Source organism: Cajanus cajan, chromosome 7 (genome assembly GCF_000230855.2).
Source record: "Cajanus cajan strain Asha chromosome 7, NIPB_CcT2T_4, whole genome shotgun sequence".
NCBI classification, from domain to species: Eukaryota; Viridiplantae; Streptophyta; class Magnoliopsida; order Fabales; family Fabaceae; genus Cajanus; species Cajanus cajan.
Window position 1 is genome coordinate 16,924,968 of NC_138523.1, and position 72,089 is coordinate 16,997,056.

The window sequence follows — 72,089 nt, forward strand, 5'->3', positions numbered from 1 at the left end:
AACAGCGAGAAACATCATGATTAGGACGTCCATAATGAGTACAGGGAATGCGTAGCTTAGATGTATTTGTGGGTATATTAGTGGTGGCGGCACAACCTAACGCGTCTATAGGGTTCTCAAAAGAACGAACAATAGCTTTATGTGATTCCTCTTGAGTAACCATAGCAAAAACGCGATTAACGGTAGGAAGTGGATATGTTGTAGAAGACATGACGAAAATTTTTTTAGAATCGTCAAGCTCTTGATACCATAATGGAAGTTGATGTGAATCTTCAGCTTGACTTTATTATTTATGAAAACAGTCATTATATAGAATGACCGTAACAGAATTACAATCAAATAAAACAAATTCTAACAAATCAATCTTATCAGTAAAATTAACTAACAAACTATTTATTATCAGATTAACAATATCAAAACAGATTAATCTTATCCTAATAGTATGAGATTTTGGTGAGATATCTGAAACACTCGTTAAGAATTTTAGAACTAAACTAGCTAGGGGTTTTCTCATTGCTTTAAGAATTTTACCACCGTTTCACTATCCATTGTGAAATTGTGAGCAGTAGCAATCACCATTCCATTCCGATTCATATCAACGGTTTCAATTTCCCCCAACAAAAATATGAATCAAGTACCAAAATTTCTACATTAATTTGCTCGTGTAGTCTTTTTAACCCGATCCAGAATAAGTATCTTCAGCCGTTACACACCATGTATTTTTATTTTTAATACATGAAATGCAAAAGTAATAAAATTATTATTTGGTTTATATTTAGATACTAATTTAAAATCATGTTTAACAAAAAAAAACTACAGATTCCAATAAATAAATAAAAAAAGCTTTGAATTTAATTAATTTTTAAATACATCCGAGTTAATGCGAGTTAAGTTAAACTCGACTTTTACCCTAATACATTATATAATGCGGATGAAGCTTGACTATGTTTGGTTACTTGAGTTAGTTGGTTTCGAATGTAATCGTTATATATTGGACATTTTATTTCATTTCATTTAATGTTAATTAGAAAAAGGAAAAAAAAGGTTGAATTAAAATATGTATACCAGCATAAAAATAAGACTATTGCAAGACTTGGTCCTCTAACCAACCAAGGCACCATTTTTCTCTCTTTCTATTTCTGGTTTCCGCTATTGCCCTTCCCTTTGTTCCCAATTTTCCTTGTATTTTCCATTTCTTAGGTAGGAAACTTCCATTTGTCCCAACCCAAACCCCCTTTGACCCGTTACCCCTGTCTGCTACCATTCTACACATTCTTATTTTTCACACATATTGTAAAGCCACCATTTGTGCAAGACTCATCAACGATGCATAAAATAAAACCGTGTTTTTCTCATTATTCCTTGCGTAATAAAATACTTATTTAAAAAAATTGTTGCAATATGAACCAGTCTTGCCCACTTCCACCCATCTAATATTATTATTATTATTATTATTATTATTATTATTAATTATTTAAAGAAAAATTCAAACTCTTCCTTAGATGCTACCTTCCCATTTATATACATCCATTCTCAAGCCATATACAATTTTCCTCAATACATATATATTCACTCCTTCAAATAATTCTCTCTAATCTTATTACTTCTTTGATCAATATTTCTTCATTCACCACTTCAAAATCCAAACCATATATAAAATGAACGACTTGTTCTCGGGCTCCTTCTCCCGTAACACCGAGCAAGCCTCGCCGGACGGCCACCACGTGATCGAGATGGCGTCTCCTCCCTCCTCCGGCGGCGTAAACCTAGAGAAGTTCTTCGAGGAAGTTGAGTCGGTGAAGGAGGAGCTGAAGGAGTTGGAGCGTCTCCACGAGAGCCTACGTTCGTCCCATGAGAAAAGCAAGACCCTTCACAGCGCAAAAGCTGTGAAGGATCTTCGCTCTCGCATGGATGCTGACGTGGCACTTGCTCTTAAGAGAGCAAAGCTAGTCAAGATCCGGCTCGAGGCGTTGGACCGGTCCAATGAAGCGAGCCGGAGCTTGCCCGGCTCGGGACCCGGTTCGTCCTCGGACCGGACGAGAACTTCTGTGGTGAGTGGGCTGAGGAAGAAGCTGAAGGACTCGATGGACAGCTTCAACAACCTCAGACAACAGATATCGTCAGAGTACAGGGAAACCGTGCAGCGTAGATACTACACTGTCACCGGAGAGAACCCGGATGACAAAACTATTGACCTCCTTATTTCTACAGGTATATATACAACAATTCTCACAACTTTATAGTTTCATAAATGTTCATGCATGCTAATCAAAATTTTGTATTTAATTTGTTTCCTAGCTTATAGATAATTTTAAAGACTTATGAATATCAAGTAAATTGGGTCTTCTGGATCATGGGTTTTTTATCATCAGACTGATCATAGGGCCAAACGTTAATTGGAGTTTCATGCATATAATTGCTTAAGCAGTAGATTATATGCAATTATTCATGGTCATGAATGGTGAATTAATACTTGTGATTTAATAATAATAAATAAAAAAACCTATGTCATCTAATATGGTTTTGAGATAGACAGTAATATGAAAGCCTCCATGATTAATGTTTGAAACTTATCTATCAGTCTTAATTTTGTTTTAAGTAAAGGGTTGGTGACGTGATATGGAAATTGAGAAGTAAAATTAATTAAAATAACGAACTTGGAACAGGCGAAAGCGAAAGATTCTTGCAGAAAGCGATTGAGCAGCAAGGGAGAGCGAGCGTGATGGAGACGATTCAAGAGATTCAGGAGAGGCACGACACGGTGAAGGAGATAGAGAGGAACCTGAAGGAGCTGCACCAAGTGTTCATGGACATGGCGGTGTTGGTGCAGTCGCAGGGGGAACAACTAGACGACATCGAGAGCCACGTGGCGCGAGCCAATTCGTACGTCAGGGGTGGGGTCCAGCAGTTGCACGTTGCCAGGAAGCACCAGAAAAATACCCGAAAGTGGACCTGCATCGCCATCATACTGCTCCTCATTATAATCTTGGTCATAGTTCTCCCTATAGTTCTAAGAAACTGATCCTTGCCATTTTCATTTTCTCATCATGGTGGCTGCCAACGAATTTGACTTGTTCAAACCTTGTTATTACTATAATAATAATATTAGTCGAGTCAATTCGTGCAGCCTTGACCATTAGAAAATTATACCCTTCTTTTTTCGTGATTTTTTTGGTAGCATGTGTTGATTAATTTACATTGGTACCAGTTTGAAGATTGAGATATGTTGGTTTGGTTTGGTTTGGTTTCTAGAAGCGTTAGTTTAGGATTACTTGAGAACTTGTCCGGTTTTGGCATATGCGTGGGAGCGGAGAAGGGAGGCATGGTGGGACATTCTTTATTTTTGCAGATATGTATATTATTATTATTTATTGTAAGAAAATTTAATAAGTAGCTGTATATGCATGGGTGAACTAGTTTATGTATTGCAGTAGTCAGTTCAATTGTTTTGCCTCTTTATGCCGTTGTACAAAGAATTGCACCTTTATTAATTAATTAGAACTGCTTTTCCATAATAATAATAATCTACAACTATTATAAAGGGGATACAGGAGACTTAACTGTTTTTTGGTCTTCATTTTTTAATCGACCATTATACCCCCAAATATAAAAAATAAAAAAAAATCTTAAATTTTTTTAAATAATTATACACAATTTTCTAATATTTTATTAGTGAAGGCACGAAGTGTCTCTACCCCTCTAATAATAATAATAATAATAATAATAATAATAATAATAATAATAATAATAATAATAATAATAATAATAATAATAATAATAATAATAATAATAATAATAATAATAATAATAATAATAATAATAATAATAATAATAATAATAATCTATACCTATATATAAAAGTGATTCTTTATTTTCATATATATAATTTTTGGACTATTTTATCTTTAAATTTTTAAATAATAAAAAATATTAAAAATTAATTATTTTTATAAATTCAAGACTTGAATTTAAAATATTAATATTTAAAGATTATGTATAACACCGGTGGATTTAATAAATATTAATAATTCTTAAACACCTTTAAACAAGTATAAAAGATAAGATATCTTAAATTAATAATAATAATAATATTTTTTTTAACAACAAAAAAATTTATTAAAAGAGCTGATTAAGAGCATAAGGAGTGCCTTAAATTAGGACAAAGAAATAAAGTACACCTCAAACTATAAGGGCAACATACAAAAGCTATAAAGGATAGCCTTCATCAGTTTCAGCATTGCAACATGCCAAAACAAAGATGATCAACTACATGCAACTACACAAAAAAAAAAAAAAATCATAAACCCAACACAACCTCCAAAACAAGCTATGAACTTTGTTTAGGAATTTTTTTTATGGATTCTAAAGGGTTACACGTAGGGATGATAACAGGCGGGTCGGGTACGAGTTTCATCATACCTGTTCCCGTCTCTGCGAGTCAAATCCATTCCCGTTCTCGTACCCGTATCCGTCCGATATGTGATTTTCATCCTCATCCCCGTTCCTAAGGGTATCGGGTATACCCGTACTCGTACCCGTCAAATTTTTTATTTTTTATTTTTTGTAAAAAATATATGATATTTTTAAATTATTTTTTTATTATATTTATAATTATAATTAGGCTATTTCTCTATCTCATATTATAATAAATAATCACATATAAAAAAATATTAAAATTCTTTAATATAATTAAATTGAAAGTAGGTATTAAATTAAAAATAAGAACGGGGACGGGTATGGGTACGGGTACTGGGCAGGTAAGTACATACCCGTACCCGTACCTGATTTAATATATCGGGTCTTACCCGTACCCGGTCAAACCGGGTATTTCCCGTCAAAGTCGGGATAGGTTCAGGTATTACCTACGGGTACGGGTATATTTGTCATCCCTAGTTACACGTCCATGTTGTCGAAGAGTAATAAAATCCTTTTTTCCTTACTTTAAGCCACTTCCACGAATGGAGGGTAGTCATAGGTGAGGGTGATTTAAGAGTGGTATCATGTGTCAACTTTGGTGGGAATTTGTATAATCTTAATACATGTTTAATTTATCTTTGAAAATCAACAAAATCACGTTGAATGGAAAAAACAAAAAATTTTACTTTTTTAATGTGTATTTGTTTTTCCGTTCCATCCAACTGAATGTCAACGCATCCCTCTCTTATTTTTACATTTTTGTCTTGGAAAATCAAAAAACTTCATTCAACAGTATTGAAACGATAAAACAATAACACCCTAATTTAATGTATAGGAATGTGTGAATTCCCGTTTGCATTAATGTAAATGGTTTCAAACACACCCTTAGTGTCATGTTTTTATGATGATTCATGAAAGAAAATATTTCAATCTATTCATTTCCTACCAAATTTGTTGGATGAAATTATATTGATGGTTTACGTAGATCAATTTTCATAGTGAGATTTTTTATATATTAACATTTAGTTTATAATTTAAATATATTTTTCATCCTAGTAAATATGCCCATTTTCTAATTCTTATTAGAGGTGTCAATGAACTAACCCATTTATATCTGTACAAGTCAATATTTGTAAATGAATTGACCCATCCTAATTCGAATTTTATGCTAGTCACTTATTTTGTGACCCAACTCATTGGCCATTTTATCTTATAATTTATATTTTATTTAATTTTTTAAAGAAAAAAATGCTAGGTTAGTTAACACCGGTGATTAAAGAATCAAAAGAAGAATATGAAGACTTAATTTTAACTTTTAATCATGTATCTTGTTCTATGTTTCAAATGTTATAAATGTGCTTCTCGTTAGGCTTAGATAGGTTAGATTCTGAGTGCTTGAAGTGGTTGCTTCTCTACCTTGATTAAAACTTAACTAATCAATGTAACAAGAGTTTTATAAAGTCAAAATCAATCAAACACGAAGTAATGTTAAGTAAAAGTTTAACAAAAGATTTATTAATAAACACGTGTCTTATACAACAGAGTAATTAGTTATGAATAGTATTAATCAATAACATTTAAAACTTCTTTTCTGACAAACCATGTTTCTCTGTTTTAATTAATTATAACTTGAGTTTAATCAACTACCAAAAAATTCAAGTTCTATTTTGCGAAAAGATAAACTTTCTATTTTAATCGATTAGATGGATTTATCTTAACCGATTACAAAGTATTGGGAGTTATTGATTAAGTTTTGTAAAAACAAATTAATTGATTACATTTTTATTTTAATCGATTAAACCGACCATAAGTGGCATAAACATTCATATTTTAATCGATTAAAACTATTTTGAAAACAAGTCTAGAAGTATTAAGGTGATCAAATTAATGATTACTCAGATATTTTAATCCATTACATTTATGAAAATGATTTTCCATAAATATCATTTGTCATTCTCTATGAAAAACAAGTCAAGAAACATTTCGAAAAATTTTTCAAGAGAGAGAGATTTTTTCTGACTTCACTGAATATCATCACCTACCTTAGAGCTTTTCAAAGTTTATCAAGAAGTTAAGGTAGAAGGGCCAATTTGGAAATAGCTACCCATCAAGGTGCTTTCTTTCCTTACCTTGGTTCAGGGTTTAGGGTGGTGTTCTGATCTTTAGAGAAGGGTTCTTTGAAGGTTCTTGTAAGAATTGGATAGGGTTTTCAATTGAGCAAGGTTGAAGACAAGCTCATGGAGTTTGAGTGAGGTTTTGTTGATCAAGGTTCTGGTCTTGTTTAGAGGCTCCAATAACTCTTGAGGAATGCCAGCCTCCAACTCTTCCTCTTCATGGACTTCAGGCCGGAGGTTGTTGGTTCCCTTCCTTGCTTGTTGGGATTTGGTGGGTAAGCTTTTCAGGGACCATCCTAAAATTCAGAAAACCACATTTAAAAATATTTCTAGGAATATTTTTAAAATTTAAAATGATTAGAAAAAAATTAGAAATACAAGTTGTAATTGGATTACATAATAAGTTCATAACATCCCATGTTCCTATAGGACTATAACATTCTCATCCCTCACCTCACCATGGGAATAAAGATGAAGCAAAACACGGTATTGTTACTTCCCCTGGCATGAACAATACCTGAGAATAAATTTTTAAAACTCACAACAAATATGAAAATATAACATTTTCAAATTCACCAATCTAGGGAACAAATTTTTAAACCTTGAAAAAAAAACACCTCAAAGGGTAAATAAAAAACATCATGACAATAAATTGAACAAACAAAAGGAAGAAGAATTCATGAGTCTATGAAAAATGATTGAACTTCTTCAATATAGTAGTACATAGCATCTTCCTTATCATTTTTGAAAAGTCCACACATTAAACAAGTAATATATTAATGTCAAGTTTACATATTTTGTAACAAAGTAAAAGAACCAGGAAATAATAAGTTCACTTAAAATTTGGTTACAAAAATAAAAATAAAAGATATACCTTGTTTCCGATGGTAAGGAGGATTGTCTTTCTCACATTAGTCGTCCTTGTCAGCAAGAATGATAGCCGACGTCAAGGAACGTAACTGTTTCCACCAAATTGGGATTAGCGTTAATCCTAACTAATTAATTTTATATTTCTAACTTCCATATTTTAAATTAATAGATCAATCAATAATTAAAACTTACATAGACCCTAAAATGTAAAAGGTAGTAATATTTTAATGAAAAAGGATAATATAAACACTAGTTTATTATTTAGGCCTATGTGAGAAGGGTACAAAGTGCCCTTCAAATTATCAGGCACCACATTTTCTTGCTAATTGTTTTGCCGTGATTTTACTGTTCAGTTTCGTTGGTAACTAAATTTATATAAAAGAAGAGATGATACTAGTCTTTGGATTTAGGTTCAATATTCATTGTCGTTGTAATCTTTTCTATTAATAAAAAGAAATGAAGAGATGATACTAATAGCTTTGTAGTTCTCCTATTCGATTTGGTGTTCTCTAATTTTTGCAATTTCTAAATGAAGTGTAATGATGAATCTCCCATTTGAATCACTGCACGAAAGGTCCCTTTTGCATATTCATAAAATATTGTGAAGACATATGTCTCCGCAATTCTTTTAGCTCCTGCTTGTGTTATGAATGAGTTCTCAACTGTCTCGAGCCAACAAATGGATCATTACTCCAAAATACCCAAATGCTGACAAAATGAACCATATTAAAGGTGAAATGACCTAGGCAAGTTCAAAATATACACATTTAGATTAACAACACATTGACCCCAATTATTATGCTTGTCTATGATTGGTTCTCTTCTATTGTTCATGCCTAATCCTTTGTCACAAATGTTTCCAGTTATCCCCTGTAGATTGATCCCACAGAAACTGTTTGGTTGAATAATTTTAATTTACCTTACGGCAAACTTAATGAACATGACCATAATGAAGAAAAAGAAAACCCATAGCCTTAGAGACATGCCAAAAAGAATCTCTAACCATTTCTCTATTGTAAGCTGCCACTGGTCTATTTCCATTGGATGAGTTCATGTCAAATCTCTAGACTGACTATCTCAGTGGAAGATTAAATTAAGTTTAATACAACAGAATTTACATTACAATTTAAATTTTGACTAAAACAACCCAAGTCAGCATGCGTGTATATGGTTGAAGTTTGAAACATAAACGTTTAATCATATCAGCCTAATATTTCACATCCAGACTTCTGGTTGGAGATATTCAAAAGAGATATTCAAATATTCTCAAGGTGTAGTTAGTGTATGCCAATGTAACTAACAACTGACTGGAAATGTGAGGAAGATCACAGTACGCAATGCTAACTGAAAATATGCACATTTTGTGGATAAAAACAATGATCTCACATACCTCATGTGCTGACACTAAACACCATTTCCATGATATCAACATTATTTCCTGTATTTTCATGAATTACTGGAGGAGATGAAGTCTTCTTATCTGCAGCTAGTTTCAGTCGTAAGGGTCGCCCTTGAACCTCCTGAGAACAGTATGTTACATATGCAAAGAAAGTGGTTACATAGTTAAATCAATATATCACAAGATGCATTCAAAATAGCAAAACTAATCTTCCAAAATTGTTCATACCACACCATTCATAGAATTTAAAGCAGCCTCTACATCCTCAGCAGTTTGAAAAGAGACAAACCCATATCCCTGAGATTTTCCACTGTTCCTTTCATAGATGACTTTGGCACTCAAGAAGCCTGGCTGCTCAGCAAAGGCATCTCTAAGACCCTGTGAGGTCAGACCCCAACCAAGGTTTCCAGCATAAATCTTGTGAGGACTGTCTACAAAGCCTCTGTAGTTGGAGCCCATTACTAGCCGTTTGCCTCTTTTGGGTATTCGTGTGAAGTTTACCTTAATAATCCTACTTCCAATTTCCTATTTATCATCACAACCATTACCATCAGAATGAATTCTGCTCGCATGTACAGCACAGCAAACAATTGAATTGTGAAGGTAATTTTGAACAGAAAGCTGGATTGGCATAAAAGGGTTTTCATGGCCTGGTTGTGTCCTTTATGGTCTTTTATATGATATTTCCTAAACCAAGACCCAAAATGATAAGAAGGTGGATATCTTTTACATAAATGATAATAAGACATGGAAAACTGAACTTTGATCTAACTATTTCATAACCAACCCTTGATTATGCAACAAGTTATTAATCCTGTTTCTGTATTCACTGAACACGGAGACCTGTTCACCTCCATCTTCACCGTCTCAATAGATTACTAAATTGCCATCCAATATGACAATGACATAATAAGACAAAACAAACTCAAATTAGAATAACTCAAAACCCAGCTAATCAGGACATGTCCAGCTCCAAATACATGCGCATGTATTTTATCACATTCCATTGATTTTGCAATCAAAGGTTATAATTCCGCATTGTACCCTCATTTCAACTGAACCAAATCCAAACACATAATACATACGTACAGAATAGTCTAGCTAGTAGCAAAATGAAAGAGCACCCTGCTTTGCGATCTGGACTATTTCATTTTCAATGAACAACGAATCACTCATTCGAAAACCACTGATATTAGTGTATGAGACTTACCGAGCCATCAAACATTTGAATCGCACGTTCAGCTTCCTCCACACTCCCCATTGTAACAAACGCAAACCCTCTACTTCTATTTGCTATGTCATCATACACAATCTACATAATTCAACCACCAAAAACGCAAAAACGTAATCTGCATAAGTTAACTTACAAAAACTCTATCCTACAAGTTTTTGGCACCCAACATTCACAATTACACAAATTTTAATTTTTGAAATGGCACATTTTGTCACCATTAGTGAATATGTGACAAGTTGATTGTTGATGAGCTACGATAAAACTTGACATGACTAATAATATTATATCATCATTCATATGTCATATTAACAATTTATTTCATCAATCAATATATCAAATCAATAATCAACATGTTGCATCTACAATCAATATGTCACATCAATCAATGTATCAAGTTATTATCTAACAATGTTAGTAGTAGTTAGGCACAATGAGCAAACTTATGAAAATTTAGATGGCAAAATGTACAATTTTAAAATTTGGATGGCAAAATTTATGAAATTATAAAATATAAGTGACAAAAAGTACAATAAAAATTAATTCATATATAAACTAATTTTAACTCATGAAGAAGCTAATTTCTCATTTACTTCCTATATTCTTTTCCTATAAATATTTCTAGAGAAATTTATTATATCGTCCACAAAACAAAAATCTTAATCTATTAATCAAACAAACAAGAAAAGAATCACCAAAAAAATGCAAAAAAAAAAAACAGTTTTAAGAAAGGAAAAAACAAAACCTCAACGGATACAACATTGCCAGCCTCTCCAAACAGCTGAGCCAACTGGGAAGAGAGCAATGCGTAAGGCAAGTTTCCTACATAGAGCCTCTCCGATTGGTTTGCCTTTGGCTTTGATTTTAGTAAGGTTTCACGTTCAAGGGGTTGTTCTCGAGTGTCTTGGAAGGAAAGCGAAGGAGAAGGAGAAGGAGAAGGAAGGGCAAAATGGTAAAGTGAGAGATGAGAAACAATGACTCTGTTGAAGGGTTTGAGGGATATGAGCCTGTGTCTGAAGCTAAAGGTTAGTGAAATGTCACAGATAACGGAGGAAGCAGCCATGGCGACCCACATCGCACTATTAACGTTTTTCGGATAAGTTACAGGTTTCCAAAACAAGCACCCATTTTTTATGACCCAGAAAAAATATTTTATTTAATTATTTCAGTGTTTCTAATTTTTAATTTATCATCTAATCGTTTTTTTATTTAAAAGTAAAATATATATAATTTAAAGTAATTTAGATTCATTTGTTCTTCAGTTTTAGTCTTACTTTTATGTTATTTTAATTTTGATTTTTTCTATACGAATATTTAAATTTTCTTTAATTATTTATCTTTTCATTTTTTGAATTAATTTTCAATATATTTTTTTAAGAAAATTATCGATAGGTAAAAAGCATTTTATTTGTATCACTATGTAAATATTTATTGTAAATCAAAATACAATTAACAAAATTATTTATCGACTATCTCATACAACTTTTCTTTTGTATTTATTTGTACACTTGATTTTTTTTTACCTGCTTTAATTTTTTTTATCCATTTTTAAAAGTAAATTTTAATATTTTTAATAGATAAAAATAATATTATATAACAATCTAAATTATTTACTATTGCGTAAAAATATAAATTATAAGTTAAAATATTTATTATTATGAACTTTAATTATTTACAATTGACTAAATTATTTTTTTTATCTTTTGTCTTAATTTTAATATTCATTTTGATTTTTTATTTTTTATTTTGATCTTTAGTCTCTTTAAATTGGATCAATTTGATATTTTAAAATAATTATCATTTTAATTTTGTGACACAGTTTTGAATATTTTTTTTAATTAATTTAAGACATAATTTGTCTCATTATATTTCTTAAGTTTAACTTAATTGGTGTTTGAACTAGAATGGATATAAATATAGAGAAAATTATGTGAAAAATAAATTTTATAAACAACTAGAAAATAATATAACAATAGTTATCTAATTTTTTAGTTACTTGTTGAATTCATTTTCACACAATTTTCATCATGTGTTATTTGTTTTAGCTCAAACCTTAGTTGAGTTCAATAATTCTTACATTGGTAAATTAATAAAACAAATTTCACATTTTGAATCAATTAAAATAGAATTTAAAATTATGTCACAAATTGAAAATAATCACTATTTTTAAAATAATCAAATTGACTCAAATTAAAAAGATAAATAATTAAAATATTTTTTAAAAATATAGGATCAATTAAATCTTAAAAAATGAAATAGAAGATCATAGACTATATAATTTATATATTCAAAAATATTTATTTTTTATACATTTTAATTTTATAAAATTAAACATTTATCTTAAATATTGTAAAAGTTAAAACACTAGTTATATTTATATACCTTTACTCAAATAATTACTAAAATTAATCTTTAATAAATTATCTATTTTTATTGCTACCAAGCATGTAGATCAATATTGGAGGCCCCAAATTTGTATTCTAGATATGTAGTTGCATTAAATATTTCAAGGAAAATTTTTATCACTCATAATGATTCTAGCCTACTTGAACAAAATTGCCTCTTATAGGAGACATCAAAATGTTTTTCATATACAAGATCAAAAATCGAACTTATGATTACATGTAGATTGAACATCCTTAATTAGTAAACAAATGAAGAATTTTTTACCATTCTAAGTAAGTAAATTGTCTTTTATAAAATTGTTCTAACTTAAATAAAGATCTCAAATTTGAATCAAAGATACACAAATGCATTACTTAAGTACTCTAACTTGAATGTGATAAATCCTAGTGAAAAAAGAAAATTGGTTTACAACAAAGATATTGATCTAATAGTTAGAAAATAATTAAGGATTATTTGATATATCCATTTTTTGTTTTTATTTTTGGTAAAAATAGAAAATAATTGTAAAAACATGTTTGTTTAAGTTTTAAAAAAATTTCTATGGAAACATTTCGAAAAATAAGCCAAAATTGAAACGAAAAGAAAAAGTCGTTTTCAAAAATTTTTCAACAAAATAAAAATATTGCAACATAAATTGAAATTATAAAATAATTTGTTCCTTTATTTCCTTTTAGAATTTCATCATCCGCCGCTTCTTCCTATTTATGCTATTTTTTTTTATTATGAATTTTCTTTTATTAAACATATAAAATGAATTATAAACGCATAAACATATAAATATTTTTTATATATTTTCTCTCACTTATTAAATCATTCTCCAACTCATTTCTCTATATCTTATATATATAATAGAAACATTTTGTTTTTCAATTATAAAGCCTTCTCTTAACATGTCTTCAAGTTGTCTAAAACTTATGTAGCTCCCCTATGCTTTTGTATCGTATAATACATGGTATTCATTGGTAAGTTCCAAATTGAATCGATAAGGTACCATCGAATCGTCAATCGTATAAATTTGATTTAACAACATGATTATCGCTTGCATACCTTTCATCTTTCAACCATGCAGAAAACAAAAGACATGATAATCTTCCTTCAATTTGCTTCATGTATTCGTATTCAATATGATATTCTTGGATACTTGACCGATACGTGTCAATAAGTATCCTAACTTTTAAAAATATTATGAAAATTTTATTAAATTCCGATACATACTTCACCGATACTTATTGATGATACGTATGGATAAAGTATTCAAATTTTTTAAAAATTATGAAATATCCATTACAGCTAAATAAGATATATAAACATGTTTAATATAAAAACATAGAAATATTGGTCATTGATGAACTGTAAATGAAAATTATCTTCTATATAGATAATTATAAGAAAGGAATGAAAATTAGTAGTATTATTTCTATTCGTAAATAATAAAAAGTAATTTATGATGATATGATTTATAATTTATTTATTTTTAGTAATATACAATAAATATGTTTTTAATTTAGATTTGCAAAATAGCAATTATATATTTAATGTTTATGAATTTTCATCAAAATTACAAGTACATATTTATTATATTGTATGAACATTGATACATATGATGACACGTATCTTACAAGTATCGTATCTTATATATTTTAAAATTAATCATATCGTCATATCGGATACGTGTCGTATCCGATACGCCTATCGTATCGGTATATCATAGCTTACTATGGATTGCTGTCCCAGACACCCTCAGTAACGAAAGTTCAAGAAGAGTGAGGAAATCATCCAGAAAGCATGGAGAGAGGGATCAAAGATTTCCAAGCCAGTTAGAAACAGCAAATTGAAATACATAAATGAATATCAAAGACTAGAACATAACAGACTTTTATTAACACACGGACATTGCCATGCCATATTAAGAGGAAATAATGAGATATCTGAAACTGACTCAGGTGGTAATTGAATGTAATAATTCTTTCATTCTTTGAATCTTTTGAGTGCTACAAATTCTATCTTTGTTTATTCATTTGTAGACTGTCATTCAGTAGAAAAACTTTTAACTCTTCTAAACTATTATTAATTACAACATGTATAAGATCATAAACATATTAGACATCTTAAGTAAATCCATAGCTACTAGTTGGGAGATTCAGTATTAATTTCAGTGTCACTAGGAATCTGTTTCTCTCTCACACACCCAAATCTGCAGCTTTCCTGGATTTAGATTTCTCCAACACAGGCAGGCAAATTGTATTACTTACATGTTTCTGCATCATAAGATACCAGTTATAATAAATGTTTAGTTACTGCTATCACAATGCACAACAATTCATATAAAATTGCAATTTGGTATAACCAGGACAAAGCATATTATGCCTCCAGAACGAAATTCCTCACAATAAACACAAGAAACTGCAACAGAACCTCTTAATCTGGTCGCTTGCAACAATGGGATTTGGTGCAACATTGCAGCACCAAACCCACTAATCTCCTTGCAAATCAAATTTCAAAGTTGCATATACATATATTCAATTCTTAATCTTCTATTCTAATAAATTTGGCCACATGAGATATTAATGAAACAAGAAAAATAACTAATGAAAACTGGTTAAAATGTTGGAATGTGTATGATGAATTTTAAGAAAAGGAAGAAAAGATTTTGAGTAAAAAAAAAATCTAATTATTTATTTATATTCATACAAATATATAATAATTTTACATTTGCAATTAGTATCGTAGTAAATGCAGTAGCATAGTTACCGCAATGGCAACCGCAATTTAGAATCACGATTTAAAGTATCACATTGAAGGTTTGATGTTGACAACCTCCTTGATGAGGGCCTTGGCGAGAAGCATCTTTGTGGATTTCTTCACGAGGCTTTCGGGGATGTTTACGCCATTGTTGATGAATATTATGTGTGTTTGATTCGGCGTTTTAAATGCACGTATATAGAAAAATTCACGTCAAAAACAAAAACAAAATAAAATAAAAAAGACGTAGAGGCAGCTACAGGATGATAAACACACCTCCTTTTTAAAAAAAAAATATATAAAAGTCTAAATTACCCTTAAAAAAATGAAATTTCTAAATTTACACCCTCCTTCCCCGCATCCCCGTTTACCGCATCCCACACCCCCTTCCCCGCACCCCCCTTCCCCGCACCCTGCATTCTTGGCTTATAACTCCAGATGCTCCAATTGCATGGTTAATCATAGTTATTACAGTCTTCAAGAACAAAACAAAAAATGTGATCGTAGAAACAAGTCGGTCAGAAGCATTTGTTTAACCTTTTTTCATATGGCAATTATAAACAATGCACTAATTGTTAAAAAAATTATTATCATGAACTGACAGAGACAGTATCTCATGGGAAAACTGTTGCATATAATATAACCATGTTAAATTGAAAACTATATAAATATTAATCTATATCTACAAGAATTCATTCATACCGTTGGACCTGCCAACAAAGAAGTCCCTGAGTCTGCAATGGCTGAACAACCATCAGCACAATATCTTGATAGACAATTAGATCAGGTCAGACCAAATAAATTGAAACTATAACGCATTAATGAAAATGCCAACAATACATCATGGGAAGAACAACTTGTCACTTCTGCTAACACATTTTCTACTCATACCAGTGGGTTTACCGGCAATAAGTACATCTCCCATATCAAACTGAAAACAAAAATGAAAATTAACAAAGAGAAAAATGTAAATAAAAAAAATATTAAGAATTAAAAAAAAAGTATAACCTGCCAATATCCTTTTCTGGTCACAGGCACGTAAGTGTGCTTTCCCTTATAGTGAGCAGGATCAACACCACCAAAAACAATCTCACCCCCTTCCTCTTCCTTTGGGTTGCGGTTGAACCAGAATGAAAATACCGGTTCCTTAATGAGACCTTATTGCGGGGGTGCGGGGAAGGGGGGTGTGGGGTGCGGGGAAGGGGGTGCGGGGAAAGGGAGTGCGAGAAGGGGGTGTAAATTTAAGAATTTTTTTTAAGGGTAATTTAGACATTTTATATATTTTTTTTTAAAAAGGGGGTATGTTTATACGAGAGTGGAGGTGTGTTTATCATCTGTCATTAAAAAATGATAAGCATTTTTTTTTATATCGTCAAATGAAATTTGTTTCTCGTTGCAATTGATTATTTTTTAGAAAAAAAAAACTATTTACAAAATAAGTTATATGTTTAAGATTACAACGATTTTTTTTTAAAATAAATTAGTTTATAAAACTGAAATTTTTGAAATGTATAATTATTTTTACAATGTTTTTTTTAGTTAATTTACTACATAAAAATATATTTTTTAATCCAAACAAATTTATTACAATAATTGATTATTGAAATAATTTAATTTTCAGATTTTTTTAAATATTCTCCTTGTCTTTTATCTTTCTCACTTCTCTCTTTTTTCCCTCCCTATTCTTTCTTTTTATTTTCCTTTTACTTATTACTATGGATTATTGTGAAAAATTTATTAATATATTTTTTATTAATAAATATTTCAAATTATTTTTGAATTATTAAATATTTCAAAATTTGACTAATGAGCATTTTTAATAAAATTTAATATTGAAAGTTCTATTTTTTAAACATACTAAAAATAAAATTTATAAATGATAAAAATGAAATTACCTTATCTAAATAAATTTTTGCCAAAACAGAAAAAATATGATTCAAAATAAAAAAGAAAATTTAATAATTTTGTATTTGATTTTCCTGCAAACTGATTTAGTTATATATTTGAACCAAAAAACTAAACCAATTCACCATTTATTAATAAATAAAAGATCTAGTCATACAAATTTAGTTATATATTTGAAAAAAAACTAAACCAATTCACCACTTATTATCAAGTCATACAATTTAATTAATAATTCATCAATTTCACTTCTAACCCACTAACTCAATATCTAACTAACTAGTTAGATGACCAGTCCGATATCTTAAAAGATTGCCTCAACCAAATTTATTTTTTAATCATACATTTGAATTGAAATTTTCATCTCGACTTCCATCTTGCAAATGTTAATAAATTCCTCTAAAATGTAATTTCATATGAAACTAATTTACATCTCAAATTAACCTATTTCAAATAAGGAATAACACGAAACCATTTGTATATTTTTCCAAGAAAAATAATCAATGATATTGATGCATTATAGGTTTGCTCAATGTACATGACTATTTAATGATAAAAAAAATGCAAACTTATTTTTGTATCTTCCATTGGATTTCCATTTTTATTAAACACTTTCACCCCTAAAATCATCACATTTTATAATTTGGTTCCTATAATTTAAAGAAAAGAAAAACTAGCCACTTAGTAATTTATATGGTTATATATTTTCAAATCTCAATATTTTTTTTATAGCTACTTTCTTCTCCCAAAACCCCTAAAAAATAAATATCCACAGGTGTCTTTTTTCCCCTACTGGTACAAAGAAAGGACATAAAAGAGCAGAGCGGAGAGATGAGCCATGATATATATATTAAAAAAATCTCATTTAAATAATACAGATTTATATACAACGGGATTTTTTTTTACTTAAACAAGGTTAAAAACAAAATTCACAACACACTTTGTGCAATAAATTTTGGAATTGGGGAATAATCTGGAACCTGTGATGGAATACTGGTACCACCGTAAGCATATATCATTACACACCAGACTCGAGTATAGCAACTTTGTGCTATAGGCATCAGACAGTTTCATCCTCGCTCTTTCTACTAAAACATAAGGAAAGTAACAATATAAATAAGAGAGTGAAAAGCGATTTCATCCTTTCAAAATTGCAGCTCCACAAGAAGCACCAGCTCAAGCGGCAATGATCATTCCCCCGTAAACTCCATTTTGCAGATCGAGTATTCCCTCTCAAACAATAAAAATTCCTACAAGTGAAAACAGACAAACATCCAGTCAGGTCCCAAATTGACAAAATATGAACTATATTTCGTCGCCAACCAACATACTCCCTCCAATATTTTACATCTCCAGTGACTCAATCACTTACATACCTAAATTGAAATACACGAATTGGACAACTACGTGTTATGGTGCTATTCCTAAACAACTTAACTTATCGCACCTTGTCAAAATGAAATTAATGAAAATACGTTATTAAAATGGGTGTTTCAGTAACATTCTCACTCAATTACTACTATGTGTTGAAGCCAATAATGAAAAGAATACTGCAAGGTCTCATGACTCCTCGAAAGCATAAAATAGCAAGCCTCTAATGTTTCTTTGAGAAATGTGAAATTATTATCTAACCTGCAATTGCTGTTGACTAAACAAGTGAAGAAAGTCAGTTTCTACACCGCCAACCAACTCAAGCAAAGTATCATGACAATCAGGCAGGACTCCCGATCCCATAATAGAAACAGAAACCTGTATACAAGACAGAAATTGCACATAATAAATCACTGGAGTCGAATTTCCAAAAATGATATTTTCTTTTTAATTTCTTTCTGGGCATCGCTTCAGAAACAATTGAGCACTCAACTAACCACTTGATTAAACTACTTCTGAGTGGTTAAATGTACTCGCAGTGATTTTTTTATTTTTTTTTATCAAGTGTTCGGTTTTAGTAGTTCTCCGCCACAAAAATGGTAAATATATGTCAATGCCACCTGTTGACTTACTTGCATGCAACGAAGAATGACTTCTGGGAGACAGCACCTACGACAAAGGCCTTTCACGATGTATGTTGCCGGGCACTGTAAGGTGCCATCTTTGTCAGAATACCAAGCATCCAAACGGGATATTTCCATCGTAACTCCAGCTTGAAACCGAGGAAGCTCACCTGTGATAGGGAAATAACGTTACAGGATCTTCTACCCATTTGTCACAGGTCTCTGAAAGTAACTCGAGCACAAAAATAGTATGGCCTAGTCTTCTATTCTACGGAAGAAACAAATATAATAATCATCTTACATCAATAAATTTCAAATCAGAAAACACTTTTTCTCCATATGAAAGTTCTCTAAATGACCAAATAATCCCAAAAGCTTTAAGATTAGGCAATTTAGACTAAGAATGAATTAATATTTCTTACACATCACTTCATGCTGGAGCAGCCTCATAGGCTTGGAGCATGAAGATTGAAGAATATATAGACCCACCATACCATCCTTTGTGATTTAATAAGAATAAAGACATTAATTGAAATGGGCATATTAGGAAATTGAAAAGATAATTCTAACATAAATAAGGATATTAACTAATTATCTTAATTTTTGTGCAATAATAACACTTAAAAGGAATGGAGCGAATAAAAAGTGTGTATATATATATATATATATATTAAAAAAAAAATCGCAAAGCATTAACTCAACTTTAAGATAGGGACTCCACATATAAACATCAAAAGATAGATCTAACTTCTTGTTCATAGGATTCACCAAAGATAGATCTAACACTTAAATGTCTTTTTGCATATTTATTTGGGAAACTCCCTTAATGCTCTGTTTGATTTCAAGGGGGAGGAGGGATTTTACCGATAAGGAGGGACACCTTGTTTGATTTACAAGGAGAAAGGAGAGGAAATAAAAAAAACAATTGTGATATATTTGGAATGGTCAAAACAAATCTATAAAGGATAATTTAGTCTAATTAGTATAAAACTTTCTACCCTCCAAATCACTCCAGTTTTGGGGAGTAGCCTAAATTGAGTGGGGAGGGATTCTAGCCCCCTCCCCTCAATTTCCCTCCAACCAAACTCTGTAAAAGACTGTAGTCCTTCACCTGTACATCAATAGAAGTCAATCACGAATTGCCTAATATTACCCCAAATCAGTGAGCCATAACCTCCTAAAAATATGGCCAAATAGTGGATATATTGCACATCGTCATAAAAATTTAACCTCTTTAATGCTATCAGAGCTACTAAAGCAAGTGGCCAGAATATGTTATACAGAATGCAAATGCCTAAAGGAAGCATATCCCTGTGAAAATTTTCCAAGGACTAAAATGAGAAGCTTATATTGCCTCGTGTGACATCCCACTCATTAGTATCTAACCAAAACTTATAGTTCGTGAATACAAGCCATTAATTTAATAATATTGCTACCTTTAAAACCAGCAGCCATGATGGTGCCAAGAATACCACCATCATTGAGATCACGTGGTTCAAGTCCATCTCCAGCTATTGCTAAACAACGAAGAACAACATCAATGCAATAACTGTCCCTTGAAGATATGGAAACATTCACCTGCAAAGTGCAAAATATTAGATCGTAAACTTGGCAAAAAACCAGTCCATAGACACTTATGTAAGAGAACAATGCATCAAAAGTAAGCTTGGCAAAGCCAGTTCATATAACAACAATCATCGCAAGATACCACCATTCAATAATATAGAATTATTTGCTCTTCATTCAGTAAATTTTTCTCCTCTTGAAACAACAACACATTGACTTTTTAATTTACCGACAATCTGCTCCTTATCTTTCATAAATTATCCTTTTCTATATTTTCACAAAACGATCAAGGATTTCAAATGGTTGAAAACAATTAAAGAGACAGATGGAAATCATCAAAATAATTTAGTCATGTAGCCATTGAAAGCATGTTTGTAGCATTAGTATGATGTATTGGGAAGACTGCATCTAGGAGACTGGGACTGAAGTTGTGGACCAGGTCATTTGGGACTGTAGAAAAAGACAAAAAGGCCAGACTGTCTGGGATTTTAGAGACGCAAATAGTGTGCATTTGGGATAGGGGCACTAACTTTTCCCAACTTTCTCCTCACTGATATGCTAACATTAGTAAGAAAAGAGCCATATAATAACCAAAATAATGACAAACAAACACAAGTGAACCAACATAAATAATACTAAAAAAACAAGGAAAAAAAACTAACTGAAGAGAAAGAACATTTGAATACATTAGATCTGAGCATTGTAAATGGCATAAACCAGCCTAAGGGAGCCAGGTGATTGGCAGAGAACGCCAGTGAACTCCATGATATTTGCTGGAAGTGATACAACAGATAAGATGAACCAATCTATGAACTTAGAGAAGTTGGGGGCAACAAAAGGCCAAAAAGTCCACCAACAAATATGGGATTAAAGTGTAGCACATATCAATGGACTAAAATAGAGTACATATCAAGGAATGGGAGAGTACCTTTTCACAATAAAGGGGAATGCAATATAATTTAAGCATCTGCCAATATAGGATCAATTACCCTTAAATTATATCTGCCAATATAGGATCAATTACCCTTAAATTATATCTGCCAATATAGGATCAATTACCCTTAAATTATTGGGAAAAACCTATGCCTCATAATGACTAAAGATAGTGCCTGATTAGTGTTCATGAGTACGGGGCAATGCTTATCCTGTGACCTAGCTTTTGAGGTTGCATTAGGCCTACACTCTAACATGGTATCATAGCCTTTCCTAGTACATCATTAGGTCACCTACCATATTATCCATACACCAAATCTAATAGTGTTGGGTGTGAGGGTGTGTATTAAAAAAAACCCAAGTCTCATATTGACTAGAGATAGTGCCTGAATAGTATATATAAGTGGGGGCAACCCTCACCCTCCCTATGAGCCAACTTTGAAGGTTGAGTTAGGCCTAAAACCAAAATTCTATGATTAATTAATCTACAAGTACTTGTACCCTTAGGAATTTTTTAAAAAGGTCCCTCTAGTTTAAAATGAATAAATAGATCCCTATATCATAAAGAAAAAAATTGAAGGACCAAAAATAGACTGAAACTGAGGACCCCATTGAAAGAGATTTTGAAATTATAGGGGATGATTATATATTCTAAATCATATAGGTATCTATTTAAAAATTCCCAGAAAGTACAGGGACAAGTATATGATTAAACTTAGAAATAGCTTCTGGATCAGTCAACAAATATAATTAGGAACTCACATCATGCATATAATTCAGATGGACATGAATACACAAACTAAACATTGACGTAGAAAATGAATAGTTGAAGAAACATTGGTATATTTGCAGGCTTAAGCTTTCAATGGTTGAACAAACATACCATGAGTTGTCGATTTAAGACAACCTCATCACCAGCTGAAGAGTAGAGGGAACTCGTCAGTGTAGTACAAACCGTAGCATCTGGACACAAACACTCTCCAGATGGAAGACAGAGCATTGCTGTTGCATGAAGTTCGAGGAAAACAGGTTCAGCTGATTCATACATACGATCAGTTGAAGCTAACCAAGGTGTTTCTTTTCCTACATAAAGGAGAATCACAAGTCAATATTTAAATGTCAAGTACTAACTAATTTTGAAACACAAACAGAAGTTTCACAATTGATACATTGTTAAAATATTTCGATTTTAGAACAACTAACTCACTTTGTAGCAGTGAAAGAGACGCATTTAGTGTTTCCTTTCCAGCTGAAATGGCCCTTTCCCTTTCCTCTGGTGACAGTTCAGACACAGGAACTTCTGCATTCTCTACTTCAATTTTTAGCCAACTGCGGTAGGTTGCATCACAGGAGTAATACTCACGCTAGTTATATACAGAGAAAAATAAATGTTTAGTGCTTCTGTCAAGCCCAAAATTGTGATTAGGTTTCATAACTAAATTAGGCAAGCTTAGTTCAGCATACCCAGTCTTGGAATTCCCTCAGATCCTCAAAAACATCATAATCCTCAGAGGTCTCAAGAGTTTCTGCAAGCTGTTTTAAGGGTTCAGCAAGAAAACCAAGTACTGTGTGGGCACCTATAGGCATTGCTGGCACTCTCCACATAGAAATCAAAGCAAACTCCCTGAATAGTATGTTGCTACAGAAGGGGAAAAAGGGTTAAAAATTTCAGAATAAGCAGCAAAATTAAACTGCAATAGCAAAACATGCAGGAATAGATTAAACAATCTATTTAATAAAGTAAAAAAGATGTAAAACAACAGCCAACAGGAGGACTGGAAAGAACAGGTTCTTATCTAAACCTAGGAAACTCAAATAATAATATTTCGAAAAATACAAAAAGAGCCTCTTTCCCACTAGGTGGGTTCATGTGTTGAATACAAAATGAGAATAGGCACTTAATACTGACAAGATATTGCAAATATTTGTACAATAATTGGGGGTGAAAGGTCAAACACCTTTTCCAGGTTTCCACACTTTCACAAGCACAGTTTATCAGAAATCCAATATGATGGACATATAATAGGATGCATTACTTACCTATGAACCAGTGCTCGATGAAGTAGTTTTTTACTAACATCTTTCACATTAGTAATTTTTGATGGTGGCGTAAAGCAAAGCCACTGGATGACTTTAGCTTTTTGGAGACTCTGCAGTCTGTGTTGTTCTGCAACATCTGTCTGGTTATCGTATTTGCCAACCTTGATCTCTCGGGATCTCAACAAAATTCTGTTCCAAATGGATTTATTATGAAAAGAGAAGGCTTCATACATATATGAAAAACTTGAAGAAACAAATTCGTATATGAAAAACTTGAATTCAAAATTAACATATATACCTCTCAATAATGTCTTCAAAATTCCCCTTAGAATCATCCATAGAAGAAAATGGTAAATATTCCATAGCAGAAAGGAATATCTTGTATTTGACATGTACACTGTTTAACTCAAAGATACATCATAGTTGTTAGGAACCAACATGGAAATAGAGAGGAAAAATATATTCTATTGCTTGACTGAAAATGAACACAAAAAGTAGAAAGGTCTCTCCTTTAATACAAAGGATTCCCTTTCACAATTGATCACTTTCTCAATTCTCTCAAAAACACAATTCCCTGAATAATCCCCTCCCAGATTTCCCTCTGTTTATTTATCTAACTAATACCCTCTAGCTAACTAACTACTCTAATTCTAACAGCCTAGACTAACTACTTCATCATCCCTTTATTCTCCCAAACAGTTAACATGTCTTGACAAAAGAACTACAAACATTTTACAAGCATAATATTAAAGTGTTTGGCGTATTCAGACGGTGTATGATACCATAATATCATTTTTCACTCAGCACTTTATCCGTTCACCTCTTTTATGTTACAGGCTTGTTTTCTTGGTCCTCTCTAGGTTTCAAGTTTCAACTCATGGCCTTATTTAAGTGGTTTTCATTTAAGTACTATGAAAAGTAACTGGTTTACTTTTTTGACTACATGCTCTTAATTTTTATTTTTTTTTGCATTAGAAAGATATCTTCAACCCTCATACTTTGTACTTCTTTTCCCTCTAAATGAATTCTTTGTCTACAAACATATATATATATTGATTCCTCCAAAATAAACTGAACTGACAAAGCATGGCATCATGAACTTTCACATTATATTACATGTTCACATATTCCTAACACTAATTTTAATTTGCAGCAAACAATCAAAGTAGTTCACTTGAGAGAATCACCAACAAGATTGCAACAAATACAGAGATTACAACCACATCAATAAAAATGAAATTAGATTTACAACCAGAAACGACGACATGATTATTACAAAAAGAAAAGGCATAACCAGAAGGGAAGAAACAATAATACCTGCTGTGCAGCCTAAGTTCCATCATGTGCACAAAGAGATCGATGCAGCGGTGAGGTGCAAGCTGAGAAGCATATATGCCCACCAACTCTTCATGCTCCTTTGAAAAGAGAAATAAGGCGTACCTAATTTTTTCCAATCAATAAATGAATATTGCAAAGCAAATTTTCATTCAACACAAATGTTTTCAACTACCTTCATATAATTAAAATCATGTTATGGTTACAGACTAGGAAGTCATGCAACAAGCAGGAAAGTTTGGTTAATCTCCAAGTACAGCTAGACCATTGTTATTTTTGTGAAAAGTTTTTTACTCTTTTCCCTCTTTGAGAGAAAAAGAGTGGAACGAAGTTCATATAAAATAACTTACAAGTGCAAAATATTATCACCAACACTCAGAATCTTGTCCTTGAAGGCATCCTTCATTTCCTCGGCAAGTAAATATCTAAGCACAAGGACTAGATGTGCACCAAATCTTATCATTTGAGGATCTCCACAAGGCCTGTGAGAAAGCACAAAGAATTGTGGTCATTTGGTTCCTTCAAACTGGAAGGTTATCTGAAAGAGAACTACAAAACAGGTACAGTTTTTTGGAGAACCAGTGCTAGTTAGTACAAGACTTAATATGAAAAAGTATGAAAAGATTTGTACATATATTTTATTAGATAGAATTAACAAGTTAAAAATAAAAGAAAGAAATGGTACTGAAATCACGGTTGTTATAATTTTTATGTCATTGTGTGGGTTGATTCTCGTATTTGTTCTCCAAAAAATTAGAGGGTTTTGCAGTATTGATTCTTGAATTTGTAGAAGCACATTTAATCTCTTTCTTTTCCTTCATTTAGTTTCTTAAAGAGGATAACTTAGTAACTTAAAGAAGTGAACAGTACAAAGATAGAGGTTAACATACTGAAATAAAGCAAACACGCAGAAAGCACAAGGACCACATCAATACAACAATTCTCCAATTCATTGGTTAGTTAACAGTTAACAGGAAAGCAACCCCAAGAAAACCCTAGCCAGAAGGAAAGACAAAGAAAGAATGCACTTCATACTTCAACCAAACAGTCCAAACAAATGCAAAAACAGTATATCTTTATCATACCTTATCACCTAGTCTAATAAAAAAAATTCCCATCATCCCCTTCCTGAAATTCTCTTATTTCTTTAATAATTTTTCTTGACACTTAATATTTGTAAGATCTCATATGACAAAATTGAAATTTTCACTGATGTGAATCATACTTATAAAACTCTAACTAAAATTAAAATTAATTTTTTTATAATATAACCATTATTCCATTATCAGTTCAAAGTAATCATGCATGTTAATATTATAGCAATACAAATTTAAAAAAGAAAAATAAAGGTTTGCTTACATGCACATCCCTAAATGCGGCAGTGCAGGACCCATTTAGATAGCAATTAGAAAGAACTTCTAAAATTTATTTCATAAAAAGATTTGTCCAGGTTCATCCAATGAGGGAAGTGCTGTGACAACACTTACCTAAATACATTCTGATTATCTTCAGTAGGTGCTATCCATGACCATATAAGGTCTAGTACACGTGGTACATCCCCTAGCATTAAAGTCATCTGTGCAGCAATATACAGCTTAGGACATCAGTAAACAAAAAAATAAAATAAAGGAAGTTAAAGAGTTAGAAAGTAACATTATTCTGTCTGAAGTCTGCACCCAAAGTAAATTTACATTAAGTTATATGTCTTCTTTCCTTAATTAAATAAAATAAAAACTAAAGATCATATCTTGAGTGAAAACGTGAAAGGCTATTTTTTCTCTTGAGCTGCTACAGTTTACATATAGTTGAAATTAAAAATCCCAAGTTCTCATTTTTCTTATGATAGCTGAAATGCTATAAACTATAAAATGTTTGGATGTGAAACAATTTAAAAAATAAAAATAAAAAAGCAAAAGACTCCAACACGGCAACCATACATTTCATAAAAAAAAATACCTGAATTTGACGCTGTTGCTCCTTGCACTGCCGGGTAACAATCTCATGGATCATTTCCCTAAAACAGAAAGGAAACAGGTTTTTAATTATAACAATCATAATGAAGACAACAAATGTGATAACAATTACACAGCTTACCCTGAATGAAGTTTTTGAAGAAGAGATGAGAGTTGTCGAGGTTGCTGATTCAAAACTTGAATTGGCCAATTTTCAGGTCCATTAGAAGGCTCAAAGAAACCATCAGCATGTCCAGGGCTTCCATCAATTACATCTCCAAAAGTTCTTAGTTGATCAACCCCCCCTGCCTGTAAACGAGTGATTTCCAAGTCCACCTGCACATCTAGCCAAGACTTTGCCATTGCCCAGCATGCTGACTGTAAATGTCAGGTGTTAAACTATAAATAAAGTTTCCAACAATGACAGTAGGATGGAAAAAAACAATAAACATGACAGTTCTGATTTATGGAAGAGTGATACACATTACAAACTGTACCAAAATGTACATTGTATAGATTGCACATTGCCACAAAAATTTAGTCCCTTTACTTTCTAACAAAACTATAAAATTAATCACCAAAAATTGGTCTAATTTAAATACCTAGGTTACAGTTACACCCAGCCATCAACAAAAAGGATGAACATTGAATTCCATAGAGAGATAATGACAGAGTAATGTCAGAAAAGATGAAGAAACAACTCTGACAAAGCACCACAAAAAACACTGAGCCTTACACGGCCAGCAAACCTTCAACATGACATTAGTATCACTTCAATTAGACACCATACTTGGTCAAAAGAATTGACCTTAGAGGGAGCTTGAACTTCAAAGTGGTTTTCCAATACGTAAAATCATTATGTTCAATGATTGAGTTAAAAATAGAATTAAAAATAATTTGCATGCGAACCAAAGGCTTGACAAAATTCTACTCAATGAAACCAAAAACGAAAAAGAGACTCTGATTCAGCAATCTCACATTCTAAGAAACCACATATACACAAACCAAACGTCAAAATTCTAAGAAAAAAAAAATAGAATCCAGAGCACTATACAAATTGTCAATGGTAAAAGTTAAAAAAAAGTAAGAAAGACAAAAGACTAAAGAGACGTGAGAAAGCATCTTTAAATGAGAAAAACCCTGGCCCTCCTAAAATTTGAGATGAGAACCATTATTGGCATTACATTGATTACTTGATTACTTAATTATGTGTTGTTTGGTCTAAAGTCTAATTTTAATGTTCAAGTTCTCCTTCAGGGTTGAGTGATAAGAAAGTACAATCCTAAAAAATTAGAAATATAATTTCAAATACTGATTCATGTAAGATAAGTTACAAAAATCCATTTAAACGTTTGTAAACCTTTCTAATAGATAGGCTAGTCAATTGCTCACTAAAGCAATGGAGCTAGCAGCCTGAGGGCTGAGGTCATTATTGTGTCACATTTTTTTGTCACAGCATCTATAATGAATTTTCCCCTAATTAAATATTTTTCTGATTTTCTCCCTTTTCAGAAGCTGAAATATTATAGGGTTTTAAACCTTTCTTACCAGATCATCTGAGTTCTGTGTCAAAATGATCCATATGACACAATACTCCCCAGCTTGTTTCCAACCAAACCCAGTGTCTTCCCGCACAGCCCCTGCTCACGCATGGGGTTCTGTTCACATGGGTCTCTGTTCACATTCTCTATGTTACAAATACCCACAAGTCTCTATTCAATTTTGTTTCTGTAGTGTTTTAGACACTTGAGCTCTCTCTGTTCTGTTTCACATACATAAACACACAAATATATGTTCCATCACCTTTTTTATGGTGATTGTTTGTTTTGACTGTTTTTTATATAATTATGAACAAATTTGGAAAATTCTAATTTTTAAGCGTTAGTATCGGAATTGTGTGTGAGAAAGAGAGAGAGAGAGCGGAAGAGAGAAGATGAGAGAATATTTCAATAAGCAAAATATGTTTTCACCAACTGCACAAGGAATACAAGATAGGTTTATATAGAGCCAATCTATGTTGGTCTATAATAAAGACAATAAATGTGACAGTGAAGAAAAAGATAAAATATAATCTACATCAAGGTTGTCAATCTCGAGAGTTTACGTAATCTCGTGGAGGCTCCGTAAACTCGTATCGTAAACTCGTCTCGTAAACTCGTAAGAGATTACTCAATAATAAATAAATAAATAAATAAATAAAAATAACATAATAATTGAATATTTTAACTCCCAAATAGCAAATTACATTAATAATAAATGTTCTTAACACAAATTTAAGATCAAAAGTTCACACAAATGACAAAACACAAGTTCTTAAAAATAGACAAATAAAAAACTAAGACATCACATGAGTAACGGAGGTGAGGAGCAGTGGTGCGGCGCGGAGGAGGTGTTGCGCTCGCGGTGGCGAGGCGCGCGGAGGAACGGAGGTGAGGAGCGGTGGTGTCGCGCGGAGGAGGTGTTGCGCGCGGAGGTGGTGTGCGCGGAGGAGGTGTGTCGCACGCAGAGGAGGTGTGTCGCGCGTGGAGGTGTGTCGCGCGCGGAGGTGTGTCGCGCAGAGGAGGTGTCGCGCGCGGAGGTGGTGTCGCGCAGAGGAGGTGGTTGAGGCGCGGAGGTGAGGAACGGAGGTCAGGAGCTGAGGTGAGGCGTGGAGAAGAGAAAAGAGTCGTGAAAGAGGCGCTGCGGAGGTTAGAGGAGAAAAGGAGACAAAGTGCCCTAACCCACAACACAAAAAGTGCGTTTTGTGTAAGTGAAAAAAAAAAATGGTGAACTCTTAATATCGGAGGTAGTCTCGCGAGTTTACACGAGTTTACCCGAGTTTACCGAGATTGCTCCGAGTTCACTAAAAAACGAGTTTACCTCCGAGTTGTACAGGTAAGCTCTTGTAAACTCGTAAACTCGTACGAGTTTACGAGTTGTCACTAGAGATTGACAACCATGATCTACATTACTATTCTACATATATAAGTAAGGAGTAAAACTATACTCCAATAGCCCCCCGCAAGCTCAAGTAGGATGAGGAGACTCGACTACTTGAAGCTTGGATCGAAGAACACAAAACCACGCAGGAGATAGTGCTTTTGTGACTTGTGAGAACATCAGCACATTGATCTATGGCTGGAACATGCACAACTTGAAGATGCTTGGCAGCTACTTTTTCTCGAACAAAGTACAGATCTAATTCCATGTGCTTGGTGCGTGCATGAAGAACAAGGTTGTGAGCTAGGGCCACTGTGCTCAAGTTGTCACAAAAAAATGATTGGAGGTGAATGACGGACTTTAAGTTTAGAGAGCAAGGTTTGTATCCAAGTAACTTCAGTTGTAGCAAGAGCAAGGCTTCTATATTTTGCTTCAGTGCTAGAACGAGCAACAACAGGTTGCTTTTTGGACCACCAGGACACAAGATTCGGTCCAAGAAAGATAGAGGCTCCTGGTGTAGACCTCCTATCATCAGGATCAGACGCCTAGTCTGCATCACAGTAGGCGTGAATGGATAAAGGGGAGTTGGATGGAGCTAGTTGCAGATGGAGACCGCAAGAGGTAGTGCCCTTTAGATAGCAGAGAATACGTTTAACAGCTGACAATGATGTGCAAGAGGATGAGACATAAATTGACAGACTTTGTTTACTGAGAAGCTAATTTCGGGTCTTGTTATGGTAGCATATTGTAAAGCACCAACTACTGAACGGTAGAGAGACGCATCTAGAAAATCTTTAGTGCCAACTTTTGAAAGTTTGCAGCCACTAACCATTGGAGAAGAAATAGGTTTTGAGGCTTCCATATCTGTGCGATTTAAGAGATCCCGGATATATTTGCTTTGAGTTAGGATGAGGGAGCCATCAGACTGCGTTTTTACTTCAATGCCTAGAAAGTAATCAAGATCACCAACATCTTTAAGGGAAAAGGTTGAGTGAAGTTGAGAAACAAGTGTATGAAGAAGTTTTGAATTGTTGCCGGTGATGATAATGTCATCTACATATACCAAGATGTAGATGACATTGTTGGCATGTGAGTATACGAACAAGGATGGATCACACTTGCTTGCTTGAAAGTTAAACTGTAGTAGAGTCGATTTTAACTTCTCAAACCAAGCATGAGGTGCTTGTTTAAGCCCATAGATGGCTTTGTGAAGTTTACAAACTAGGTTTTTATCAGAGGTTTCAAATCCTAGGGGTTGAGTCATATACACTTCCTCATCAAGGGTGTCATTTAAAAAGGCATTATTGACGTCTAGTTGTTGAAGAGGCCAATGATGGGTTAAGGCAAGAGTAAGGATAAGGCGAACAATGACAGGTTTGATGACAGGTGTGAAGGTTTCATTATAATCAAATCCAAATTGTTGATTGAACCCCTTAGCCACAAGACGGGCTTTGTACTTTTGGACAGTGCCATCAGGATTTTCTTTGACACGAAAGACCCATTTACAGCCTATGGCAGTTCTATGTGGGGGTAGATGAACAAGAGACCATGTTCCATTACTAAGAAGGGCGTTGTATTCTGTCTGCATTACAGCAGACCAGGTTGAATTGGATAAGGCTTGTTTGACTGTTTTGGGTTCAGCATGGGTTAAGAGAAGTGTGGGTTGAAGACGATGTTTGACAATGCCATCTTTTGCTCTTGTTGTCATAGGGTGAACATTGGAAGGATGAATGAATGGTAGTGTATCGGATTCAGGGACAGGTGAGGTGGGGACGGATAAATTGGGTGGAGAGGTACCCGTGGTAACAGCTTGAGAGGATTCAGAGGACATATTTGGTGAGGTTGTTGGGGTGTAAGGCTCGGCTTCCATAGTGGGTGGCATTTGATGAGTGGGAATTGAGTTGGATTCATGTGAGGGCATTGATGAGGTGTAGGGTGCAGAGGTTTGAGTGTGGGTCACAATAAGAGGAACCTGGATCAAGCTTTGAGAAGCATGGCTAGTGGTTGGAGAGAAGAGATCCTTGTAGGGAAATTTAGTTTCATTAAATATAACATCTTTAGAAACATAGAGACGACCATCAGCGGCAAGGCACTTATAGCCTTTGTGAGAAGTTGAGTACCCCATAAATACACATTCTTGTGATCGAAATTGAAGTTTGTTTTTGTTGTAAGGTCTAAGATGTGGAAAACAAGAGCAGCCAAAAACTTTGAGAAAGTGATAATCCAGGTTTTGGTGGAAAAGTTTATAATATGGAACCGCATTTTGAATAGAGGAAGATGGAAGCCGATTGATTAGATAAACGCTAGTGAGGAAGGCATGATCCCAGAATTCCATAGGCAAATTAGCTTGGGCTAACAAGGTGAGGCCAAGTTCAACAATGTGCCTATGTTTTCATTCGACAACTCCATTTTGATGATGTGTGTGTGGGCATATGATACGATGTTGAATTCCAACATCATTGAGATACACTATAAAGGGGCGATACTCACCACCCCAATCCGTTTTGTAAGGCTTTGATCGGTTGGTTGTATTGATTTTTAACCATAGTATGAAACTGCTTAAAGATGGCAAGAGTTTGGGCTTTGTTTTTGAGAAGATAAATCCATGTAAAACGTGTGTGAGCATCAACAAAGGTGAGATAATATTGATAGCCACATGTAGACGTGGCTGGTGCAGGTCCCCATAAATCACTGAAGATTAATTCAAAAGGTGTGGTGTAAACAGTTTTGGACAGATTTAAGGGTAATCTATGAGATTTGCCAAGACAACAAGAGGCACAAAAATCTGATTCAATATTGTTCACAGATTGAATGTTGAAGTTTCGGAAAACAAGTTTCATTACATCAGCATTAGGATGACCTAATCTAGAATGCCAAGTGGCAAAAGAAACAAATTTGTTGCTGGCAGTGTTAACAAAGGGAGATGTAGTAGTTTGAACACACTGGACAGGTTGTTTATTGGTGGTGGGAAGCAAAGCAGGAAATTGATACAGACCATCCGAACCAACCGAGCCTTGGAGAAGGATTTCTTTAGTATCCTATGATTTTACCAAGCAAATGGAAGGGTGAAATTCAAAAAAGAGAGAATTGTCTTTGGAAAATTGTCTAACACTGATTAGGCTTTTAGTAATGGAGGGAACAAACAGTAAATTGTTTAGAGCAAAATGAAATTTAGGATTTTTCAGGGAGGGAAAAGTAGTAACACCTGTGGAATTAATATGAAGACCCTGTCCATTACCAACGTGAATTTGATCCGGTCCTTCAAAAGGAGTAAACTGTTGAATATTTTGAGAGACATTGGTTACATGGTTTGAAGCCCCAGAGTCTGGATACCAAGTATTGTTACCCGAGGAGGAAGATGAGGCAATCATGGCTTGAGGTTGTGTATGTGAGGAGGCAAAGTGAACTTGTGACGGGGGTTGTGATCTGGGTCTAAGAATACCATGTTGGTAGGGTGGAGGGTGAGCGTGTTGATGGGAGGGTGAAGGGAAGCACTGGGCTGGAACAGTTTGACTGTTGTACCAAGAACCCGCATCTACATTGTGGTTGGTAGAGGGTAACGTGGGTGCATTCAGTGGGGAGGCTGGGACAAAAGTCTCATCAAATCTATAGTAGTAAGAAGAAGCAACATGTCCATAGCGATGGCAAACCTGGCATTGAAATCCAGCAAATCTGCCTCGTCCGCGACCAGCACGATTAGGAAAATGACCACCACGAAAATTTGTGCGACCCCCACGACGTTGCACAAATTGGGGTCGAGGTTCTTGATGAGCAAGATTTGCTTGTGGATGCGATAAAGAGGGATCAGGGTTGGGGGTAGTGACATTGATAGATGTAGCAACTTTCTTTTTTGAATTTGTCAAGGTGAGATTCATGGTCAAGAAGCAAGGTCTCAACTTCGTCTATGGACAACATGTCAAAACGACTGCTGATTCATATTCTTCCGGTAAGCCTTCAAGAATGATGTCAAGATGCTCTTTTGCAGAAACTGAATCACCAATGGCGATTAGAGCATCAACAAGGGTTTGAATTCGGAGAACATAGTCGAAAATAGTCTGATTGTCAAGATTAGTGTTGCGTAGTTCATTGCGAAGTTGACGAGCTTTGGCGTTCATGTGAGAATGGAAGTAGGAATGTATTTTGTCCCATAATTGAAAGGACGTCTTGCAACCTATAACCCTAGTAAGCATGTCTTTAGACATGGAAGATTGGAGCCAAGATAGCAATAACTGATCTTGTTCCCAGGCAAGATAGGACTTAGATATCTGACCAGAATCACGATCAGTGATGGAAAGATACTTCTGGGGAATTTGTGGGTTAACAAGAAAATGATGTAGTCTGTGGCCTTTGATTACCGGTTCGACTTGTTGGCACCAAAGAAAATAATTCTTGGTGTCCAGTTTTTCTGATATGGTGTGGGAAAAGGTAAGAGACGGAGGGGGATTAGTGGGAGGGTTCTTTGAGAGAACGATATTGAGGGGTGTAGCGTTGATGGGTGGAGGAGGCGGCGGCGGTGGTGGAGAGGAAACCGTTGGAGGAGTTGATTCAGCCATGACAAGATTTTCGAGAAGAACAGAGAAGAGAGAAGGGGAAGAGGATCGAGTAGCTCTATGATACCATATTGGAATTGTGTGTGAGAAAGAGAGAGAGAGCAGAAGAGAGAAGATGAGAGAATATTTCAATAAGCAAAATATGTTTTCACTAACTGCACAAGGAATACAAGATAGGTTTATATAGAGTCAATCTATGTTGGTCTATAATAAAGACAATAAATGTGACAGTGAAGAAAAAGATAAAACATAATCTACATTACTATTCTACATATATAAGTAAGGAGTAAAACTATACTCCAATAATTAGTATGTGTGGTATAATTTATCGTTGTATCTATAATATTAGGAACAGCCACCCCACTATCTATCAGCCATCCTGTTTTAGCAACTTTGGGGTCAATTGCTAAACATGCTATATAGGATCAATAACTATACTATTGGATAAAACACTGGTTTTGTGAACTACTACAGAATAGTTTGTTTTCAGTCTCATGATGCCATGGTGGGGCCTTTGCATGTCAGTATGTATCTGGAAGGCGTATCGTCAATATTTATGGTTGAATAAACAAAAAGCTTCTTCAATAATTAAGAGAGAGACCTCCCAATCGTTGCAGAGTGGAAGCATCCGTTTTAGGTTGCTACACTGGACCGCATACACAGCTGCTTCCCATTTCCCACCTTGCTCAGCTATTTTCTGCAAAACAAAAGTGCAAATAAGAGGTTTCATTTTCTATGAATGAAAAATAGTTTTGAAAATGTGCTAACAATGAAATAACTTCATCAACTAGTGAAAAAAAGCCTAAAATCTATAAATTTTCACAGTATGAAAAATATGGCAAAAATGGGAGGAAGAAAGTCGTTTCATTTATGTTTTTTGCCCATGGTTTTTCTAGGATAAGTTTTCCTTTTGGGATATTTTATCCTCTTGTATTTGTTTTTCCTTCCGTTCCTAATAAGTTCTTTGTTAATCCAAAAAAAAAAAATCATGTACTTCAGACAGGAGCTTTTTAGCAGACAAGAAAGGTTGTATACTGACTACTGAGGGCTTGTTTGGAACACCATATTAAGCATGATTGGAAAAGTTATTTATGACTTTATTAGCATTTTTGCACAAGCACTGTATTGCATAAAATTATCCATTAAACTCCATTTTATACATCAAAAGACTCAACGATGGACAACTTGATGGGTTGGATTAGGCTTGAATAAGTTTTGATGAAATTTATGAAAAATTACAAAATTATGACTGAAACCCATTAAATAGAAAGTAAAACCACATTATTGTGAGACCCAATAAATTTCAACCAATAATAAAGAGTGCATTTGAAAGAGTGAAACTGTGTTGCGAGCTTAATGTATAAGCTTATATAAATACATTTTAATTACAACCGTAAAAATATTAATTTATTTTAAATAATAATTTGAAATTTTTAAAAGCAAATTAAGTTATTTTTTAATAAAAAATTATGAAACATTATTGAAAATCACCATTTATAGGCCATAAACATATAGGAAAATTTGGCCAAATAGCCTGTTGAATTATACATCTAAATTTTAAATAATATACTTTAAACATAACCATTTATACAAATAAAATATATAAAATAAAAGAATAAAATTAAAACTTAACACAATTACAATAGTGCATATAAACATAGTGAGGAAAATTACTTTGAAATAATATTACAGGCACTTATATAAATATGATTTTAGATCATCATAAGGACCATCACCTCCCCCTCAAACCTGTCAGACTGTCACTAGCTATAGGATCTATATTCTTTTTAAAATTTTGTGAACATCAGTATCCAAAATATGACACTTTATTATTCAATATTGATAGTATATTTCTTTTTCTGAGCAACATCACAAGTTTTGATTAGTACTCCCCTTGTCTCAAATATAAGCAAATCTCAAATAATTTCACATTATTTAATGATATCATCTTTAATATACACTTCATGTAGTTGAGTTTTTTTTCCAATGACTCTTTATTATTGATATCATGTTCAAATGGGTAGTTTAGAGGAAAATATTTTAAATGAAATCAATACAATTAAATGATGCTAACAAACTTTCTTAACTATCATGAATTAGTTTTTCTTTTGTTTATATTCAAGACAAAAGGGAGTATATTTTAAATAAAAGAATTTTTATAAAAAAAACAATTGTCCTATCAATGTTATATAGTGCATTATAAAACATAATACAACATTCTCCTGAACAATACAATGCCTTATACAATGTTACATCAAATGAATTATAGCACTATTATATCATGAATACCAAACTGGTCCTAAGAATGTTTTGGAGAAAAAAGCAACCCAGATATATACACGCTTTTCTAAGAAAACATATGTGGCATAACACATTCCATTGCAAATTCCAATTATAAAAATTCTAAATGAAAATCTGGAGAGGAAGGTGTCAAACACAGGTTTACAAAAATTGATAAAACAATACGAATTCTTCAATTAGTGTTAACATACAACCCTACCTCTGATGCACAATATGAAGCCCATTTCCAAAGATGCCACTGATGACCAATGCCACTATCAAATTCAACGGCTTGCAAAGTTCTATTTTTACCATTGTTCACCACAGCTTCAACAGAAGGAAACTGGTTCAAACCTCCAAATGGGCATAGAGAAGAAGCTCTCCATGGCTGCCAAAATAACAATATGTCATCAACATGGGAAGCATAGACTAATGAAGTCCATAAACTTATCATGGTCAAGGTTACAGTTACCTGTCCAGCAGACCGGCAAAGTCCACAAGCCTCTTCTAACCTTCCAGCCCTTAAAAGAGTCCATACATCTTCTAGAAGAGATTCATCTTGTTTCTGAATCAAAAAATCAAAACATCATTGACACGCTACATGATGGAAAACTAGGAGTGAGCATGCACTCATTATTCTATTTCATCAATAACTATGTGGAAATTACATCCAAAAGAAAACACAGACTTGGAAATTTGTAAGCCACCTTAGACATCGAAAGGCAACAGAATTTTTAATATAACCAAAAAAATGAAAAGGGGTAATAGAAAAAGACACACAACACAAAGTAAAACAGGAAAACATGAAGAAACAACAGCATAACAAACAAATCATTATATCGAAGCCTTCCTGCTATCAACAGAAAATGATTGTTGATTTTAGAGGGTCAGATCTAGTGCAAGATATAACAGAACATTTTAGAGAGAATAGTTTAAAACAGCTATATGGACAAAAAACCTTTCCCCAAAAATCCTGGAATGTCAAACTATGGGAGGTACCAGAGTGTCGCAAACTGAGCAGCATACTCTCATGAGCTCACCATCTAATAACTCCCCAAAACTTCCATAGTTAAAATAAAATAGGAAAAAACTTAAATTCAAAAGACACCCAAGATTCTCCAAAAATCCTATTCTAAACATGCCAAGAAACTAGGTAATGTAGAATAAAAACACTAGTGTTTTATGAAGAACACAATACACATGTCAAGTGAAAAAGATCAATGTGGTCTTATCTTAAATGTATCTTTTAGATATTTAGATTTATATTTCATTGTAATTATTAATCTAAGAAAAGTGATTGAGAGAAGATGAGGGAATTGACATTGAAGGGCCTTACATTTTTCCAAGTGGATCAGAAAATACAATTATTTTTAATCAATCTGAAGACCAAGGGAGAAACTGGAAGATTTGTAAGAATAGATAACAAGGGGTAAAGAATTATTTTGGTGCCCATTAAACCCTTTAAGAAAGGGGTGTTTCAGTTGCGAATATGGAATACCAAAAGCTCCAAATACTAGACAACATGAACAACTATTGCGCTAGCAGCTCCAGGGTATTTGTTTCCATATGACATAACTTATATGTACAAAAAGCAATTAATTTGCGAATTATTTACGAATAAAAGAAAAAGCAAATTAAATGTTTCAATAAAGGGTTATTTTGTGACTACTGCAGAATTGAAATATCAAATTATAAGCCTATAGGTTACAATACAAAATATACTGCCCAAACCTAGCATAAGTTTGCTCCACGTTGTCTGTACTCTGTACAGCTAACATAGTCCAGTACTCCATTTATTAAAAATATGGAATGCATGTTATTTAAGAAAGATAATTTATGCATGATCTACCAAGTAGCATACTCAGGCAAGTTTCAATATCCACTCTCAAAAGATAAATATACAAGACAAATAAATTAGCATATCCATCAATATAGATCACTGCCACAACCAAGTGAAAGGTGCAACAGAATTGCAAGCAATGAATTGTACAGTACCTTGTCATCGGGCAAAAGATTAGCATTTTCACGTGTTGGAGCATCGAAGTCCAGGTGATGAACAATATTCATGTCAGGAGTTCCTTTCTTTAGGTAACGCTGAGTATGATGCCAAACCCCACAGCTGGGGAGATAACTACCAACATGAGATCCACGCACCTGAATTAATGTAGGAGGAATCCAAAAGAGTTAGTGCGTGTTTGGTAACACGTCCAAAACGTGATTTGAAGCAAAAATCACATTTAAAACGCAAAAGCTATAACTGATAGCTTCCATTTTGACGTGATTTATCACGTTCAAAATTTTAACCAAACACACACTTAATGTTTAATCAAACAAGAATATGTGTGTGAATTAGGAAAGGCAATATAAACTATTAAATGGAAATAGTGAGTTTCACTAGATTAAAAGTATACACCCTTTCCCTTTATTTATTTCTTAAAAGACCAAAACTAAATTTGCAACAGATACTCCAATATTTAAAGGTGAACTTATCGTAGACAGTGTATCATGTGTGATTTTTATCACATACGGACATACCTAATGAAAACAAAAAAATGATTCCAATATTCACCATAAGACATGTCACCAATTAATTCTTTTGAAAAATAAGCAAATTCTCTTATATTCAATTTTTTTAGTTTAATTCCAAATAATGACGTAATGATGACTTTACTAGTGTAGTTCATAAACACATGTATTTCTTAACAAATACAGGGAATCAAAGTTTTTTATGTTAATGTCGGGTTTTTACTAATAATTCTTTGGTGCATTTGGATGAAGTGGAATGATTGCATTTTCACTGTTTTATCGTTCCACCCAAAATGAACATACGTTTCCAACAAGCAAGGCAACTGGGTAACCCAGCAGCATTATTTTTTTTTTCCACATCATGCATTATTTCTCGACTTAACATCTTCACCTCCCCCTAATTATACTTATTTGTTAACTTCCTAATGTTTTTATAAAAAAAATTATCAAAACCAGCATCCTACAACATTTAAGATGATTAAACTTTTATTCAAGGCATCATTTAAAAAATAAGAGTTTAATTTTGATACATTGTAAAGATTTTTACAATATTAACCAATTAGAAATAATCATCTTAAATGTGTCTTTTAAAGTAATCATTACAAAAGTCAACAATTTTCAACTATATCCATGATTGGTATAAAAAACCTTTACATTATTAGTGTATTTAATTAAATTCAAAATAAAATTATTATTTGTGAACAAATCAAAATTCTAAGCAGAAAAATAGAAAAAAACCACCTTCGCTTCCAAGTCAAGTGCTTTAGAAGCTAAACCTTCTAACCACTGGACTATCCGAAGGCATAATTGAGCTATATGGTCCTCCGCAACAAACTCACAAGCCACCACATGTGAGGTTCCTGACACCTGTCATAAATGAATAAATTTCAATAAGCCCATTCCAAGGATATGGGGGAGAGAGAATATGTAGTTATATAAAGTAACATGAAACACATTACCAGTATTTGATCTTTAGATAGTTCTTCAGTCACTGAAAAAAATGAAGCAAAACTTTCAGAAAAAATAGCCCAAAACAGAATAGAGCATCCAAAAAAATAAAAAGAAAACAATTAATGTGTGGGAAATGAACTAAAGCTGTAGAGCCACTTCATTTCACGTCTCTCTTATAATGATTCCACAAGTATTTACAGGACTCACAGACCATTTATATATGGTGGGAATGATTTCCTTTGGAGAAAACTCTGGTATTTATATATCTAATCAGTGGTGTGTTAGTTAGAGATAAATAGAATAAGTTCTCCCAACATGCAAACTATATCTCAAGGTTGAGATGAAGCTAGCATAAAATACCATATTGAGTTTTCTTTTTATTTTAATTTCAAATGTATCGCAATCAACATGGGAAGCCTAATCATCTGAAGTGTTGATTCAGTTAATGAGAAGAATGTGGGTCAGTAAACTGATTAAAGGAAATAGATCTGAATAATCAAAAATCAGAACAGAATTTAGGACAGAGACATAATTGATCCTATAAAGACTGAAAATATATGGTTAGCGATATATTTCCTTTCCCGTAAAGGAACCACAAGAGAGACCATGTTGCCGCCTCATCAAGCAAGAGCTGAGCCTTCTGCCTCATTAATTTTTCCTCAACAACTCGATGCCTTATATTCAAACCGTACCTGCAGGAGCAAGACCACAATAATATTATAATCAAAGTAGTTCTGTAACGAAGTAAAAACAAATGGAATTCATAAATTATATACATGTATGTATGTACAATACTCCATTAAAAGAAAGAAGATAGACAAAGAAATGGAGGACAGGAAATCCTCTTGAAACATTCAAATAAACATAAGAAAAATAAAAAATAAAAAAATTGAATCCAACAAAATAAACAAGCTCTCTAACTTCTCTACAAATTCCTAATCAAAAAAATGTGGAATAAATATGAAGATTATTCTCCAAACAACCACAGTAAACCAACTACTAAGTACATAAAAAAGCAAATAACAAAATATAAAACTACAACAACATAAATGAAAAAAGAATGACTTCCATCCAATCCCCAAGACAACAACAAGCACACAAGTCAATATAGAGCCATATGTAAGAATAAAGTAATAATATTACTTAAACATCTTGAACAATTGCATTATAAAAACTTCGCATACAGATGTTTATGCTTGCTATTAATAGTGAACAAACCTTATAGACTCTGAAACATTTCGACATGCATTCTCAAATCTCAGTATCAGATCAGCAATAGGCATCAGTCCTGTAAAACAAAATTAATATGATCAGAATTACACTATTTTTTTTTCTGTGGAATGATAACAAAAAGCGCATTTGTGCTGATGTGATACATTCTTCTGTAACGGGGCAACTAAAATGCTCAGAAAATTCAGAGAGGAGTTTTTTTCCTTGGTTACTAATAGGAAAAGAAAGGGTTTTCTGCTTACAGTGTCAACCATTATGCTCCAGCAGATTCCAAACAAATAAGACAAATTCAAGGTCCCCTTATGTGGAATTTCAAGCTTCAAAGAGATCATTTTGTATCCATATTTATGAGAAATGTTAGCGACACTCTTCCTAATACTCTTTATTATTGGCTAAATTTGTTGGAAAACACAATTTTGTGGATCTCGTATCTCATTTAATGAGTCTTTATCCTGATTTAGTGGTAAGAGACTCCAAAATTTGTGAGTTCCAACCTATGATGCTCCGATACGATACGCGTATCGGATACGACACGTATCTGATACGGCGATACGATTATTTAAAAATATATAGGATACGATACTTGTAAGATACGTGTTCATCAAGGACCAATAATTCTATGTTTCTATATTAAACATGTTTATATATCTTATTTAGTTGTAATGGATATTTCATAATTTTTCAAAAATTTGAACACTTTATTGATACGTATCACTGATAAGTATCGGTGAAGTATCTATAAGTATCAAAATTGAATAAAAATTTTATAATATTTTTAAAGGTTAGGATACTTCATTGACACGTATCGGTGAAGTATCCAAGAGTATCGTGTCGGATACGTATCGGATACGGATACGTGAAGCAAATTGAAGTATCCGTGCTTCATAGGTTCCAACCAATAGTAGAGAGAGTATTAGCTAAAAAGTGTTAGAGTGCTGCTAGAATTTTTCTTAACAGAAATGGGAAAAATGAAGATGAATGAAATAAATCTTTTTGGGTACTGTGATATATAAATGAATATACTTGCATTACCTAGCAAAGAAGAATCAAGAAGAGACGCAAATATAGTAAAGACTGTTTCTGGACCATCTCCCAATGAGTCACCTTCCGTCTTACAAGCCTTTAATGAGTGGCGTACAGAGTCAAAACCAGCATCCATGCCAGGGACTCCATAAATATCTGTAGATAACCTCCTTCTAGAGGTCTTCTCTTCTAAGTAATCAGCATCAAGACTCTCAACCTCTTGTTTAATGTTTTCAAGAACAAGTGCTGCATTAGTAGGACTATGGAGGCTTTGCCCATCATATAACAACCCAGTTTCACTTAACTTGGAAGCCGAAATGTCTTGTTGGATCGAAGCACCTGAAGTCGAGTGCCTCTTCCTGCAAAAAATTGCATTACAGAAAATTGACACAAATTTACTAAACACAACAAAAATACAAAATACGAAATCCAAGCAGGAAAATGATTTGCACTTAAAAATAATAATAAAAAGTTGAAGTAACAGAGAAAGTCACCAAATTCTCTCAATCCAATAGAATTCCAATGGTGTAGAACCATCTTCCATATAACATCTAATACACGAACCCTCCAATCCTCCATCATACACAAAATGCAAGATCAATAACTCAAGTAATGCAACCACAACAACCGTAGGGGACAGAATTTCACAGTTTCGAAGCAAGAAGTCAAACAACGCTAAGCTACCATCACAATCCTTCTCCCTACCAACTCTAGCCCATTCAAGACCATTATCAGAGAGCCATTACAAGCTTCACTCTCCCCAACATTTCAACCCTAACCTCACTGTTTTGCTATACCCGCCAAAGACAAAAACGAAACAAACAACTTAAAACTATTTCAAGTGTTCTCAGATTCGCCAAAAAAAAAAACCCAACACGAGCTCCTGATTCCAGCTCTTCCCCTATTTTTTCAAATTGACGAAGTTAAACCTCGCTTGGCTGGTAAACGCATAAACCCTAAATGCACAAAACCCAGGCGCCTCCGAAGTAATAGCAAAACATGCGGTGATTGTTAATTAACACGTAAGTGAGGAAAATTGAAGTTGAGAATTCGATAATGAGAGAGTGAGATTGGTTTGAATCGAAAGAGTGGAATACGATACCCGTATCTGCGGAACTGCTGTCGAGAAGTGAGGTTGTGTGGGTCGAAGAAACTATCGGGATTCGGAGAAGTGTCCATCGCCATTTCGTCCTCCATGGTTTTGAGGTGAGTGAGCTTAAACCCTCAGTCACTGGTTGAAGCTTAAAACACCCCCTGTAATAACGGTTCAAGTTTTGAGGTGAGAGCTAAAAACCCTTCGTCTTCGTTTACGTTGCGTCTCACGGATTCAAGTCGCGTCAATTTCACCCCCTCACTTCTCATTCAAGCGCCAATGTTTTTAAAGACTAAGCTTATTTATTGATTTTTTTAATAATTTAATTTGGGGTTTAGGGCTTAACCCTCCTTTCATAGTAATAATAAAAGTTAAAAATGTTAGACACTAAGTGATACTTGTTCACGACGGAGGTCAGCATGTGCAATCACTTCATGTCATTCAGTGTATAAGTTTTTTTGATTGTTGAATTAAGATTTAAATATTTGATGTGCATAATTTGATGAATAGCATGCTACACCAGTTAAATTATGAAAGAAAAGAAATGGGAAATCCATGCATACTTAAAGGATGGTGTGGATATATTTTATCCATTTTTCTTTATAGGGTTTCATGAGTATTGTGTACTTGACCTAGTTCTACCCCAGCTCATAATGTTAAGGTCTTTGTGAATGAAGCATCATCGCATTTCTCATCTTATAACTTTACCATTTCCTTCTATCACCATAGTAACATTTATCGTCACATAATTGTATATTTTCATATATTCCAAGATGGAAATGTCTTTCCCTTTATGACGTTGATTGCATTTTAGAGTTCATAGTGTCCATGTCGATGAGGCAACCTTACATGTGAATGCTAGCCATCAGCGAGGCCTTGGTTTTCTTGATTGGACATCGTTCATGAATACGCAAGTAATTCACTATTGTCCGATGGAGTAGATGTCACAGGGAATTGTGTGTATGGGTAGGGATGGCAAATAAATCTGTACCCGTGGGTAATATCCGAACCCGTTCCGACTTTAACGGAAAATATGGGTAAAACCCGAAATATTAAACCGGAGACGGGGACGGGTACGGGTATATACTTACCCGCCATGTCCCCGTCCCCGTCCCCATCCCCGTCCCCGGTTTCATACCCGTACCCGATTTCATTTTAAAATTTTTTAACATTTATAAAGTTAAGACATAAGAGTCTTGCGACTCTGTTGCCCCTGGCCATAAACATTTGGAAATTTATTTCTTTTAGCTAGGGTTAAAAGTGATGAGTTGAGACTCTACTCTCAAGCCCCGTAGCCACAGCCCGCAGTGTCGCACCGGCCCGCACGCACCACTCCATCTCAAATCAGTGTGAGTCGTGTTTGTTTCTTTTGTTGGGTTTGTGAGTTGCGCCCATGGCATCTGGTACGCAGAGTACTGGGATGTTAACTAGAGAGCAACTTTCCCATCTTTTTGATTGTTTTATTTTTCTGACTTCCCAACCTTGTACTTATATTATCGATTTGCATATTTGTTATTCTATTTGATTGATTTTATTTTACGAGCTTCTTAGAATTTTGCACTTAGTGAATTTTGTCATCTGCAGATGTGAAGAAAAGGATTGCAGAGGCTGTTCGGGATAAGCAGATGTGAATTTTGTGCGAGTACGGGTGCGGGTACGGGTATACTCGATACCCGACGGGGACGGGGATGGGGACGAAAATTATATACCCGACGGGTACGGATACAGGTACGAGGATAAGTTTAAATCGCGGGGACGGGGACGGTATCATAAAACCCGTACCCGCCCCGCCCCGTTGCCATCCTTATGTATGGGTATGTGGAAGATTTAGGGGCAATTGATTCTTAATAAGCATTGTCCTTTGCTTTTTGTATTGACTCTCTTTTTGAAATTTGGTATGTGTATAGTATGCTAAATAAAGCTAAATTGGTGTCCTTAAGAAAACTTAATGTTTAGTAAGTGTATGGGTTGTTTATGTTAATGTGGATGCAATTGATTTTGTTAAATGGTTTGATTGTGAAGAAGATTGATTTTGGGTAGTGGGATGATGCATTTATGTTATTTTTGGATGAAAATGTTTTAATGACATACAATATTAAAGATAACAATATCATCCTCAATGAAGCTTTCATGTGTGACACAAGCACTAAACCATGATATTTGGAAATAGGTTATGAGTGATGATTTCAATGCACTCATGAAGAATGGAACTTGGAGTCTTGTTCTCCCATAACCCCACTACAATGTGATTGGCAACAAATGGGTTTTTCAACTTAAGCGTAACATTGATGGCTCTATTGCACGACACAAAACAAGGTTGGTTGCTAAAGGCCTTCACCAACAACGTAGTATTGATTTCAAGGACACCTTCAACCCAGTTATCAAGCCTTAAACTATCAAGCTTGTTCTATGTATTGCTCTATTAGAATATGAAAATTCCAACTTCTTTTTATATGTAGGCCTTGAAATGCATCTTACACTACTTGAAGTCCACAATTGATCATTGAATTTTGTGATGCTAACTAGGGTGGTGACAACATTAATCGCAAATCAATAGGTGCTTATCTTATTTATCTTGACCTTAGTGCCATCTCTTGGTTGTAAACAACCAATTTTTCTCCACCAATCTTTCTACTAATTTCTTTCTCAAAATTTTCAAACCAATGATTCAAGAATAAAATATTTTACAAACCATATTTAAACTCTAATAATATATATACAAGAAAGAATCAAAAAAAGATAAAGAATAAGGAAGTCAAATCTCCCTCTGTATCAACAGACACGTTTTTTATATTGTAGTCGGTATGACTTTTTTTTTTCTTTGTCTGTTACAGTTTCTATTTTAGTGTAAGCAATTTGGCTTTTGTGCCATGCGCGTAGAGTGGTTTTGGGACTAGAAGCTAAGCTAGTTGTCACTCTATGGCAGCATGGTTTTGGTCTTCTACAGGTTTTCTTCTTATAAAGAGAGGGGGAGAAGAAAAAAGAAGAAAAAAACACTACCTCCATTCTCTCCTCTTACCATTTCTAGAGTGAAGAATAGTGAGTATATCGAACCCTTCACGAGCCCAACAATGCAACATTGAATTGTCATTGGAGCTGTTTGTTTGTTTTGTCATCTCACTCTAGCATTCTCCATGTTCACTCATACGAGAGCATAAAATAGGAACCCAACATAATTTTCTTTTCCATAGAGCTTTTTCGATAAATCTCATGTTTGATCTCTCTTTTTCTTTATCCAACATTTTTTTCCCTTTCCCACAAAACATCTGGGAAGTTTCATGCTTGATCAATTTGTCTCCTTTATTCTCTACTACATCATTTTTTTAATTTTTTTTCTTTTCGTATGTTCGTTGTGGATGGGATCCCTCTTTTTCTCCTTTATTCTCTAGTGCATCATTTTTTATTTTTCTTTTTGTACGTTCGTTGTGGATGGGATCCCTCTTTTTCTCCTTTGTCCTCTACAACATCATTTTTTATTTTTCTTTTCATACGTTCATTTTTTTATTTTTATTTTTCTTTTGGTACTTAAATATTATTATATCTCATTTGTTAACCTAAGCAATAATTACAAAAGTAAGTTAGTCTTATAAAAAAGGGAATCAAGTTATTAAAGTAGATAATAATAATAATAATAATATAATTATTATTATTATTATTATTATTATAATAATAATGATAATAATAATAAAATCAATAATAATAATAGTAAATATAATACTTATAATTATAATTATAATAATAGTAATAATAATAATAGTTACTACTATAATAATAATAACAATAATAACTATGGGATTCCTCATTAACATTTATATTAATGATATCTATCATTTAAAAAAAAAAAAGGATTATTTGGATGTGACATTCTCTTGATCCTAAAACTTAAAGGTGCAAGTTGCGACAATTTGTTATCTTAAAGTCCTTCTTATTTAAATTTTAAAATATAATTAAATATCAAAAAATATTACCACAATATCCAATATAAATATTTGAAGTCATTATATCGAAGATTTTATTGGAGGAATGATTAATTAGATGTGACATCTTTTTAATCTTTGAATTTAAGATACAAGTTGTGACAACTTGATATCTTTAAATTTTTTCTCTAAAATAAAAATATCCAACCAAAAAATATTTTAAACATATACAATAGTAATAATAATATCTATAACAATAATTATGATTAAAATTAAATATTTTATTAAGTTAACTTTGGTGTGCACCTCAATTAATTTTATATTTTAGGGTGAATGAGCTGAGACAGTTTAAAAATCCTAAATTTAATAAAAATTTAAAATTTATCAACACACAAATATTTTTTACCAAAGAACTACGTGACTCTGATTCTCCATTGCTTATGCAGATACGTAGAAGCATGAAATAAATCTTGTCAGTCAAAAAATAATAATATTATCTTTTTTATATAATAATTTTGATTTTTTTAATAAAATAAATGCATTAGTTAAATAAAATACATTTGATTGTTATAGTTAATTTTGATTAATCTAGGATGAGATAAATATTTTATAAATTATAAATAATTTATTTAATTAATTAAAGGTAATCGTCTTAGGACGAATGTTGTGAGGTGCTAATACCTTCCTTACACGTAATCGACTCTCGAACTCAAAAATATGATTTTTGTAGACCATTTTCTACTTTGTGATTTTTTCTAATGTTTTTCCATAAAAATAAACATTGGTGGCGCCTTCATTGTTTTTAATTTTATTTTCATCGTCCCGTTGCAATCTCGGTTATGATAGATGGCGACTCCATTAGGGAATTTTTTTTAGTCAAGCCTATAATAATTAATTAAACCAATTAATAATAAGTTTTAAAATGTTTATCTCACTTTATTTTTTATTTTTTATTTTATTTTTATTTATTGTTTATTATTATTAATTTTTTTCCTTATTCGCTGTTTGTCTTATTTGCATGAATTCTATAAATGTGTTGTGTAATTTGAACTTTAGGGTAGAAGAATTTTATTTTTTATATTGTATGTGTTGTGTTTTGCAGATTAGGTAGCTTAGGATCGCTCCTTTCACACACTTCACTTACACAGTTTCACACACGTTTATGAGTGGGGTCCTATGCCCAGGCTTGAGTACAACTTATGATAAGTAAGAGGCTGAGTAGTGGTAACCTTCTTGATGTACATCTTGTTTGGTTATCATGAAGGCCCTCACCTAGAGTTTGATCCTTTCAAGGGTATTATCACCTCTAATAGTTTACCTATTGTTGTGACCAATATCTTAAGAAGGGTTATTGGTTCTAGGAACCTGTTTTTAGAACTATAGTCCCACCCTTTTGAGAGAAACACATATTAGTAGTCCATATAGTTTTCAACTTAGGAACACCCTTATTAAGTGTCACAAGAGCAATATTCTACCTCTATATTCGAATGATGCAAAAAAAAAAAAAAAAAAAATTATTTCATTCTGTAACAAGTATCATGCATTTCATTTCATGGCAAAATTTGAAAAATAAACATTTACATCATATCATGCATTTCAAAAAGAGTCATATGAAATGAAACAGATAAATTCATCAATAGCATGCTGCATTCATTTCCAGGTTGTTTGAGAGTCATAAAGACTTGAGTCGCTACGAATACCTTTTGAGAAGTCATGGAATCATGTTTAAGGAAGACTTTGAAGTTAAAGGTCAGACAAACGAATTTGAGTAGTTTGAGGACTCTTAGTAACGTTAAAAGCGGTCAGCAGTGAACTTTTGTTGTTCGGTATGGTAGAATCTTTAACGTATTAGAGGTAGACATACAAGAGGGAGCTCTCACTACCCTAGCCCAATTCTATGATCCTCCTTTGAGGTTCTTCCTTTTTCAAGATTTTCAACTAGCACCATTGCTTGAGGAATTTGAACTAATACTGGGTATTTGCTTAGGAAATAAAAAGCCTTATATGTACATGGGACATTATCCTTCATTAACCAAAGTTGCCATATCCTTGGGGATTGATGCTAGAGAACTAGCAAGAAAGAAAGAGACAAAGGGAGGGATTGAAGGTTTCATGCGAATTAACCTTCAGTGATGTGTGTTGAACTTAGCAAAGAGTGAGAGATGGGATTGTCGTAACTCAAAAATTTTCGATCTTGCAACCCACAGTTTAGACATCCTTTTAAAGATCTCATCAATTAAGGAATGTCCAAACACCAGACTAATCCTTAATTAATGGTTTTGAAAAATGAGTTCATGGAGTAGCCACCAATGTTTTACTCAAAACGTTGGAAAAAGAAAAGGTTTTTAAAAATCCAATGATGGCCTTGATAACCAGAATTGGGTTTGGGGGTCGGTTACGTGTAGGAAAGGTATTAAGCACCCCTACAACGCCCTCAATCGGTACCCTATGATGAAGTTGATGTGATAAGAATTAATAAATTAAATATTAGATCCCTTTTATTAATATTTATTTACATGCTATAAATTTAAATTACACAATTGACTCTCAAATGTCTACATGATTGTTTTTATTATAACAATGTTTATCAAAGATAAGAAATGAAAGGGAGAGAAGAAGATTGACTGAAATACCTCTTGAACGAGCTCTATTGAATCTTCAAATATGGAGATTTTTAGGTGCTTTGTGGCAACGTTTCACACTACAATAAGCCTCACAAAACTCAAGAAATACAATAGGAAGGAGAGAGAGAGAAATTTTGAGCTCTAAGGAGTCTTGGACGAATTTTTGTGGCCCTGAGAATTGTGCCCGTTGTCTATTTATAGACATCAAAAAGTTGCCAGAACGGCCCGTTCCAAATTCGAACATCCCATTCTAGATCTGTACGCTATGTGTTAATTTTGTATCTTGGAACGGCCCGTTCTAAAACCAAAATGGTCTGTTCCAAAGGTGAGTTTAACACATAATTACTTATGTTGGAACGGCCCGTTCCAAACTAAGGTTTTAGGCCTTTTTTTGTAACTTGGAACGACCCGTTCCAATTTAGGAACGGCCCGTTCCAGTTTTGGAACAACCCGTCCGGGCTACTAAAACCAGCTTATTTGGGCTTTAGGCCTTCTGATGTCATGTCCTGTTGTTTCCATGCTTTGGGAGCTTCTTTCCTTGATAATAGACGTCCATTTCATTGCTTTTGTGGGTCCGAACGAAATTGGGTGTCTACAACTGCCCCTCTTTACTTATCCTTTGGAATATCTATGTGTTGTTTTCCCAAAGGCAAGTAAAGATGTAGACATTTCGTCCAGGTCTTCTCTCCGTCTCTTTGTGCTGGTGCTTCTACGTTGCTTCCCTTGAATATATGTATTTGCTTGCATCCTTGCCCTTTAGAGAAGCTGAGTGTTGGGTTGCGTACTCTGTTGGGTAACAAGGGTGACAAACTATACACCTGATCTTCAGTCTTCGAGTAAATGCTCCATGCCATGGCTTTAATTGCTTCTCTTGTGATAGTGAGGTGGAGATCCGAGTCTTTGCTCTTGTTTTAACATTAGATGCCTCCACGTTGTTTCCTTCGGGTAGAAGGTGTTCCCTATATCCTTGCCCCTTAGAGTAATTGAGTATTGGGTTATATGCTCTGTTGGGTGTCAAGGATGTTAAATCGAAACATCTAGGCTTTAAGATCCATGTGAATGCCCCATGTCGCTTGCTGTGTCTGAATCTTCTCCTTTACTTCAATAGTGTAGATGCCCTTACACCATTTCCTTCGGGTAGATGGTGTTTACCTATATCCTTGTCCCTAAGAGCAACTAAGTGTTGGTTTATATGCTCTGTCGGGTGATAAGGATGGTAAACTTGTACCATCTAGGCTTCTGGCTTTGATGTCGATGCATTGTCGCCACCGGCCCAAACGGGCCTCGGCGGTCGCGAAGACGGTCGAGCTCGCTTTTTATTTTAATTTTGAAAATGTATTGGATTATTAGAACGACTTGTTCTCAAACTGAGACCTTGTCGATCCTATCCAATTTATTTATTAAAACGTCTCACCAATCCATATTAATCCCAAGCGGGACCCTCCATGGATTAGTGGTTTTCGTAAAAGGAGGGTTCGTGGAGTCGCCACCAATGTTTTACTCAAAACATTGGAAAAAGGGATAAGGCAATTGATTTTATAAATCAACTTTGGCCATTACAACCAGAGTTGGGTAAGGGAGTCGGTTACGTGTGGGGAAGGTGTTAGCACCCCACAGCGCCCCTTTCGGGTTCCCTATGACAGATTATTTTCTAAAATAACAACGTAAAATTACTAAATTACCCCTATTTATTATAAGCGATTATAAATTAACTATCTACATGATGACAATTAAATATGCACACAGAAAGCAGTAAAAGGAAGGATTTTAAGAAGAAACCTCTTGAAGCGTGCTTTTATATCGAGTAAAACTGGGAAGCTTTTTGGCGTTCCCTCGCTCTACAAGCTCGCTCGCTCCTTCCTAAAACTTTTAACTATAGAAATCCGGAGGATTTCCCTTCGACTAGGTTCGATCCTCAAGCAAAATGGCTCGGGGCTCAAGAACTTTGTCGGATCAACTCTCCGAGTGATTTCTAGGGCAGAACACTGCTCAAAAACCCCAGAATACTCAAGGAGAGGGTTGAAACTATGTCAAAAAGTGTGGAATGACGTCCAATTGACGTCATATTTATAGGGAATAGGCGCAATACGGCCTACAGGAGCAGTACGGCCGTATTGAAATTTTTGAACTTCAATACGGTCGTATTGAGTTCAATACGGCCGTATTGAAATTCAGAAATTTCAATGCGCCCGTATTGAGTTCACTGCGGGTGTATTGAAGTGTCAATACGGGCGTATTGACTTCAGTACGGCCGTATTGAAGTTTCAGAAACTTCAATACGCCGTATTGAGTTCACTGCGGCCGTATTGAAGCTTCAATACGGCCGTATTAGGTTCAGTACGGCCGTATTGGGCTTCATTCCCTCCACTTCCTTATTTTGAGCTATTCTAAGACCTCTAGACCTACAGAGAACCCTCCTAGGGCCTTCGAGGAGTCCTTCTGGCTGATTATCCTTCAGTCTTCGAGAGTCTTCAAGCTTTATTTCTGACCCGGACAATTTTAGGGGTCTACAGCTGCCCCCCCTTTACTTAGTCGGACGGCCTTTTGGTGTATCGGCTGACAAGTAAAGGAGTTGACCCAATTGTCCGGGTGTTGCGCCGACCTTCTGACTTGTAGCGTCTTCCGGTGGAAAATTGTTGAGTAGCCTCTCCAGGTGGGTGCATACCTCGGCGCTTCTGACATCCTCGGTAGCTGAGTTTACCCTCTCCAGGGTCAACTTCACTCGACGCCCGAGCCGGAAGTTGGACATCAACGCGCCTCTGATGACGCTGATGGTCGAGTACCGTCTCTCCAGACCTAACCTCACTCGACGCCCGAGCCGGAAGCTAGACACCAGTGTGTTAACATCACCCTGATGATTGAGTACCGCCTCTCCAGGCTTAGCTTCACTCTTTGTTCGAGCCGAAAGCTAAGTACCCTTGTGACGACGGTAGCAGTGTGAGTTTCGCCTCTCCAGGCTTAGTCTCATTCTTCGTTCGAGCCGGAAACTAAGCACCTTTGTGACGACGGTGAGCAGTGTGAGTTTTGCCTCTCCAGGCCTTGCTTTGCTTGTTGCCCAAGCTGGAAGCTGTAAATACCGTCTCTCCAGGCTTAGCTTCACTCTTTGTTCGAGCCGGAAGCTAAGTACCTTTGTGACAACGGTGAACGGTGAGTACCCCCCTTTCCAGAGATAGCTTCGCTCATTGCCCGAGCCGGAAGCTGCATACCTCCGTGTTTGTGACGACGGGGTAGCGTGAATATCTCCTTTCCAGGGATTTGTGATGATTTTGTCTCCACAGTCCACGATGCTGCTTCGACGGTTGTTTCTGATTTTGTGCCACTAGGGGCTGGATAACGCAGGGATCCGTCTAGGGGATGTGCAGTTACTCATAGGTTCTTGTGTCCCAACTTTCCATTGCGTAGTTGGTGCCCACTGGGGAATTTCTGATTCCTTTGGGGTGCAGACACAAAGATGCTCTTTCTGATGTGAGCGGTGCCCTATGATTGGCTGACGTCCTTTCGACGTTGGTGGAGTATCCCGGTTATCTTTGTTCGGGTAACTCTTTTTGATTTTCTGATTTTTTTGCTGCCTCTGTGTAGGCTGTTATCCGCTGGGGATTCTGGATGTTGATTTTGTCTCCGCAGTCCACGATGCTGCTTCGACGATTGTTTTTGATTTTTGTGCCACTGAGGGCTGGATAACGCAGGGATCCGTCTAGGGGATGTGCAGTCATTCACAGGTTCCTGTGCCCCAACTTGCATTGCATTGTTGGTACCCTTGGGGAATTTCTGACTCCTTGGGGTATAGACACAGATGCTCTTTCTCTCTGAGTTGAACGATGCCTTATGTTTGGCTGACGTCCTTTGACGTTGGTGGAGTATCCCGGTTTATCCTTATTCGGGTAACTCTTTTTAACTCTTGGATTTTGTTGCCTCTGTGTAGGCTGTTATCCGCCAGAGGATTTTGTCATTGGTTGTGATTGGCCTCTTCTGTTAGGCAGATCATCTTGATATTCAATGATAGGCTGAGAGCCGGATTCCGCTTGGGGAATGATTATTGATCTTTTTATGATTTTTCCTTTTGAAGGAGTGCCTCTTATGTAGGCGACTGAGGAATTGGAGTTCGGTGTTCGGCTGAGTGCCAAATTCCGCTTGGGGAATAGTTATTGATGTCTTTTTGATTTTTCTCCTTTTGCAGGGATGCCTCTGAGTAGGCGATTGGGGAATGAGGGATCTTATGTATCCCAGAGTATTATTTAGGAAGCCTCTGCAGGCTTAGCCTCACTCAGCGCTTTGAGTCGGAGAGCTATCTTCTACTGAGGAAGTGTTAAGTCCTTTGACTTGTATATACTGTTTGGATGATCGCATTTCCATTGGGGATTGCGTCGGTTTTGCTTTGATAGCTCTTGCTGGGGATTTTGAATCCAAGAGCATGAGTTGAGGTTTTCTCTGGGGAGTATTATTTCTGCGAGCCTCTCCAGGCTCAATTATTCTGAGAGTATTTTTTCGGCAAGCCTCTCCAGGCTCAGTTATTCTGTACAAATTGTTTGTTGGATTTTCTGTATCCTTGAATTTTTGCTTGCTGCTGTCATACACAAGCAATTTTCTATTTTTCTATTTTATGCGGTTGCCTCATGATAAGGTCTTTGAATGTGCGACTAATGTGTGTGTGATGCACAAATACAAATTTTTTATTTTTGTTCATTTATTTAGAAAAGTGAGTGGCTCTCCCTATCCTCTTCTTCTTGGAGGACTTTCTGTCATTGACGCGAGGGAGTATTTTTGTGAGCCTTTATGCAGGAGATTATGGATTTTACAGGAACCCCTCCAATTTTCTTTTATTGACCGATTATTAATGGAATTTCGTACAATTTTTATGAAAAACCAATTCAGAGGCATAATCACATGGTCAAGAAAGAAAAGAAACAAATGGATATTTTTATTGATATTCACAAGTGTTTTTACAGAAAGGTTTACAAAGGGAAATTTCTGAAGAATGGCTGGCCAGGGTAGGCTATATACATTGGGCTTAACAATTATATCTGTAATTGCTGCCCTTCCCGTTCCCTAGTTGCTTCGGGTGAGATGCCTGAGCCAGGAGTGTAGATGCTGCAAGACGCTTGCTTCTAGAAGATTATCACTTGAACCGCCTTTCGGTTTTCGATTCAAGTGATCGTTGCTTGCTTTACTTTTTGCATCTTATTCTTTTGCCCCTAATTTTTGCCTAGGACATGTCCTAGCGGGGATAATTTTGCCTTTGTTTTGCCTAGTACCCTTGTACTGGCGGGCTTTTTGTTTTGCCCTAACTTTTGCCTAGGATGCCCTTTTTGGGTTTTCATCCTAACGGGCTGATGCAAGCAACGTCTTCAAGCATAATACTTCTTTACCACGTCAGCGTTGACTGGGTATCGAAGTTCTTCTCCGTCCATGTCTGTGAGAATCAATGCTCCTCCGGAGAAGGCTCGCTTCACCACGTATGGTCCTTCGTAATTCGGGGCCCACTTTCCGATTTTGTCCTTTTGAGCTGGTAGCAATTTCTTCATCACCAGCTCTCCCTCATGGTAAATTCGAGGATGGACTTTCTTGTCAAAAGCCTTTTTGATCTTCCTTTGGTAGGCTTGACCATGGCATATGGCGTTCAGTCGTTTTTCTTCGATAAGGTTCAATTGGTCGTGTCGACTTTGAACCCATTCTGCCTCGGAAAGTTTTGCTTCCATGATTACTCTCAGAGACGGTATCTCGACTTCAACCGGCAGAACTGCCTCCATTCCATAAACAAGGGAGAATGGAGTAGCTCCCGTGGATGTACGTACTGAAGTCCTATAACCATGGAGAGCGAAGGGTAGCATCTCATGCCAGTCTTTGAATGAGACAACCATCTTTTGTACTATCTTCTTGATATTCTTATTGGCTGCCTCGACTGCCCCATTCATCTTTGGTCGATATGGGGAAGAGTTATGGTGCTGAATTTTGAACTCTTTGCACAGTTCTTCCACCATCTTATTGTTCAAATTGGATCCATTATCAGTGATGATTTTGTCGGGAATACCGTATCTGCATATGATATTCTTTCTGATGAAGGATGTTACCACCTTTCGGGTCACATGAGCATACGATGCCGCTTCTACCCATTTGGTGAAATAGTCAATGGCCACAAGGATGAACCTATGTCCATTGGATGCCTTTGGCTCGATGGGTCCAATAACATCCATGCCCCACATTACGAATGGCCATGGTGAAGCCAACACATTGAGTGGCGTTGGTGGGACATGAATGTTGTCGGCGTATGCTTGACACTTGTGGCATTTCCGGACGTATTGGTAACAATCCCTTTCAATGGTCGACCAATAATATCCTGCTCTGAGGATTTTCTTAGCCATTGCAGGCCCGGGAATATGGGTACCGAAAACCCCCTCATGTATTTCTTTGATTACATTTTGAGCTTCAACTTGGTCTATACATCTCAACAAGACCGAGTCATAATTCTTTTTGTAGAGGGTTTCTCCAATCAACAGAAATCCCATGGCCCTTCTTCGGATATGCTTTTTATCATTATCACTAGTCATATCAGGATATTCCCCTTTTGACAGATATTGTTTGATGTCATGGAACCATGGATGATCGTCAACAGCTTCATCTATCAGTAGGCAGAACGCTTGCTTATCGTGCCGCCGGATATTGATGATGGGCATTTCATGCTCCTTATCCAAGGCGAACATCGATGATAGTGTAGCAAGGGCGTCAGCGAACTGATTTTCCTCCCTTGGGATATATTCAAAGACGACATTTTGAAAGAATTGTATCAGGTCTTTGATATGCTCAACATATGGTATCAGTTTAGAATTTCGGACTTCCCATTCACCTCGCAGTTGGTGGATGACTAAAGCCGAATCTCCAAATACTTTGAGCTTTAGGATACCATTGTTGATTGCTGCTTGGATTCCTAACGCGCAAGCCTCGTATTCGGCCATGTTATTTGTACAGTCAAAGTTGAGCCTTGCCGTTAGGGGGATATGCTTTCCTTGTGGGGAGATTAGTACTGTTCCAATCCCCTGTCCAAGCATGTTGGAGGCTCCATCAAAGTACATGGTCCACGTATCATCCTTGGGATCTTCATGTTGTAAATGCATTATATCCTCATCGGGGAAATCATCCTGAAGGGATTGATAGTCATTGGTCGGCCCGTGTGCTAGGTAATCAGCTAAGGTACTACCCTTGATGGCCTTTTGTGTGACATGTATAATGTCAAATTCTGATAATTGCACTTGCCATCGGGCAATCTTCCCAGTGATTATTGGTTTGTCGAACACGTACTTAATTGGGTCCATCTTGGAAACCAACCAAGTAGTATGCCTTATCATGTACTGCCTGAGCCTTTGTGTTGCCCACGCTAACGCACAGCAAGTCTTTTCTAATGGCGTGTAGCGGGTTTCATAATCAAGGAACTTTTTGCTCAGGTAGTAGATGGCTCGTTCTTTCTTTCCAGTTTCGTCCTGTTGCCCTAGCACGGCTCCCATGGACTCATCAAGCACTGTCAGATAGAGGATTAATGGCCTTCCCTCGACAGGTGGCACCAATACTGGTGGATTGGCCAAGCACTGTTTGACCTTGTCAAAAGCTCGTTGACAATTCTCATCCCAAGTTTCGGAATGATTCTTGCGCAACAGCTTGAATATTGGTTTGCACGTGTCAGTCAACTGTGCGATGAACCTTGTGACGTAGTTCACCCTGCCGAGGAATCCTCTAATTTCTTTCTCAGTTTTAGGAGGAGGCATTTCCATTATTGCCTTTACTTTATCGGGGTCCACCTCTATGCCTTTTTCACTGACGATGAACCCGAGAAGCTTACCCGACCGAACTCCGAAAGTGCACTTAGCCGGGTTTAGCTTAAGCTGATACTTACGAAGCCGATTGAATAATTTTCTCAAATATTGGATGTGGTCCACTTCGTCTTTTGACTTTGCGATCATGTCATCCACGTATACTTCAATTTCTTTGTGGATCATATCGTGGAATAACGTCACCATCGCTCGTTGGTAGGTGGCACCTGCATTTTTAAGTCCAAAAGGCATCACCCTGTAGCAGAAAGTTCCCCAGGGTGTAATGAAAGAAGTTTTCTCGCGGTCTTCTATATTCATCTTGATTTGATTATATCCCGAGTATCCATCCATAAAGGAATAGAGCGTGTTTGTGGCTGTGTGATCCACGAGTGTATCAATATGTGGCAAGGGAAAATCGTCCTTTGGACTGGCACGATTCAAATCCCTATAATCAACACACACTCTAACCTTCCCATTCTTTTTGACGACTGACACAATGTTAGCCAGCCATTCGGGATACTGGGATACAACCAAGAATCCTGCGTCCAATTGTTTTTCTACCTCCTCCTTAATCTTTAAGGACCATTCGGGCTTGATTCGTCGAAGCTTTTGCTTAATGGGTCGAAACCCCTCTTTTAAGGGCAACTTGTGTTCGACAATGTTGGAGTCCAAACCGGGCATATCATGGTACGACCATGCAAATACGTCCTTGTATTCCCTCAATAATTGAATCAATTGTGTTTTTATTCCATCACTGATACGGGTCCCAATGTTGACCTCTTTCAATTCTTGATCCTGCCCCAAATTCACGGTCTCCAATTCTTCTTGATTCGGTTGGAGTAGACGAGCTTCTTGGTCTAGCAGTCTTTGCAGATCCGGAGAGATGGTCTCCTCATCACTGTCCAACTCAACCCATTCACCCTCGGCTTTCGGATCCCGGTCAGAGCGAGCAATCACAGACATAATTATTTATTGGTTCTGTTTAGGTTTAGAGTTTATTAATATTAATGAGAGAGAGAGAATAGAACAAAATGAGAGAATAATGTGTAAAAAAATGCCTCTTTATTGATATATGAGTGTAAAACTGTACAAAACCCTTTATTTACATGAAAAGGTCCTCATGATCTCGGGTACTGATCATGAGTCCCTAAAAGAAAAAATGTGGAGGGGCCCTATCATGGCTTGCCCTTCTCTCTACTCCTGCTGCGGTAGAGGATTCTTGCTCACGTCGGGCGCCGTCGAATCGAAAGTGACCCACCCAGCATCGATAAGGTCTTGGACCTTATACTTGAGAGCTCGGCAGTTCTCCGTTGAATGCCCCTGTGCCCCCGAATGGTATAGACATTTGTCTTGTGGATTGTACCAATCGGGGTAGGGTGGATTCACCTTCTTTGGTGGGATGTAAGCTATAAGACGCGCCTCCACTAGCTTCGGCAGGAGATCGCTATAAGTGGTCGGAAGTCTATCAAACTTCTTCACAAAGTTGTTTTGCGATTTGCCTGACTTCGAAGCGGAAGAAGACGGAGCAATGGTTACAGCGTTGACTCCTCCTTCTTTCTTCTTCCCGAAGGCCTTCTTAGCTTCATATGATTGGGAAGGCTTAGCCAGCTTCCCACTTTTAAGTCCTTGTTCCACCCTTTCTCCAATGGTGATGATGTCCGAGAAGAGTGTCGTTGTGTTCCCTATCATTTTATCGTAATAGGGACCAGTCAACGAGTTGATGAATAAGGACACCGTCTCCTTATCCGACAGCGGGGGCTCTATCTGTGCCGCCAACTCCCTCCAACGTTGGGCGTACGCCTTGAAGGATTCATCGTTCTTTTTACTCAAGGCTTGAAGATCAGACCTATCGGGTGTTAGGTCGATGTTGTATTTATAGCGCTTGAGAAAGGCGTCGGCCAACTGCCTCCATGTATGTACTAGATTTCCGTCTAGCTGCATATACCAGTTGAGTGCAGTTTCAGCTAAGCTCTCTTGAAAGCAGTGGATCAAGAGCTTTTCATTTGTGGCGTATGCATCCATTTTGCGACAGTACATGGTGAGATGACTTTTGGGGCAAGTCGATCCCACGTACTTCGGGAAATCTGGCACTTTAAATTTAGGAGGGAATTGAATGTCCCTCACTAAGCACATGTCGGCGGCATCTTTGATGTCAAAATCATGCCCCTCCATAGCCCTTAGCCGATCTTCGAGGGCGTGGAATTGTTCCTTTGATACTTCGGGCTCTTTAACCATAATTCCAGCCCCAAGGTGTACGGCGTGTGGAGGATCTTTTTCATGCTCTTCCTCCTCTCCCTCATGATGGGACCCATGATCACTATGATGAGATTCATGGATGTTGTGATGACGCATGAGTTCCATCATCTGCGCCATTTGCTCTTTAAGCTGTGAAAGCTCGGTTGTGAGCTTCTTGTTTTGCTCCTCCAATGCTTCCATTTTCTTGATCTTCTTTGCGCGTGTGAGGACAGAGAGATGACCAGCCACTTTCTAAAAATGAATATTTAATCTAATTAATTTATGGAATGAATACGCTCTTGACATGAGCTTGATAACCCTCCATTTTTAAGGCGCTGCCTTTTTAAAATAGAGTGTTACCACCCTCCTTGACTTATGATCTCTCCTCAACGGAGAGTCTCTATAGTCATGGGTCTCTTTCACTCATGTCAAGAGGTATTGGTGACCCTAAAAATGTATGTTTTTATGAGGATGCATGATGTCTTATTGGTAATGATGTACATGCTCCTTACTTTTATTATATTTTCACACATGGTCTTTCCTCTCATGTCATGGTTTTTTATGCATGGGGATCATTTTTAGACCTTATCACGAGGTTATTTATTAATGCACAAACAATTGCACATAAGCATTTACACAAACAATTCACTCATCCACGAACAGTCACGAGCGAATCACGAGGTAGGGGTCTCCTGCAGAAAAGTGCATATTCAAGGAGGATCTAACTGTTCTCACTTGGTCAAAGGCCCCCAAGGTGCCCCCATTATAGGGACCCAATTCCTCTCGTCGTAGGTCGATGGAAAGCTCCAACGCACCGTCGGACTCAAGTTCATGGTTATCACCTTGAGTGATGTTTTCCGACAACGGTCTACGGGCACCTATAGACCCATTCGACAACCGGCCGTACTAACATCCACTCCCTATGGTTAATCACTCATGCCCCCGGGTATAGAGGGAACTGTTGTGTGCAAAGGTTTGTGTGCAGTTTGTATTTCAAACAATTGCGGAATTTAAACATACAACAGTTATTTAAAGCCATATAATAAATCATGTTATCATACAAGCAAGGGGTAACGAAGTAATTTTTAACTATTATTTGTTAAAAACAATCTGTCACTAAATGGGACTGACTCTCGAGGCTTCCCCAGTGGAGTCGCCATCTGTCGCCACCGGCCCAAACGGGCCTCGGCGGTCGCGAAGACGGTCGAGCTCGCTTTTTATTTTAATTTTGAAAATGTATTGGATTATTAGAACGACTTGTTCTCAAACTGAGACCTTGTCGATCCTATCCAATTTATTTATTAAAACGTCTCACCAATCCATATTAATCCCAAGCGGGACCCTCCATGGATTAGTGGTTTTCGTAAAAGGAGGGTTCGTGGAGTCGCCACCAATGTTTTACTCAAAACATTGGAAAAAGGGATAAGGCAATTGATTTTATAAATCAACTTTGGCCATTACAACCAGAGTTGGGTAAGGGAGTCGGTTACGTGTGGGGAAGGTGTTAGCACCCCACAGCGCCCCTTTCGGGTTCCCTATGACAGATTATTTTCTAAAATAACAACGTAAAATTACTAAATTACCCCTATTTATTATAAGCGATTATAAATTAACTATCTACATGATGACAATTAAATATGCACACAGAAAGCAGTAAAAGGAAGGATTTTAAGAAGAAACCTCTTGAAGCGTGCTTTTATATCGAGTAAAACTGGGAAGCTTTTTGGCGTTCCCTCGCTCTACAAGCTCGCTCGCTCCTTCCTAAAACTTTTAACTATAGAAATCCGGAGGATTTCCCTTCGACTAGGTTCGATCCTCAAGCAAAATGGCTCGGGGCTCAAGAACTTTGTCGGATCAACTCTCCGAGTGATTTCTAGGGCAGAACACTGCTCAAAAACCCCAGAATACTCAAGGAGAGGGTTGAAACTATGTCAAAAAGTGTGGAATGACGTCCAATTGACGTCATATTTATAGGGAATAGGCGCAATACGGCCTACAGGAGCAGTACGGCCGTATTGAAATTTTTGAACTTCAATACGGTCGTATTGAGTTCAATACGGCCGTATTGAAATTCAGAAATTTCAATGCGCCCGTATTGAGTTCACTGCGGGTGTATTGAAGTGTCAATACGGGCGTATTGACTTCAGTACGGCCGTATTGAAGTTTCAGAAACTTCAATACGCCGTATTGAGTTCACTGCGGCCGTATTGAAGCTTCAATACGGCTGTATTAGGTTCAGTACGGCCGTATTGGGCTTCATTCCCTCCACTTCCTTATTTTGAGCTATTCTAAGACCTCTAGACCTACAGAGAACCCTCCTAGGGCCTTCGAGGAGTCCTTCTGGCTGATTATCCTTCAGTCTTCGAGAGTCTTCAAGCTTTATTTCTGACCCGGACAATTTTAGGGGTCTACATGCATCCTACTGCTTCTGCTTGCTTCATGGCAGTGTGTCCCTTTATTCGTAACTTGTTGAAGAGGGAGTATATTCTGAGTTCAGCCTCTCCAGGCTGGAATGATATTTAGGGTTTCAGCCGGCCCAATTCTAGTTTTAGGGTCTAACAACCCTTACCGATCTTATACTAGTTTTGGGGACCTAGCAACCCTTACCGATCTTGTAATAGTGTTGGGGACCTAGCAACCCTTACCGATCTTGTGCTAGTTTTGGGGATCTAGCAACCCTTACCGATCTTGTACTAGTTTTGTGGATCTAGCAACCCTTATCGATCTTGTACTAGTTTTGAGGATCTAGCAACCTTTACTGATCTTGTACTAGTTTTGGGTGTGACACCCTTACTACCCCAACACATATATAAATATTAATCATATAAATAAACTAAAGAATAAAATTTTTAACGTTGGTAAAAGGGTTCACATAAAACCTTCATATTCATTTATCAATAACCAACATAATAATTGAAAATAAAACTTGACAGTTTACAAATTGTTTTCAAAATCATATTTACAATTCCAAATCCATATAAAATCTATGTCCTAAAAATCCTCTGCCCCGATGTCACAATATCAAAGCATACCCACAATTCAACTGTTGGCATTCTACTCGTAGCCGGATCTTCCTCACCTAAAACATCCACAGTTTATACGATGAGAAAAGAAAATATCTATATGCAAAGTACATACAAACACATCACAATATAATCTCATCATAATTCATTATTTAATAATATATATATATATATATATATATATATATATATATATATCAATCATTCATCATCTTCACATCTCAATTCACATTTAACATATCTCATTTCACATACATATCTCAATCCATCATAATCCATACCAATTATACAATTTACATCATTTCCATATCCATAATTCATGTCAATCTTACAATTAACAATATCATTTCCACATCCATAATTCACACCAATCTTACAATTAACACTATGCCAAGACCTCGCCACATCTGACGCAAGTGATACAGGTTAATTGCCTCCCACACCAAACCAGGGTCACGCCCTCCTTGTAGCATCACTTACCCAAGGGTCGTGCCATCCCTAGTCATTAAGGAGTACGCTCGTCCCTGAAGCATCACCTATTCAGGGTTCGTATCATCCTTGATCCTTTAGTGTGAGGAACCACAATCACATTACAATCCACACAATCTCTTGCAATTAACCCTATGTCAGGGCTGCCATAATTGACATAAGTGGTGTGTGTTAACTGTCTTACTCATCCCACACCATGCTAGGGTCACGCCCTCCCTGTAGCACCACTTACCCAGGGACCGTGTCATCCCTAGCCACTAATGTGAGGCACCACAATCACAATCATAATCACATCCATACAACATCTCATCTCATAATTCAAATTCACATCACGTACACAATTCCACCTCACATACACAACATATAAGCCCAACAAAATAAGAGTTTACACACCCCTCAAGTAATTCACATCAAGATCATTCATTCTTATCAATCAATACAATAATAACATTCATAAATTAATATTATAAACAATGGAATTATCAATTTCATATAACTTTAACATAAACAATAAAACCTAACTCACAAGCACTTTTCTACAGTTTCGTTCTCCCTCTCAGATCATCATTCTTACAAATTAAATATATATTTCTAATCCTCAACACATACAGAATCTAATAGTATCATTAATTCCTCAAATAGAAATATTTCAATTTTTCCAAAACCTAGCCTACAGGCACTTTTCTATAATTTCGTTCTCTCTTCCAGAACATCATGTTTACAAATAAATCATATATTCGTAGTCTTAAAGATATACAGAATCACATAAGACAATTAATTCTCCAAACAAAAATAATTATAAATTACTCATAACCCTAAGGGCTCTTCCTCTACCCAATTCCCTCATGTAACTCTACATATAAATAATCCCTTTTTCCCTCGTACCTGGATAAATAGGAACTAGGGCAGAACCTCCTCCTCTTTTTCCTTTAACAGGGACCGGAACTAAAATTAGGGTAGAACCTCCTCCTCTAGATTCCTCTTGGTCTTCAGAAAGAAGGAGAGGGAAAGAAGAGAGAACAGAAGAGAAGAAAGAATGAGAATGAGAGGTGTGTGAAAAATGAGAAGTGAAGCCCCCTATTTATAGGAATTCTGGCTCACCTACCACTACGACCCATTCTAAAATCGGAACGGCCCGTTCTGGGCCCTTCAAACCTACGTAAATTTCTCAACTAGAACGGCCCGCTCTAAAACAAGAACGGCTCGTTCTCAATCCTAGCAGAACGGCCCGTTCTAGTTTCAGAACGACCCGTTCTCCAAACCAGAACGGCCTGTTCTCCAACCGGAACGACCCGTTCTCAACTACGTTTTTAGGCAAAATCTTTATTCCGGAATGGCCCATTTCACTTTTGAAACGGCCCGTTCCGGGCAACGAATTGGGCCCAAGGCCCAGTGAAAATTGGGTTGTTACAATACTCCCCTCCTTTAAAAAATTTCGTCCCCGAAATTTTGCAATGGTAGACTCCTCGCTTCTTACTTTCTAGTTCTTATGCAACCTCACTACCTTATTGATGTACAACTCTATCAATTTCACCAAAGGATATCTAAAGGTAAAACAAGTAAACTTGGCGAGTCTATCCACTAAAACACAAATAGAATCGATCTCTTAAGTATCTCAAACAAACCTACAATTAAGGTCTATCCACTCACCATTACAGTTCCAAAATGGGATGTCTAAGTGCTACAAAATTCCAAAAGACTTCTTGGATACTAAACACGAGCATACAATTTCTCTACTCCTCTCTTCACCTTAGGCCACCATGATTCCGCTGCACCACTCTGATACATCCTCCTAAGGTCCCAATACATCTCAGTAGCTCCTAAATGAATGTCCTTCCTCTAAAATCATCTTTCTTAATTGAAGGTTACTAAGCACCCAGATTTGTTCTTGCACCTCAAAACAACATCGATTCTACTCAAAAAAGTTATCTACACTCCTACCAATCTTTTCCACTTGGTTCTCTAAGAAAGGCTCTAACTCCTAGGCTTCTCTAATCTCATCCATTAATTCACTAGTCACTTTCAACATAATCAATTCAATGCTCCTAAGGATAATCTCACACACAAAGCATAAGTCTCTAAATTCTTCAATCAAATACAACCCTTAAATCATCAAAAATGATATACCAGAGGTCATCATAATCAAGGCATCTGCCACAACATTGGTTTTACTTCTATGATCATCTCTAAAGATTAAGCACCTAAGCGTAAGTTTACTAGGTATACATATTAGATCTCTAATTTCACCACTCCATCTACACCCAAGTCAAACTCTTATCCATCACCTTATCCTATAGCCTCATATCTTGTCACCAAAATTGTGCTTCTCCAACTTCCTTCAACAATCCATTCGTGACTCAAGTCATACTTAGTCTCACACTACTAAGAGTAACTTTATAAGCCAAACTTAAATCTCTAATTTGAGCCAAAAGGATTCATTTCTCTAATCATAAGGGAATATAAATATGAAGGTTTCCTACACAAAACATCGGTCACCACAATGGTTTTACTCAAATAACAACTAAGTTTGAAATATTAGTCCTCTAAAAATTAAACTATTTGTTTTGTCTCATAATTAACTCCTTCAGTCAACAGATAATTAAGGCTCTAATTATCAATAAATACCTCAAGCTTAGAATCATATAAGCAGTGTCTCTAAATATTACAACTGCTAAGTTAAAATCATAGGTAAGGTAATTCCTGTAATGAGTTTTCATTTGCCTAGAATCACAAGCTACTACCTTTCTTCTTGCATTAATACTCCACCCAAACCTATCTTAGAAACATCAACCCATACCACAAAAGGCTTACTAAGATCGGCCAATGCTCACACTAGCGCACTAGTCGATCTTTCCTTAAGAATTTGGAAACTACTCTCACACTTACTATCTCACACAAAAATAACACTCTTCTTACTCAATCTGTTCAAAGGTAATGCTATCTTAGAAAGTTACTCAATAAATATCCAACAACAATGAACTAATCCAAGAAACTCATAACCTCGCTGTAGACCCCTAAAATTGTCCGGGTCGGAAATAAAGCTTGAAGACTCTCGAAGACTGAAGGATAATCAGCCAGAAGGACTCCTCGAAGGCCCTAGGAGGGTTCTCTGTAGGTCCAGAGGTCTTAGAATAGCTCAAAATAAAGAAGTGGAGGGAAAAAGCCCAATACGGCCGTACTGAACTCAATACGGCCGTATTGAAGCTTCAATACGGCCATACTGAAGTCAGTACGACCGTATTGACACTTCAATACGACCGCTGCGAACTCAATACGGGCGTATTGAAATTTCTGACTTTCAATACGACCGTATTGAACTCCAATACGACCGTATTGAAGTTCAAAAATTTCAATACGGCCGTATTGGCCCTGTAGGCCGTACTGCGCCTATTCCCTATAAATATGACGTCAATTGGACGTCATTCCACACTTTCACACTCAGTTTTGACTCCCTCCTTGAGTATTCTGGGGTTTTTGAGCAGTGTTCTGCCCTAGAAATCTCTCTGGGAGTCGATCCGACGAAGTTCTGGAATTCCGAGCACTTAGCTTGGAGATTCGAACCTAGTCGAAGGGAAATCCTCCGGATTTCCATAGTCAAAATTTTATAGGAGAGAGCGAGCGAGCTTGTAGAGCGAGGGAACGCCAAAAAGCTTCCCAGTTTTACTCAATATATAAAAGCACGCTTCAAGAGGTTTCTTCTTAAATCATTCCTTTTACTGCTTTCTGTGTGCATATTTAAACTGTCATCATGTAGATAGTTAATTTATAATCGCTTATAATAAATAGGGGTAATTTAGTAATTTTATACTGTTATTTTAGAATATAATCTGTCATAGGGAACCCGAAAGGGGCGCTGTGGGGTGCTAACACCTTCCCCACGCGTAACCGACTCCCTTACCCGACTCTGGTTGTAATGGCCAAAGTTGATTTATAAAATCAATTGCCTTATCCCTTTTTCCAATGTTTTGAGTAAAACATTGGTGGCGACTCCACGAACCCTCCTTTTGCGAAAACCACTAATCCATAGAGGGTCCCGCTTGGGATTAATATGGATTAGTGAGCCTTTTAATAAAATTGCTCGTTTGACGAGGTCTCAGTTTGAGAATAAGTCATTCTAGCAATCCACTATTTTTAAACAAATAAACGAGTCCAACCATCCCTCGCGAATGCCGAAAGCCCGTTTCGGGCCGGTGGCGACAGATGGCGACTCTGCTGGGGAAGCCTCGAGAGTCAGTCCCATTTAGTGACAGATTATTTTTAACAAATAATAGTTAAAAATTACTTCATTACCCCTTGCTTGTATGATAATGTGATTTATTTTGTGGCTTTAAATAACTGTTGTATGTTTAAATTCCGCAATTGTTTGAAATAAAAACTGCACACAAACCTTTGCACACAACAGTTCCCTCTATACCCGGGGGCATGAGTGATTAACCATAGGGAGTGGATGTTAGTACGGCCGGTTGTCGAATGGGTCTATAGGTGCCCGTAGACCGTTGTCGGAAAACATCACTCAAGGTGATAACCATGAACTTGAGTCCGACGGTGCGTTGGAACTTTCCATCGACCTACGACGAAAGGAATTGGGTCCCTATAATGGGGGCACCTTGGGGGCCTTGGACTGGTGAGAACAGTTAGAACCTACCTTGAATATGCACCATTTCTGCAGGATACCCCTACCTCGTGATTCGCTCGTGACTGTTCGTGGATGAGTGAATTGTTTGTGCATTGACTATGTGACATTGTATGAGCATACATTTGCATTTGTTAAACAAACAACATCCCTATTCTATTTAAATAAAAAGAATAAATAGAAATAAAGATCTTCTAGTACATGGTGTTAACATCTACCTTCATTTGCATTCATATAGGTAGTTTCCCTTTTCACCCAAAAAATACAAAAATATATAAAATATTCGAAAGAAAAATATATATATTTATCCCAAACCAAGCAATATCATACATCATATTAGGAAAATCCCGAAAACATGATAATGCTTAGTTAAATAAACACTATGCATGCATATTCATCTCCATCATCTCATATCATGCATTTTATTGTAGATCATGGAGGGATCTAGGGGAGTGCAAAGGCAATTGAAGAAAGTGGACTTCTTATTATACCGTGCCGAGAGGTTGGATCACCTCTGTACCTTGATGCCACGAGAGGCTCGTTTGGAGTTTGAAAAATCCTATGGACGAGTTCTCGACTTGATGAAGATTTGTGTAGATCCATCCTTTCTGAGAGCATTGGTCCACTTTTGGAGTCTCGATCTACATTGTTTCGAGTTCCCCCAGTTTGACCTAGTTCCTACTCTCGAGGAGTACGAACTCATGCTTCGATGGCCCAAATCAACAGGGGTCTATATTTTCCATGGAAATCATGTGGCCGTAGAGAGAGTTGCCACTCAAGTCAAACTACCACCACGATTATCTGCTTTAGTGGGGAACGGCAGTATCAAGGGTTGGAAGCTTGCTATGATTGAAAACCACCTTTCTTCTTTGGCTGATGAGGGAGATTGGTTAGCTTTCAACAAGACTCTAGCGTTAGCCGTGTTTGGGATGATCTTATTCCCCTTTCACGCTAACACAGTGGACCATGCTGCCATGGACGCCTTCTTTGCTTGGGACGTACATATGAAGAGTCCCGTGCCTGCCATTCTTGCCGACACTTTGCTTTCTGTCAACTTATCTCAACAGAAGCAAGGGAAAACTATCCGATGCTGTACCTCCTTGTTGTATGTGTGGGGCATCACACACTTTTATGCCTCTAGTCATATGGGGACTTTGCCCGACCCTTTGAGAAGTTTTTCGAAGATCCCCGTACGCCGCCGGTATGCTTCCGAGTGGAAGGAAGAGATGGAACAGTGGAGTATTGAGCACTTCACGTGGGTTTGTCCTTGGTTCCGTCCAAGCAATGTATTAACAAGATGCGGCAATTATCCAAGCATACCATTAATGGGCCTCCGAGGTTGCATAGCTTATTCACCTAGATTGGCTATGAGGCAACTCATGAGGACTCAAATTGTTCTTACCAAAGAGGAGCTTGGAGGGTTGTGTTTCTCCTTTGATTCCGAACATCAGAGGGACATGCACGCTGTCATTAGAGCGTGGGAGAAACCAATCTATGAGGGAGATCGAGAGCTTGGAAAGCCTCGGGTATCCGCCTCCACCGACTACGAGATATGGAGGAACGAGAGAGGGGTGTCTCAACCATCCACCTCTTGCGCAACCACAACCACAAGGAGGTTAATGCAAGAACAAGTCGACGCCTTGACCAAAAAGCTGGAAAGTATGGAAGCTCAAATGAGGTTTCTTGAAGAAAAAAATGAAGAATCCAGTTTTTCTATTGATGGTCTTCAAAGGCAATGCAAGAAGAAAGACCACGAGATAGAGCGGCTCAAGGATGAGTGTGCTAACCTCAACGAGGAGACTACGCGGGTATCCAAAATGCCAAAGGTTGAACCGAGTAGTCAACTCCAAGAAGTCAATGTTAAGATAGCACGCCTTGAAGCCGAGCATGCAAAACAGGCACAGTTGATCAGGGACATGCAAGAGGACTTGCTATCGACTCGATCCGACGCACAGAAATGGCGGGAAGTCGCTCAACGACAAGCCGCAAACCTTTCCGACTTCCGCAAAAAGGAAAGGGAAGGATTGGCACGAATGGCCAAACTCCAAGAGGAGAAGGATCGAGCCGAAGACGAGCTTAACGAGCTGCAGGCCATGATCAACTATTACACTCAAAAGGCGAAGGATGCTCAGAAAAGTAGTGATGATATGAGCCAAGCCGTCCATATGCAAGTTGAAGCAATGGCACGCCATGTTGAGGAAGCCGAAGAAGAATGGCAACGACGTATGAACCCGCCTGTGGGTTTTTACCGGCTTTTCTCTTATTGTAAAAAATTGCTTCAAAGCATTGTATAAAAAGTTGTACACTTTCTTCAATGAATAAAATCGAATTCTTGAGATTTATCGCCTTTGCATCTCATAGTCATTCATTTGCATTTATCTCTCCCGGTAATTTAATAATAATAAATGTTAATAAAAAGAAAGAAATAATCGATGCGTATGTTCAGAATGGATCGCACGCCGTTCGTCATCAAGTGTAAGCCAACAACCGCGCCAAGCGAGCGCACATCAACTCCGTTGTTGGTAATCAAGACGAATAAAGGGGAAGGTCCGACACCATTAAGGATCACCGCTCCAAGACCTTTCCCCTACGAATCAAATAAGGCTGTGCCGTGGATATACGACATCCACTCTTCTGCCGATAGCGATATCTCCAACATCGCTGGACTTGGGGGCATGACTAGGAGTGGCAGGATCTACACTCCCGAAGATCTTCATGATAAAGCCCCCAAGAATAAAGAAAAAGAAGAAAAGAAAACCGAGAAAAAAGAATCCGAGGAGGAGACAGACGAGCTGTTAAAGTTTATCCGACAGAGCGAGTACTCCATCGTGGATCAACTTCATAGGACGCCAGCAAAGATTACGCTGTTGTCGTTGATCCTAAGTTCCAAACCGCATCGGCAAGCTCTGTCGAAAGTCTTGAACGAGGCATACGTGTCGCACACTATCTCCCAAGACGAGTTTGAGGGGATTGTTAGTCACATCAAGGCTAATGATCACCTCACCTTCATCGATGAAGAAATCCCCGCCGAGGGATCAAACCACAACAAGCCCTTGCACATCTCTACAAAGTGCAAGGAGTAGCACATCGTTAAAGTCTTGGTAGGTAATGGATCTTCCTTGAAAGTGATGCCAAAAAGAACGCTCAAAGCAATTGGCAATCAAGGGAGTCCAAACGCGCCCGAGCAACATGATCGTTCGAGCTTTCGACGGTTCTAAAAGAGAAGTAGTGGGAGAAATCAATCTTCCAATCCAAATTGGACCCACTATCTTCAACGTCGAATTTCAAGTGATGGATATCACTCCCGCATACAGCTGTCTCCTCGGCCGACCTTGGATTCATGATGCGAAAGCTATTCCTTCTACGCTCCACCAGAAAGTCAAGTTCATAGTGGGTGACAAACTGGTGACCGAACAAGCTAAAGATGACATACTCATCAGCAAGCCATCCAACATACTTTATGTGGATGCAGCAGAGGAAGCTTTAGAAACCGCCTTCCAAGCATTGGAAATCGCCAATGTCGAAACGTTTTCCCGAGAAATGAAGAAGGTAGCCTCCATGCTCACCAAGAACGGATACTTGCCAGGACAAGGATTAGGCAAGGACTCCCAAAGAATCCCGGAGCTACCCATTATCAAGGATAAATCCGGGAAAACAAGGGTTAAGATACAACCCTAACAAAGATCAAAGGACGAAGAGGAACCAAGATCCTTCTCGACGTTCTTTAAGCCAGATCTTTAGGAAGGCCGGTTCACAATCGTCAAGGCCGGTTGTCGTCATCGAGTGTCCTTTTCCTTCTAATAGGGATGTGTAAATTCGGTGACTATTAGAGATCACTCCTCGGGGACAGCCCGACCCCCGAGCCTCGATAGGGCACATGTTTCCACTATGATTATA

General features: G+C 36.2%; 3 protein-coding genes and 1 long non-coding RNA gene across 6 annotated transcripts; 1 reads left to right on the forward strand and 3 right to left on the reverse strand.

Annotated features, from left to right (window-relative positions):
• Positions 1-1,490: 1,490 nt before the first annotated feature.
• LOC109819137 (syntaxin-121) lies at positions 1,491-3,455 on the forward strand. The gene is made up of 2 exons (XM_020384748.3): positions 1,491-2,211; positions 2,667-3,455. Exons 1-2 carry the CDS (start codon positions 1,659-1,661, stop codon positions 3,020-3,022), a joined length of 909 nt encoding a protein of 302 aa, XP_020240337.1. The 5' UTR covers positions 1,491-1,658; the 3' UTR covers positions 3,023-3,455.
• Positions 3,456-6,278: 2,823 nt separating this feature from the next.
• Positions 6,279-11,148, reverse strand: LOC109819134 (33 kDa ribonucleoprotein, chloroplastic). 2 transcript variants are annotated; one of them, XM_083061241.1, is made up of 7 exons: positions 10,776-11,148; positions 10,010-10,111; positions 9,028-9,324; positions 8,791-8,920; positions 7,405-7,489; positions 6,984-7,047; positions 6,279-6,826 (listed from the first exon to the last, which is right to left on the reverse strand). In XM_083061241.1, exons 1-4 carry the CDS (start codon positions 11,103-11,105, stop codon positions 8,792-8,794), a joined length of 858 nt encoding a protein of 285 aa, XP_082917367.1. In that variant the 5' UTR covers positions 11,106-11,148; the 3' UTR covers positions 6,279-6,826; positions 6,984-7,047; positions 7,405-7,489; position 8,791. The 2 variants fall into 2 exon arrangements, with proteins under 2 accessions (XP_082917367.1, XP_082917366.1); XM_083061240.1 differs by lacking the exon at positions 6,984-7,047.
• A 3,235-nt stretch (positions 11,149-14,383) lies between these two features.
• LOC109819129 (uncharacterized) lies at positions 14,384-16,371 on the reverse strand. Of its 2 annotated transcripts, none has more exons than XR_014428287.1 (4): positions 16,187-16,371; positions 15,881-16,109; positions 15,254-15,653; positions 14,384-14,694 (listed from the first exon to the last, which is right to left on the reverse strand). It is a non-coding gene; the product is annotated as an uncharacterized LOC109819129 (long non-coding RNA). The 2 variants fall into 2 exon arrangements; XR_014428286.1 differs by having other exon boundaries at positions 15,188-15,653.
• A 1,553-nt stretch (positions 16,372-17,924) lies between these two features.
• Positions 17,925-43,765, reverse strand: LOC109819132 (nuclear pore complex protein). The gene is made up of 24 exons (XM_020384739.3): positions 43,482-43,765; positions 42,389-42,738; positions 41,345-41,414; positions 40,703-40,818; positions 40,135-40,166; positions 39,917-40,042; positions 38,645-38,803; positions 37,122-37,214; positions 36,870-37,037; positions 34,971-35,066; positions 27,043-27,278; positions 26,905-26,962; positions 26,436-26,524; positions 25,299-25,430; positions 24,931-25,053; positions 23,912-24,010; positions 23,614-23,802; positions 23,038-23,212; positions 22,781-22,937; positions 22,457-22,656; positions 20,511-20,652; positions 19,084-19,244; positions 18,713-18,829; positions 17,925-18,330 (listed from the first exon to the last, which is right to left on the reverse strand). Exons 1-24 carry the CDS (start codon positions 43,574-43,576, stop codon positions 18,271-18,273), a joined length of 3,243 nt encoding a protein of 1,080 aa, XP_020240328.1. The 5' UTR covers positions 43,577-43,765; the 3' UTR covers positions 17,925-18,270.
• Positions 43,766-72,089: the final 28,324 nt, after the last annotated feature.

What these genes read in the sequence shown, in the direction of transcription:
- LOC109819134 (XM_083061240.1), bottom strand. Translation starts at nt 11,105, where the DNA reads ATGTGGGTCGCCATGGCTGCTTCCTCCGTTATCTGTGACATTTCACTA. An exon ending in TTCAAATGTTTGATGGCTCG is followed by an intron (nt 9,325 to 10,009) that starts GTAAGTCTCATA and finishes GATGATAAATAG; the next exon opens with GAAATTGGAAGTAGGATTAT. An exon ending in TAAATTCTATGAATGGTGTG is followed by an intron (nt 8,921 to 9,027) that starts GTATGAACAATT and finishes TACTGTTCTCAG; the next exon opens with GAGGTTCAAGGGCGACCCTT.
- LOC109819132 (XM_020384739.3), bottom strand. Translation starts at nt 43,576, where the DNA reads ATGGAGGACGAAATGGCGATGGACACTTCTCCGAATCCCGATAGTTTC. An exon ending in TCTTGATTCTTCTTTGCTAG is followed by an intron (nt 41,415 to 42,388) that starts GTAATGCAAGTA and finishes TTTGTTTTACAG; the next exon opens with GACTGATGCCTATTGCTGAT. An exon ending in GAACTTAGGCTGCACAGCAG is followed by an intron (nt 24,011 to 24,930) that starts GTATTATTGTTT and finishes TGAGTTAAACAG; the next exon opens with TGTACATGTCAAATACAAGA.
- LOC109819137 (XM_020384748.3), top strand. Translation starts at nt 1,659, where the DNA reads ATGAACGACTTGTTCTCGGGCTCCTTCTCCCGTAACACCGAGCAAGCC. An exon ending in TGACCTCCTTATTTCTACAG is followed by an intron (nt 2,212 to 2,666) that starts GTATATATACAA and finishes AACTTGGAACAG; the next exon opens with GCGAAAGCGAAAGATTCTTG.